Source organism: Numenius arquata, chromosome W (assembly GCF_964106895.1).
Source record: "Numenius arquata chromosome W, bNumArq3.hap1.1, whole genome shotgun sequence".
NCBI classification, from domain to species: domain Eukaryota; kingdom Metazoa; phylum Chordata; class Aves; order Charadriiformes; family Scolopacidae; genus Numenius; species Numenius arquata.
Window position 1 is genome coordinate 25,194,640 of NC_133615.1, and position 71,937 is coordinate 25,266,576.

The window sequence follows — 71,937 nt, forward strand, 5'->3', positions numbered from 1 at the left end:
GATGTCCAAACCCTGCTTGGAGACATTCAATGGGTGCGGAACTGTGTTGGCATCTCCAATACCGACATTGCACCCTTAACAGAATTATTGAGAGGCAATCATCCAGCCGACGGCGTTACTCTGACGGCGACGCAGCAAGCAGCACTACAACAAATTGCGCAAAAACTGCAATCGGCGTGGTCATCTCGACGCATTTTAATGTTGCCAGTGTCTCTGATAATATGTAATGGGAAAGATTCACCATACGCAGTCATTTGTCAATGGCAAAACAAAAAGGGGGAACTTGCCTCTCTCTTCTCCTTCTTTGGTGATGCCACTGACAAATGCGAAGGGAAGGTAACAAAAGAGAATGTGTTCAATGTCTTAGAAAGGGTGTTCTTAAGTGTACAGCCAAAAACGAGCATTCAAACGCGAACTGAAGCAGTAGGTGAATTGATACGAAAAGGAAGATCACGAATCATAGAAATCAGTGGTAAAGAACCAGAGGATATTAGCATACTTGTTAACGCTGTAGATTTAGAATGGTGGCTGTGCAATGACGCTGCTATGCAAAAGGCCTTGTTAGGCTACAGTGGGAGAGTGCATTCACAACAGCCACAAGGGAAATTGTGGCAAGTTCTAAAAAGAAATCAGTGGCTCGAAAGACCCAAGGTACAGAAAGACCCATTGTCAGATGGTATCACTGTGTATACAGATGCGGGCAAACGCTTGCGGCGTGCAGCCTGTGTTTGGCAGGAAGAAAATCAATGGTGTCAGCATATCATAGAGGGACAACCTCGAGATTCCCTTCAAACATTGGAACTAACTGCAGTAGTATGGGCCTTGAACAATTGGCTAAGCACTCCCTTGAATGTAGTAACAGACTCATTATATGTGGCTGGAATAGTGCCACGCCTGGAAGACGCTCTACTTAGAGAGACCGCTAATCCTAGGCTGGGGAGTTTATTTATTCGGTTGCGATCTGTACTTGACCAAAGAACAGCTGCCTGTTGTGTTATCCATATTCGTAGTCATCAGCTAGACCTTGGATTAGGCCAGGGCAATCAACTTGCTGACAGCCTGGTTAGCTCAGTGTGTCATGTGCCCCCTATGGATAAATTTCAGCAAGCTAGGCAGAGTCATGAGAATTTTCACCAAAATGCAAAAGGGCTAAAAAGACAATTTAATTTAACAGAAAATGAGGCTCGAGGCATTATCCAAGCCTGCCCGAAATGTGGGAGCCATGGCCCAGGAATAGGGTTAGGAGTGAACCCAAAAGGACTAAAGGCGTTAGAGTTATGGCAGATGGATGTCACACATATCCCAGAGTTTGGTCGCTTGAAGTATGTACATGTGACCATTGACACTTTTTCAAAAATGATCTGGGCAACCGCATTGCCCAGAGAAAAGGCACATCATGTCTGTAAACGCTTGCTTGCTTTGCTGTATTAGGAGTGCCTGAATGCATTAAAACTGATAATGGGCCTGCTTATGTTAGTCAAAAGGTTAGAAAGTTTTTGCTAAGATGGGGGGTAGATCACACGACAGGGATCCCACATTCGCCTACGGGACAAGGATTAGTGGAACGCACTCATCAAGTATTGAAGGACTATCTAGGTAAACAAAAGGGAGTAGAGACAGATGCTCAGCAAAGGCTACATCGTGTGCTCTTTACGTTGAACTTTCTCTGTCTCATGGGTGATCAAGAGGAACCGCCAGTGATGATTCACCATCAAAACCTTAAGTTCAATAGTTCAACAATACTCCCGCAACTCAAAGCGATGTATAAAGATCCAGTCTCTGGAATTTGGATGGGGCCTGTTCCTGTTATATTTAATGGTCGAGGTTATATGTGTGTCTCCACAGATTGCGGTCCAGTGTGGGTGCCCAGTCGAGCTGTAAAACCTGCTCTGACTCGACATGATCCGCCTGACAACCAAGATGTTCAAGATCCTGACCCTGGGGATATTGATCCTGGCGGTAATGACCCTCCACAAGATTGAATCTAGGGAAAACATGTGGGTTACCTGGGCGAATAAGACAGGACAACAAGCCTTTTGTCTATCGCTTGCCTCTGCTACAGAGCCTTTTCGGACATGTTTGATAGGAGTACCTGGTTTTAAGGTAGAAGACTTTAGCAAGTATAGTAAGCAGAACTGCACTAATTCCCAGAGCATTAGTAATTGTAGTGCCACGCTCCTTAATAGCTTGAATGTTACGCTGCCTTGGGACCCTCAAGAATTAGAACTGTTAGGATCAATGAGAATTGGAAATGTCTCCCAGAACTGGACTCAAACCTGCATATTTTTTGGAGGACCTGCCTTTACTGGCGTAAATTATTATCGATCATTTAATTGGACGGGGTGGACAAACGTCACTCCGAAAGCAAACCACTATGACTATAGATATAAGGGCACATTTTGTGGCACAAATGACACTTCAAAACAAGGACTGGGAGCCCTTGGGGTTGAAACAAAAGGGGAACAGCAAATTTGGAACAATGGCACCCCAAAAGCCTTGCCGCCAGACGTGTTTTTGATATGTAGTGACAGGGCATGGCAGGGAATTCTGAAAAATGTGATAGGTGGTCCATGTTATCTTGGCAAATTAACGTTGTTGGCCCCAAATCAAAACTGGTGGAAAAATGTGACCAAGGGAGAAAACGCCGCACGTACAAAACGGGCGGTCACGGGTCTCCCACCAAATTGCAATGATGAAGTTACCTTACTCAGTCCCACTGAGAGAGTGTTTTTATCCTTGTTTGTACCTGGGGCAGCGGCAGGCAGAGCTTTGAAGGAGATAGGACAGTTAGCTTGTTGGGCTGAAAAACAAGCTAAAGTCACCACTGAGGTAATAGAAACTCTGTTAGGAGATCAAAATAGCTTACGCCACGCAATTTTGCAGAATAGAGCGGCAATTGACTTTTTGCTATTAGCTCAAGGTCATGGTTGCGAGGATTTTGAAGGCATGTGCTGTATGAATTTGTCCGATCACAGCGAATCAATTCATAAACAGTTGCAGTGGTTAAAAGAGCATGCAAACAAAATTCGTCAAAACCATGGGTTTTTAGATGGGTGGCTGACTAACTTGTTTGGGAATATGCCACAATGGTTAGTAGGCTTGCTTGTTGAAGGCTTGCGCATTATAATAACCCTTATGATCATAGGTCTATGCTTATGTTTAGTGCTTAGTTGTATTAAGAGAGCTATGTTAAAAGTAGTAAACCAAGCCTGGATTGCTCAAAAACAAGAAGGGGGAATTGTGGAGGAATGGCTGAGTGAAAAAGGGCACGACTTGATTGCAATGAGCAACCCAGTCTTTGATAGGGATGAAAGCCCAGAGGAGGCTGTGAACTGTCCTTGAGAAACAGAAGTATGAAGAAGTAGCCACATGATAAGCAAGAGATAAGCGGTACTGCCTCCGGGAGATAGAGAAACATCTGCTGCGCATGGACAAGAGGTCTGCACCAATTGTGTGAGCGCTCTAGGCGCGTGAACAGAGACTGTAAGCCAATCGTATAGCTGTCGCTAGCGCGTGCTCTGCTTGTGTGTCTTTATATACTCTGTGAGAACTTGAATAAAGTGAGAATGATCATACTCATATTGAGACTCATCGTTACTCCAGGTCCGTCTCCCACTCCGACAAACCGCCCTTGTTCTTGTGGTGGACTTCAACTTCCCAAATGTCTGCTGGAAATATAACACAGCAGAGAGGGAACAGTCCCGGAGGTTCCTGGAGTGTGTGGAAGACAACTTCCTCACGCAGCTGGTAAGTCCTGGTAAGATCTGGGAGTCCTGGTGGATAGCAAACTTTCCATGAGCCAGCAATGTGCCCTTGTCACCAAGAGGGCCAATGGGATCCTGGGCTGCATAGGGAAGAGTGTGGCCAGTAGGTCAAGGGAGGTCATTCTCCCCCTCTACTCTGCACTGGTGAGGCCACAACTGGAATACTGCATCCAGTTCTGGGCTCCCCAGTTCAAGAAAGACAGGGAACTACTGGAGAGAGTCCAACGTAGGGCAACTAAAATGATTAAGGGTTTAGAGCACCTCCCTTAAGAGGAAAGGCTCAAAGAGCTGGGACTCTTTAGCCTGGAGAAGAGAAGGCTGAGGGGAGACCTTATCAATGCTTATAAGTATCTAAAGGGTGGGTTGAAGGAGGATGGAGCTGGACTCTTTTCAGTGGTTCCCAGCGATAGGACGAGGGGCAACAGGCACAAGTTGGAACATAGGAAGTTCCATTTAAATACGAGGAAAAACTTCTTTACGGTGAGGGTGACAGCACTGGAACAGGCTGCCCAGGGAGGTCGTGGAGTCCCCTACTCTGGAGATTTTCAAGACCTGCCTGGATGCAGTCCTGAGTAATGTGCTCTAGGCAATCCTGCTTCAGCAGGGGAGTTGGACTAGATGATCTCTAGAGGTCCCTTCCAACTCTGACAATTCTGTGATTCCATGAAAATAATCAAGCATCCAAGAATAACTTCCAGACGGTTTCATTTTATAGAATCATAGCATCATAGAATTGTCTAGGTTGGAAGGTACCTTTAAGATCATCTAGTCCAACCATAAACCTAACTCAACAAAAAAAAAAACAAACAGCTAAACCATGTCACTAAGCACTATGTCAAACTGTCTTTTTAATACCTCCAGGGATGGTGCCTCAAACACTTCCCTGGGCAGCCTGTTCCAATGTTAATAACCCTTTCAGTGTAAAAATTTTTCCTAATATCCAGTCTGAACCTCCCCTGGCGCAACTTGAGGCCATTTCCTCTTGTCTTATAGCCTGTGACTTGGGAGAAGAGACCAACCCCCGCCTCTCTACAGCCTCCTTTCAGGTAGTTGTAGAGAGCGATAAGGTCTCCCCTCAGCCTCCTTTTCTCCAGGCTGAATAACCCCAGCTCCCTCAGCCTCTCCTCATAAGACTTATTCTCCAGACCCCTCACCAGCTTTCTTGTCCTTCTCTGGACCCGCTCCAGCACCTCAATGTCTTTTTTGTGGTAAGGGGCCCAAAACTGAACACAGTACTTGAGGTGGGGCCTCACCAGTGCCGAGTACAGGGGGACGATCACCTCCCAAGTCCTACTCACCATGCTGTTCCTGATACAAACCAGGATGCTGTTGGCCTTCTTGGCCACCTGGGCACACTGCTGGCTCATAGTCAGCCGACAGTCGAGCAACACCCCCAGGTCCTTTTCTGCCAGGCAGCTTTCCAGCCACTCTTCCCCAAGTTTGTAGCACTGCATGGGGTTGTTGTGACTCAAGTACAGGACCCGGCACTCGGCCTTGTTGAACCTCATCCCACTGGCCTCAGCCCATCGATCCAGCCTGTCCAGATCCCTCTGCAAAGCCTTTCTACACTCAAGGAGGTCGACACTCCCACCTAACTTGGTGTCATCTGCAAACTTCCCGAGGGTGCACTCGATCCCCTCATCCAGATCATTGATAAAGATGTTAAAGAGAACCGGCCCCAATACTGAGCCCTGGGGGACACCACTCGTGACCGGCCACAAACTGGATTTAACTCCATTCACCACCACTCTCTGGGCCCGACCCTCCAGCCAGTTTTTAACCCAGCGGAGAGTATTCCCATCCAAGCCATGGGCAGCCAGTTCCTCCAGGAGGATACTGTGGGAGACTGTAGCAAAGGCCTTACTAAAGTCCAGCTGAACAACATCCACAGCCTTTCCCTCATCCACCAAGCGTGTCACTTTGTCATAGAAGGAGATCAGGCTTGTCAAGCAGGACCTGCCCCTCATGAACCCGTGCTGGCTGGGCCTGATCTCCTGGTTGTCCTTCGTGTGCTGCATAATGGCACTCAGGATGATCTGTTCCATGACCTTCCCAGGCACCAAGGGCAGACTGACAGGCCTGTGGTTCCCCGGATCATCCTGCTGGCCCTTCTTGTGGATGGGCATCACATTTGCTAGATGCCAGTCAGCTGGGACCTCCCCGGTTTGCCAGGACTGCTGGTAAATGATGGAAAGTGGCTTAGCGAGCATTTCCGCCAGCTCCCTCAGTACCCTCGGGTGGATCCCATCCAGCCCCATAGACTTGTTAATATCTAGGTGTTGGAGCAGGTCCCCCACCACCTCCCTTTGGATTATGGGGGCTTCATTCTGCTCCCTGCCCCTGTCTGCTAGCTCAGGGGTCTGGGTACTCAGGGAACAACCTACTCTACTACTAAAGACAGAGGCAAAGAAGGCATTAAGTACCTCAGCCTTCTCCTCATCCTCTGTCACTATGTTACCTCCCACATCCAGTAGAGGATGGAGATTCTCCCGAGTCCTCCTCTTGTTACTAATCTATTTATAGAAATGCTTTTTATTGTTCTTAACATCCAAGGGCAGGTTAAGTTCTAGTTGGGCTTTGGCCTTTCTAATATTTTCCCTACATAGCCTTGCAACACCTTTGTAATCTTCCTGAGTGCCCCGCCCCTTTTTTCCAAAGGCCATAAACTCTCCTTTTTTCCCTGAGTTATGACCATATCTCTTTGTTCAGCCAGGCCGGTCTTTTCCCCCCGATGGCTCGCTTTACAGCACACAGGGACGGCCTGCTCTTGCACTTTTAAGACTTCCTCCTTGAAAAACGTCCAGCCTTGTGGACGTGACAATTGACATTCTGCTTGCATCAAGCTGTGTCCCATCTCTCGATCGCCGCACAGCCTTCCTGGACTCCTTTGCCCTTCAGGGCTGCCTCCCAGGGTACTCTGTCAAGCAGGCTCTTGAAAAGACCAAAGTCTGCCCCCTGAAAGTCCACGGTGGCAGTCCTGCTGGCTCCCCTCCTTGCTTTCCTGAGAATCGAGAACTCTATCATTTCATGGTCGCTGTGCCCAAGACGGCTTCCAACCATCACATCCCCCACAAGTCCTTCTCTATTCACAAACAGCAGATCCAGCAGGGCTCCTTCCCTAGTCGGCTCCCTCACCAGCTGTGTCAGGAAGTTATCCCTGACACACTCCAGGAACCTCCTAGACTGTTCCCTCTCAGCTGTATTGTGTGCCCAGCTGATATCTGGTAGGTTGAAGTCTCCCACCAGGACAAGGGCAAGCGATCTTGAGAACTCTCCCAGCTGCTTATAGAATATTTCATCTACCTCTACATCCTGGTTGGGCGGTGTATAACAGACTCCCACCACAATATCAGCCTTACTGGCTCTCCCCCTGATTCTTACCCATAGGCACTCGACCCTACTATTACCCTCAATTAGCTCTCGACATTCATAACCCTCCCTAACATACAGGGCCACCCCTTCTCCTCTCCTTCCTTGCCTGTCCCTTCTGAAGAGTTTGTAGCCATCCATTGCAGCACTCCAGTCATGTGAATCATCCCACCACATTTCAGTGATGGCGACTACATCATCGCTTTCCTGCTGCACAATGGCTTCCAGCTCCTCCTGTTTGTTGCCCATGCTGCATTAGTGTAAAAGCACTTCAGCTGGGATACCGGTCCCACCACCTTTTTGGTGTAGGAAGGCCTAACTTCTACCTGACCATTCCCAGGCACAGCCATAGTTCCCAATCCATCGATGACCCTTGTGCCTCTGCTGATGGATTCCCCCCCTTCCCCCTTCAAACTTAGTTTAAAGACCTTTTGATGAGGCCTGCCAACTCCTGTACAAAGACCCTCTTCCCTTTTTGAGACAGGTGTACCCCATCTGTCTCCAGTAGGCCTGGTGTCATGTAGACCTTCCTGTGCTCAAAAAACCCAAAGTTGTGCCTCTGACACCAGGCTCGGAGCCAGGTATTGATCTGCTGGCTCCTCTTGTTACTTTCCTCATGCTTCCCTGCAACTGGGATGACAGAAGAAAACACTACCTGCGCTCCTGACCCCTTGTCCTAAGGCCTGGAAGTCTCTTTTGATTGCCCTTGGGTTTCTTGTTAATAGCTTGTCTCTGCCTGCCTGAAAAATGAGTAAGGGGTAACAATCTGTGAGGCCTACCAGGGGGGGAAGTTTTCTTTTTATGTCTTCAACCCAGGCCCCAGGGAGGCAGCAGACTTCCCTGAGAAGCGGGTCAGGTCTGCATATCGGGCCTTCCGCTCCCTTCAGGATGGAGTGGCCTACAACAATGGCCCGTCTTTTTTTCTGACCTGAGCATGTTTTAATGCTGGGTATAGTATGACTTAACCCTGGCGACACCTCTGTAGACAGTGGATTACCCTTCCCATCGTGATTGGGTTCCCTTTGCAGAGCCTCATATTTGTTTTTTAAAGGTACCTGGGGAGGTGGGGGAGTTACTGGGGAGACACACCTGCTTCGTCGAGCAGGAACTTGTTCCCACAGCCCCCTATCCTCTAAGTTACCTTCTTCAGCCTGGCAGAGGGAGGACAGGGGCTCTGTCTGCCTGCTTGGTTTCTATTATGGGAGGCAGGGTGCAACTCTGGCAGTCCTTCTCCCTCTTGCATTCCCTGATTTTCCTCAACTTGCTTACCTCCTCCCTGAGCTCCATCAGTAATCAGAGGAGCTCTTCTACCTGGGCCCATCTCCCAGAGGCATACCCACCAATGCCACCTGACACGGGCATAAGAGCAGGACACACTCCACAGCCTGATGTCTGAGTTGCAGCATGTTCCCATAGGAGCTCCATCTGGGAAGCTGCCTCAGAAGTGGTGCAGGCAGAGCGCACAGATGCCATGGTTCTCTGCCGTGTGGATACCGTCGCTATTCTGTGGCCGAGTTGGTAGTCCTTCAGCCCTCTCCAGTGCAGACTCCCTTGTGGTGATCCCAGGTGATGCCCTCCTGCTCCTTGCTTGCTCGGTGCACAGGAACCCAGTAGCTGTGCTCCAGCGTCTCATCTGCCGCTGGTGGTGCTGGCTCCGCCCATGCTGCCTCAGCAGCCTGCCCACAAGCTGCCGGCTTCTGGCACAGACTAGCCACTCTGCCCAGCTTCAAAAAGCCCTCAAAAAGAGCTCCTTGCCGACCTTTTTTTTGCTGTGGTTCCCTTCCCCAGTGCGGACTTACCTACACTCGAGGCTGGTCTCCTCGGCGAAAGCCTTGATGCTGTGCCAGCACTGCTCAGCAGTAGTCAAAACACTGGTGTGTTATCAACACCTTTCTAGCTACCAATACAAAGCACAGCACTATGAGGGCTGCTGTGGGGAAAATTAACTCCATCCCAGCCAGACCCAACACAAATGCGTGCAGAGGGAGCTACAGCCACCAAACATGAAACACCATCAAGAGGGATGTGTCTGAAATTGTCCCTCTCTTTTGGACGTAGCACCTCTCCAGAGAAGAAGTGCACCATGGCCAAAATCCCTTCCTGTATACACATGCACTGTCATATGGGCCACAGATACTGACCTTCTGTCCTTCAAGACAGAGAGTCTCCTCCCACCTTTTACAGAGTAGCCTCAGTCAGAGAACATGGCTTGGATATTGGCCATTCTTCATCTTGAGGGCTGCCAAAAAAAATATTTTGTTTATGTTTATTTATGTCCTGGGTTGCGCAACACAAGACTAACTTTTCTTCTAATGCTGGGGAAAACTGCACTTTTAGAAGACTCTAGTGTCTGAATTTGTGAAAATATTTATTTTATAGCCAGCCAGGCTCTGTGGGATTCAAGGTCTTAGTGTTTTCAAGCCTTGCCAGTTGCAGGGACGAGGAGGAGCAAGGCCTGGGCATTTGACCCAGGCTGGCCAACAGGGTTATTTCATACCATGAATGTCACATTCAATATAAATTAGAAAAGTTTGCTGCATAGCTCGCTCTCCCTTGATAGTGGCGGTCCAGAGAACTCCTTGCCCCAATGCCAGACCCCTGAGGCCTTCCTTTCCTCCCGAAGCTGTTGCGCTTGCAGTGTCCGACATTTGCTGTCCACTGCTGGGAGTGCACAGCTTCCTACTGATATAATTGGCTGAGTATAATTCTTGTATATCTTATATCAGTATTGGGATTCTAGTGGTTCTTTAGTATTATTGTTAATTATTTAGTCTTAGTCTATTAAATCTATTTATATTTCAACCCTTGTGTTTTTTTGTGTTCCCCTATTCCCCTTTCCAGGTGGGGAAGGGTCATTGGGTGATAGAATAATTGTCTAAATGACAATAAATTGTTATGGGTTTTCTCAAACCGTAACAAATTGGTGCCCAATGTGATATTTTAATGAATTTGGTACACAACATGGTATTTTAACAAAGTTGGCACTTCACATGATAGTTTGCACTTAATTCAAGTAGTGCTGGGAGAACTGTAGGCTTTAATTTGAGAGTTCCGAAGGGTTGAAGTTTTTGATCGGATTTGTAAAACAGTCATTATGGATCTGTTGGAGTTGTTTCAAAGTACTGTAGATGGAGTTCTCTGGTACCTCTGTGTAGCTTTATGTGGGCAGCTATGGGAGTGGTGCAAGAGTTTCTCATTGATTTAGGACAGCTTATTATTTCTAAATGTGGAGTTAAAAAACATTGCCTTGTTATCTTGTGTGGCGATATTTTGCTATGTTATTGGGTCTTCTGGTCTGCTTTTTGTCACTTATGTAATTGCATCTCGCGAATCACTGCGGTCAGATTCACCTCAGGATGGCGGAAGCCCCTTCTTGGGCATTGCGCTTAATTGCACCTTGGGTTATATTATGGGCCATTTAGCGAGGAGGGGGATATCTCTTGAGGATTTGTATGTTCCAGTAGCATCAATAGTAACAGTTTTTGAGAGTTTGGAATACCCATGGAATGTTTTGGTCATCGTGCTTATGTTGTTAATTTTTGCAGGCTTATTCTTTTTTACGGGCTGGATCTGCGGTAGAGGGAAACGTCTGGTAGAGACCCCGCCAGCCCCCCCAACAGACATTGCTCCTGTAGAGACCCTGCCAGTCCCCTCCACAGTCATAGCACTTATGCAGACCCCACCAGCCCCCGAGACCCCACCGGCCCCCCTGACAGACATCACGCCCATGCAGACCCTGCCGGTCCCTGTGACAACCACTGTGTTCGTGCAGCCCTCCCCAACAGACATCGCATCTGTGCAGACCCTGCCGACCCCCGTGATGGATATTGTATCTGTGCAGACCCCACCGGCCCCCGCAATAGACATCACACCCGTGCAGACCTCACTAGCCCTCCCGACAGACCCTGATCTTATCCAGACCCTGCTGGCTCTCATGACAAGACCTGCAGCTGCAACGAGTATTAAATCTATGCTGACCTTGGTGATGGATGATGCAGCTGACCTATAGACTCAATCAGTGCCAGTATCAGTCAACTCTGTACATAAGAGGAAACGTGCAGTAGCATCAGATAACAATGGTCAACCAGGGACATCAGGCAATGCAGTAACAGAGGAGACTACGCAATCATTAACCCTAAGTGAGCTGCAAGACATATGTAAGAATTACAGCCGTCAGGAAGGCGAGCAAGTGATTCCTTGGCTGCTCCGATGCTGGGACACTGGGGCTGATAGTTTGGACTTAGATGGTAGAGAAGCCAAGCGGCTAGCACCATTAGCTAGAGAATCGGGTACTGACAGAGCTCTTGGAAGACCACCACAATCCCTCACCCTCTGGAGGCGACTCCTGTTAAGTGTGAGGAGCAGATATCCCTATAGGGACGATATCATGTACCAGCCATCCAAGTGGACAACTATTGAGAGAGGTGTTAAGAATCTGAGGGAAATAGCTGGGCGGGAGATGATTTTCAGTGATTTGGACAACCTGCAGACATCATTAGATCCAGATGCACTCAAAATTACTGGACCTGTTTGGCGCAAATGGGTACTGAGTGCACCAGCAGCATATACTAATGTATTGGCATTATTTTGCTGGACAGATGATGAGGCACCGACAGTGGGTGATATGGATGCTCGAATGCAGCATTATGCAAATAATCTTCTTTCTGCCCCACAGGCCAGTGTCTCAATGCTGAAGAAATCATTTGGCAAGGCCAATGTCTCAGTTGGGGACAAATGCTTCCCTACTAAACCTGGTCGAGAGAAACAAAGCACACCACGACACATCCTGTGGTCTACCCTGCGTAATCAGGGAGAAAACATGAGGAATTGGGATGGAAAACCTACTTCAGCTTTACAGATATGCTTACGTGAGTTGCAGAGTAAAACACCCCTCCAGGGGAGGTTCTTCCAGGAGAAGTGCTGCTCCAGTTTCCAGAGAACAGTCCCCCAGAAGGCAGAGATGGGCTTCAGAGCGTGATCTACAACATGCAGCTGTCATGGATGGAAGTGGTGGACCCTCTAGTCAAAAGCAGGAGGGCCCTGCCTCCAGCCAGGAGGAGGAGAGGGATAATCGAGTTTATTCGACCGTGTGGATTCGAGTCAAGACCACATAAGTATAGGGCACTGGTGCACAGTGCACCCTAATGCCATCGAGTCATAGAGGGGAAGAATCCGTCACTATTGCTGGAGTGACGGGAGGATCTCAAGATCTGACTGTATTGGAGGCCAAAGTGATCCTAACTGGGAATAAATGGGAAAAGTTCCCCATTGTGACTGGGCTGAATGCATCATGCATTCTTGGCATAGATTACCTCAGGAGACGGTATGTTAGGACCCAAGGGGGTACTGGTGGGCGTTTGGTGTAGTGGCGGTGGAGATGGAGAAAGTTGTGCAACTGTCTACTTTGCCTGGCCTGTCAGAGGACCCTTCTATTGTAGGGCTGCTGAGAGTCGAGGAACAAAATGTGCCCGTTGGTACTATAATGGTGCATAGGCGACAATATCGCACTAACCGAGATTCTTTGCTCCCTATTCAGAAGTTGATCCATCAGCTGGAGACCCAAGGGGTGATCAGTGAGACTCGCTCACCCTTTAACAGTCCCATATGGCCAGTGTGACAGCCCAATGGGGAATGGAGATTGACAGTAGACTATCATGGCCTGAAGGAAGTCACACCACCATTGAGTGCTGCCGTCCCAGATATGTTAGAACTTCACTATGAACTGGAGTCAAAAGAGGCTAAATGGTATGCTACAATTGACATTGCTAATGCCTTTTTCTCTATTCCTTTAGCAGCAGAGTGCAGGCCACAGTTTTCTTTCACCTGGAGGGGCATCCAGTATACCTGGAATCGACTGCCCCAGGGGTGGAAACACAGTCCTACTATTTGCCATGGACTGATCCAGACTGCACTGGAGAAGGGTGGAGCTCCAGAACACTTGCAATACATTGATGACATCATTGTATGGGGTAATACAGCAGTTCCTGAGAAAGGGGAGAAGATAATTCAAATCCTTCTGGAAGCCGGTTTTGCCATCAAACGAGGTAAGGTCAAGGGACCTGCACAGGAGATCCAGTTTTTAGGAATTAAGTGGCAAGATGGGCGTTGCCAGATCCCAATGGATGTGATTAACAAAATAACAGCTATGTCACCACCTACTAACAAAAAGGAAACGCAAACCTTCTTAGGCGTTGTGGGTTTCTGGAGAATGCATATTCCTGGTTACAGTCAGATTGTGAGCCCTCTCTATGAAGTGACTAGAAAGAAAAATTATTTTAAATGGGGCCCTGAGCAGCAATCAGCCTTTGAGCAGATTAAACGGGAGATTGTTCATGCAGTAGCCCTTGGGCCAGTCCGAACAGGACAAGATGTAAAAAATGTGCTGTACACCGCAGCCGGGGAGAATGGCCCTACCTGGAGTCTCTGGCAAAGAGCACCTGGAGAAACTCGAGGCCGACCCCTAGGGTTTTGGAGTCGAGCATATAGAGGATCAGAGTTTTGCTATACTACCACTGAGAAAGAGATATTAGCAGCATATGAAGGGGTTCGAGCTGCTTCAGAGGTAATTGGTACTGAAGCACAGCTTCTCCTGGCACCTCGGTTGCCAGTGTTGAACTGGATGTTTAAAGGGAAAACTCCTTCCACACATCATGCAACTGATGCAACGTGGAGTAAGTGGGTAGCACTAATTACTCAGAAAGCTCGAATAGGGAACCCCAATCGTCCAGGAATTCTGGAGGTGATCATGGATTGGCTGCAAGGCACAGATTTTGGAGGATCCCCAGAGGAGAGGGTGGTGCAGGCTGAGGAGGCCCCGTCATATAATCAGTTATCAGAAAACTGATAGTTATAACTGATAACTGATAGTTATCAAAAAAAAAATCTTTTTTTTTGTTGTTGTTGGTTTTTTTTTTGTTTGCTTGTTTGTTTGTTTTTGTGTGTTGTGGTGTGGGTTTTTTTTGTTTGTTTTTTTTTATGTGGTTGGACTCGATGATCTCAAAGGTCCCTTCCAACCACTAAGATTCTGTGATTCTGTGATCTTGTCGTATTAAAGGAAACCAGGGAAGGTGGAAAGCTGCTGTGTGGAGTCCTACTTGACGAGTCACGGAAGTGGCTGAGGGAGTGGGTGAGTCGAGTCAGTTTGCAGAAGTGAAAGCCATCCAGTTGGTTTTAGATATTGCTGAGACAGTAAAGTAGCCGGTGCTTTGTCTTTATACTGACTCATGGATGGTGGCCCATGCTTTGTAGAGGTGGTTAAAGCAATGGAAGAAGAGCAACTGGCAATGCAGAGGTAAACCCATCTGGGCTGCTGACTTGTGGCAAGATATTGCTGTCCGATTAGAAAAGCTGTCTGTGAAGGTATGACGTAGATGCCCATATACCTAAGAGTCGGGCCACTGAGGAACAACAAAACAACCAGCAGGTGGATCAGGCTGCTAAGATTAAAGTGTCCCAAGTAGACTTGGACTGGCAACATAAGAGTGAATTGGTTTTAGCTTGGTGGGACCATGAGACTTCAGGTCATCAAGGAAGAGATATTTCAGCCCTCATGTTTCTTTCTATTCCCCGATTCCCCTTTCTGGGTGGGGAGGGGTCATTGGGTGATAGAATAATTGTCTAAACAACAATAAATTGTTATGGGTTTTCTCAAACCATAACAATTTATTTAATGTGAGTGTGGGAAGTGTACTCTTTCAAATGGGGTGATATTGCCTACCAGTATATTTTTTGCTCAGACAAAGTCATGGTCCTGATTGACCTTACCAGTGACCAAGCATTGGGCTTTAGTGACGGAAATGTCACTGCTGCTTCAACTGGCCATTGAGCCAAGCACAGCTGTGCTAGAAACAGAGGCACTGTGTAAGCTGCACACCGTGACCACGTTGTGTGCTGTAAAAGCATGCCTACCCTCCATGCTGGCACACATCCACAGACAGGCCTGAGGTAAACTATGGCTGCAGATGAGAGGAGATATGAAAAAATGATGAACAGCCTCACAATGTCTCTCTTGTTTTGGAAGCCTGCATTGTGCCACATCGGACAGGTAGAACCTCAGGGCTGGAGAGCCACAGAGCTATAATAGCTATGCATGGGCTTCCAGTCCTAAAATTCACCATCTCCTCCTGAAATATCCCTGCCTGAAGCATGACAGAAGGTAAAGTATTATAGGAAATCATCCTTTCTCAGCCAAATATTAGCAGTCATCAGCTGAGAAAGAGATTAGCTTAAATTGTTAGAAAATACCACTGAAGGCAATTTAAAATAATTGGTTTTACCTTGCATTGCAGCTGATTAAGGCACTGACTGAGAGCGCTGTTGTATCTCAGCTGAGGGGCAGTTGCTCTTACACTTCTCTTACTCAGTCACTTCTAAATGGCTGAACATATTAGCAATTTAAATCCCTATGGCAGTCTAAGCTTCAGATGCCCAAACTTGGGCCTCAACAAACATGCCTTGGATTAAATAATTATTCAAGTCTATTCTTGATTCTAGGAGAAACTTTTCAAGACAAGTTTGAGGTCTGTTGATGATCTAGCATTTGGGTACGAAGGCTGTTACCTGTGGACTGCATTTCCCAGAGATATGCCTAGAGCTATACTAAAATGAACTATAGATTGAAATTTAAGATTTTTAAAATAGCAAGGATGCTTTTTGCTTCAGATATTCAGTGGACTTTTACTGATTTTATAAAAAGAAGTGTTCAGCAAGTCCAAATCGCATGAGAAATTTGGCCGAGAAGTCTAAAGGCTGAAGTACAAATTCTTCATTCATGTTTCCTTTGACATATTTCGCCTTCTCTCAGTTGACAGCAGTGAAGCTTCACTGAAAATGTACTTTCTAGGTCATTTTTCCATTAATTTTCATTCCCATATATTCCAAAGTGAGAATTCTCTGGGAATAATCTGAGCATCTGAACAACTACTTCATTCCTGTTGGCCTTTTTTTAACACTAAGACACAAGTTTGCAAGTCCTCTTATTGTGCAAGTCCCTTATTGTGTGTCTACAGCAGTGCAGGAAAGCTTCCAGTAGCAGATAGTTTACCTTATGGCAAATTCCAAGGCAGTATTTAAAGTTCAAATGAAATTCCAGCATTCAAAGTGTGAGGTTTAACAAAAAAAAAAATCCCAGGTCTGTCAGTGAAAAGTTTAATTATGGACAAGATGACACACACATAGTAAAGTTCTCAAAGGCAACAACACCGCTAAGGAAGCACATTCCGATAAAATCTTAAAAGATTGCTTTAATAATAAACCATGCATTCTTGAGCAAGCCATCGCAGGATTAGCTACCACATTGCTTTGCTGTAAGCAGAGCTTTCACAAACTGTTATTGACAGTGCTTTCAAGGCACTCATGTTTCTAAAGTTAAAGTTGATATCTTCCAAAGGCCTGCACTTTGGTGTTTTTATTTCACGCTGCTACCCCAGTTTCCACCCAGACTGGAATCCCAGTGATCCTAACGACATATTGTGGTTTAGGCAGAGTTAATGTCCGGAAAAGTGATAGAAAAACTCACTGAGGTGAAGGTTTCCAGCTGCAACTTCAAGATAATTTTAGACCTGCTGAAAAATGACTTATGGTTGGGAAGCATTGAGACTGATACTGTTCTGTATAATAAGTGGTTAATTTAAAACAAAAAAACCTTGAGTAGAGCACTGAACCTATGCCAGCAATAGTAAGATCAGACACAACAAATACCAGGAAAAAAAAGTCATCATCCTGGAAATCATAGTGCACTCTGCTATAATCTTTTAATAGTCAGGCTTAAAGTCATAACAGCCATTGTTCATTTGATTTTGTTTTTATTGTAGCAAAATAAACATCCTTTTACTTTTCATAAAGTGTAAAGCACGCTCATTAAATCCTGCAGTGCAGTATAGATGAAATAACTGAATTCCTCTGGGGCTTTCTGCCTGGATTCCTCCCATGTTCAGAAGGCAATCTGCTTAATGTAACAGTTCTGAATTTTAGCATTTAGCTCAACAATGTGGGACATTAGGGGAGCTGTTCTAAGCTGAATTACAAAATAGATAGTGCAGTCCTTCAAGGCCTGAGACATTTTATTCTCTAAGAAAAGTGTAATTTTTTCCAGTTATTAACCATTTATCAGTAAAAATTAGTGGGAATTTGTGCTTGCCCTCCCAGAAAAATAGTGGGACGATTAGCCCAGCTGAAGTGGGCTCATGGGGGACTTCAACTTCCCAGATATCTGCTGGAAATACAACACAGCAGAGAGGCAACAGTCCTGGAGATTCTTGGAGTGCATGGAAGACAACTTCCTAACACAGCTGGTGAGGGAACCGACTAGGGAAAGTGCCATACTGGACCTGCTGATAGTTAATTCAGAAGGTCTTGTGGGGGATGTAAACGTTGGAGGTCGTCTTGGACAGAGTGATCACGAAATGATAAAATTTTCAATTCTTGCTGAAGCAAGGCGAGGGGCCAGCAAAACTGCCACGTTGGACTTCCGAAGGGCAGACTTTGGCCTCTTCAGGAGCATGGTTGAAAGTGTCCCTTGGGAGACAGTCCTGAAGGGCAAAGGTGCCCAGGAAGGCTGGTCGCACTTCAAGGAGGCACTCTTAAAAGCGCAGGAAAGAGCCATACCCAAGTCCCAAAAAACAAGCAGGAAGGGAAGAAGACCAGCCTGGCTAAATAGAGAGCTTTGGCTGGAGCTCAGGAACAAAAAAGAAGGTTTATGATCTTTGGAAAAAGGGCCTGGTAGGCAAGGAGAAATACCAGGAAGCAGTGAAGATATGTAGGGGGAAAATTAGAAGGGCCAAGGCTCAAGCTGAACTCATCTTGGCCACTACAGTTAAGAACAACAAAAAGGGTTTTTTCCAGTATGTAAACAGAAAAAGGAAGATTAGGGATAATGTGGGCCCACTGAGGAATGAGATGGGCACCCTAGTGGTGGAAGACACGGAGAAGGCAGAGTTGCTGAATGCCTTCTTTTCTTCAGTTTCACTGCTAAGGCTGCCCCTCATGAACCTCTGGCCTTGGAGGCCAGGGGGAGGGTATGGAGAGAGGAAGTTTTTTCTTCAGTGGAAGAGGACCAGGTTCGGGACCACTTGGCCAAACTGGACATTCATAAGTCCATGGGCCCAGATGGGATGCACCCACGAGTGCTGAGAGAGCTGGCAGATGTTATCGCTGGGCCACTCTCTATCATCTTTGAAAGGTCATGGAGAACAGGAGAGGTGCCTGAAGACTGGAGGAAGGCAAATATCACACCAGTCTTCAAAAAGGGCAAGAAGGAGGACCCTGGGAGCTACAGACCAGTTAGTCTCACCTCCGTCCCTGGGAAGGTAATGGAGCGACTCGTTCTAGATGTCATCTCCAAACAAGTTGAATAGCGAGGGGTTATTGGAAGTGGGCAACATGGGTTTACCAAGGGTAAATCATGTTTGACCAATCTGATAGCTTTCTACGATGCTATAACTGGTTGGTTGGATGAGGGGAGGGCAGCAGATATCATCTACCTTGACTTCAGCAAGGCTTTTGACACTGTCTCCCATAACATCCTCATTGGGAAACTGAGGAAGTGTGGGCTGGATGAGGGGACAGTGAGGTGGATTGAGAACTGGCTGTGTGACAGGACCCAAAGGGTAATGGTTAATGGAACAGGTTCAAGCTGGAGGCCTGTAACCAGTGGTGTCCCCCAGGGGTCAATACTTGGTCCAGTCCTGTTCAACATATTCATCAGTGACCTGGACGAGGGGACAGAGTGTATCCTCAGCAAGTTTGCTGATGATACCAAACTGGGAGGGGTGGCTGACACCCCGGAGGGCCGTGCTGCCATCCAGCAAGACCTGGACAGGCTGGAGAGCTGGGCAAGGAAGAACCTTATGAGGTTCAACAGGGAAAAGTGTAGGGTCCTGCACCTGGGGAAGAAGAACGTTAGGCACCAATACAGGTTAGGCGTGGACCTGCTGGAGTCAAGTTCCGAAGAGAAAGATCTGAGGGTCCTGGTAGACAGCAAAATGACAATGAGCAAGCAGTGTGCTCTTGTGGCCAGGAAGGCCAACGGAATCCTGGGCTGCATAGGGAAGAGTGTGGCTAGTAGGTCGAGGGAAGTCATTCTCCCCCTCTACTCTGCACTGGTGAGGCCACAACTGGAATACTGCATCCAGTTCTGGGCTCCCCAATTCAAGAGAGACAGGGAACTACTGGAAAGAGTCCAGCGAAAGGCAACGAGGATGATTCAAGGATTGGAGCATCTCCCTTATGAGGAAAGGCTGAGAGAGCTGGGACTCTTTAGCCTGGAGAAGAGAAGGCTGAGGGGAGACCTTATCAATGCTTATAAGTATCTAAAGGGTGGGTTGAAGGAGGAGGGAGCCAGACTCTTTTCAGTGGTTGCCAGTGAGAGGACGAGGGGCAACGGGCACAAGTTGGAACATAGGAGGTTCCACTCAAATATGAGAAGAAACTTCTTCACGGTGAGGGTGACAGAGCCCTGGAACAGGCTGCCCAGGGAGGTTGTGGAGTCCCCTTCTTTGGAGATTTTCAAGACCCGCCTGGATGCAGTCCTGAGTAACATGCTCTAACATGCTCTAGGCAATCCTTCTTTGGCAGGGGAATTGGACTAGATGATCTCTATGGTCCCTTCCAACTCTAAAAATTCAGTGAAATTCAGTGAAATTCAGTGAAAAAAGTTTTTCTGTGAGATTATTAGTGACATCCCAAGTGCTGGTAGATAGTGAAGGACCTCTTGGCATTTCTGTAATAGATGTAATTTCATTGCACCTCAAAAGGGCTCTTAAACTGCTCTCTATTGGCAAATGAAAAGCATTTTCATCTCTTTCAAATTTAACAACAAATAGTATAAATTATATTTGTAACTCGTGGTTTCAGTTGAGATAGAGTTAACTGGGGTTAAACCATAACAGGAACCATAAGTGTAACTAGTCAAGGTATTTCAGTGAAATGTGCCTAGGTTTTGTGTTAGGCAAAGCACAGATGTTAACCATGCTTATACCAGCACCAGGCTGGGCTGCTTTATAGAAGTTGCTTTGCTACTGCACCATGTTTAAACTGTTTCATCCTTCATGTTAAGCAGTCTACGTAACTCACTTCCACAAAGCACGTTGAGCAAAGTATTATTCTTTAAAATATATATTGCCCCAGCACCAAGAAGCTCCGGTCCTGCTGGTAGGTCTGTAAGCACAAGGTGTTCAAAACAATATACAGTGCAGTGCAGTGCAAGCTGTACAAACCCAACATGAATACAAGTATTCCAAAGAATTCAGATCTAATCCTGCAAATACTGACATGTGTGTAGCCAGCAACCTGTTAACTGGAGAAAACGCCTCTTTACTTATGTAGCATGCACTTCCTTCCGTGAACACTAGGCTAGTGTATAAAAGCACAGCCCTCATGAGTCCTTTTTGGTTAAAATTGGAACTTCTGAAATGAAAGACAGATATAGGCAAGTGAGATGCAACTACTAGCTTTTAGGCATGTGGGAAAGTAACAGAAGATTGGCGAGGAGGACTGTAAATACGCTCAAGTGACTCACATGTGGGGTGCTGGAAAACACATCTATCACACTAATTGTTGCTCAGTTTTGTGTGCTCGACAAGTAGAACATCTGCACTTAGATAACATAGGCCTGGGATGGACTCAGGGGCACCTTATCGAACACGCCTGAGATTCCTGCCCTGCTGTTGAAGAGATCAAAGCACAGCGGAAAACTCTGCCTGCCAGAATCCTTGAAATACAGGCCCAAACAGCAAGTGGGAGCTCTCTCTCGCTCTCACTCCCTTGCTAACAAGGACTCTCTTGCTAACAAGGACTCTCTTGCTAATAAGGACTCTCGCTGCACAGTGCCTGCGTCCCCTGCTTGCCTGCTTCTGCCCGGGTGCTGCTTCAGAGGTTCCCAGATCCATGAGGTATTGAGATTAAATTTGTTCTTTGCCCTTAATCCATGGTTTTGTGGTTGTTCCTGCATCCTGCCTGCATCGGCTCACACAAAGCACCTCAGGCACCTCCTACCACTTTTGCTGTTCCAGGCCTGACCCAATATTTTGGTTCAGCTAGCCACAGATTTGGAGGGGAAAGGATGGTATTTTGGGTTTGGTGTTTTTGAGGGGAAAAAAAAAAAAAAGCTGTTGGTTTAGACTTGGACTTTTTAACACCATCACTGCACCCACTTTTATACAAATACGAGGGGGCCAATTTTCTAGAAGAACGTTTCAGGCCCATTGCTGCCTAAGAAGCATAAATACCCATGCCCTGCAAACTGTGGGCGCCACATGTTTCCATGCCCCCACAGGGTCTCCTGGTCTCCCACCCTACTGCCCTCCCGGGGTATCCTCCGGAGGCGCTCTGACCACCTGGGAAGGTGCTGTCCCGGGCCCCAGCTCCGTCCCACCCACAGCAGGAGCTGGAGCAGTGGCTTGCAAGGGGTTAAGCTTGTGAGCACCGACACGTTGAGGGGGAGTAGCCGAGACCAAGCAGCAAAAACATCATAGCACATTCCTGCATAGTCCTCAGCTGCCGGCATCTGATTAAAACCATATCCCTCTCTGTGAGTGGCTAACTAATCTGAAGGCAAGAGTACAACTGAATATTTAACCGGGCCCCCGGTCCCAGACAGGCTACTGGCTGTAGTCATTGGATCATGCACGGAGTGGCACGGATCTAGCCTGTAAGTAGCTTTGCGAGCGGAGCTCAACTCCTGCAAAGCATGCCGGGGCTGTCACGGGGGGGAAAGGGAGAGCTTTTTTTTCCCCTAAGGACGTGACAGTCGGTGCTTGTGGCAGGGCTGCCCGGGACACCGGCCCCCTGGAGCAGCCAGGCCGCGGGTGGTGGGCGTTAACAAAGAGGTGGTGCCGGGGGGGAGTTCAACTGCTGATGGGCCGGGCCTCAGCCTGTCTCGCCTACTCGCGTTTTACCACAACCCCGGGCTAAAGTTGCCGGTGGGGCTGCGCTTTTCAACCGAAAGCCGGCGAGATTGCGGTGCTGGCAGCGCGGAGGAGCGGGGGTAGGGTGCCGGGAGCGCTTGGATTCGGCCGCGCCGCAGCGTGCGGGGGCGATGGGGGGAGCTCGGCGTTGCCCGAGCTGGGCTGTAGGGGGAGCGCGTCCTGGCTGAGACGGGGTGGAAGCTGCCTGTATTCTGCTCTGGGCTCTAGTAGGGCCGGTGCCCTGAGGAAGCTTGAGCGCAAAGCATGTTAAACGTGCATTTTCGTTCTTGTGTGTGTGGAGAGGAGGTGATTTAAGACATGGATAAATACGTATATAAGCACAAAATTTCACATAAATAACTGACATGAAAGAATCTCTCTAGTAGCAGAGAGGAGAAAAGGGTTAGGATGTTGTGAAGCAGGGGTGGAGTTTTGTTTTGGATAGGGCATCCTTGCTGGGCACCCCTCAATCTGCTGGTGAATCTCAGGATGATACTTGTCTGTAGTAAATAAGTATAGTTAAAGATGTCCGGGATTAACAGAAATGAGTGTTCTATCTTGTCAGAAAAACTATCTTCTCATTTGGTGAGGCTTCAAGTCTAATGATCATCATATGATAACACTTATGTTGGGGTAGTGCCTGTGCTCTGAGCAGTAAGATAAAAGCAGGTGTTGCTAATATAGTAGACTTCTCAGTTGCAGAGCTTCTACCCCTTGGGTAAGCTGAGGCTGGTTAATTGAGTGTGTAAATCCACTGGTAAGGTAGGATTAACTTTGGGGGGAGGGGGAAGGAATTTTTTCCATCTTAATGAAGCTAGTTTGCCTTAAAATGCTATGTTTTTGCCTTGGAAGTCTTCTGTAACTTCCATAAACAAGACTGTCCAAAATGGACCAAATCTTGAGTGCGTAGGCTTAGATCTGCGCATTCTGTGCTAAGTAACAGGCACAGGTATGCTTAGGGATGGGAACTCTCGTGTAGATAGGCAAAATAGAGATACAGATTCAATTAGAGAAAAGTAATTATGAAGCTATGTATTCTAGCTGTCTGTGAAGACTTATCAGCCGCTAGTAAATTGACGATGTGTCCTGGTGTCTGATAGAGACCTATTGGCAGTTATAATGCTAGTAGGTCTTCAGATCAGTTTCCGTTAGGTGATTATAGGACCTTCCAGGAGGTGGGTGAGGCAGGTGGTTAACCAGAGGGGTGAATCAGATACCAAAGGAAATCTTTTCAGCTGAGAAGGGGATTGCCTAAGGGAGTAATCTACCATATATGTTTAAAGAATCACTGCAGTCGCATCCACTAGGACTACTCTTGAGGCATAATTGGGCTTCCAAAATTCCCTGAATGGTCCAAGGACATGGTCAAGTCTAAAGCATAAATTTCTACTGATAGTAACTCACTAGATACTAGTACTAAATGAATGTTAGGTGAATCATCAAAACAGAGACTTTACTCAAAGTCATGAAGTTTGATAGTTTAGGAAGGTTCAGGGTAAAGTGGAGTGAATGCCAGGTGCTCCAAGTCTTAAATAAAGAGATGGTTCTGCTGGGGGGGAATCTAACAGGGTCTTCTGTGATTGTTACTGCAGACAGGAGACTGGGAGAATCATGAGCACTACTCTGATAGTCCTGTGTCTTATGATACTTCTCATCTATTGTGCTTTTACTTCAAAGCTATTGGCTGAGCACCAGCAGTTATGCTCAGCACTATCAGTTAGAAAGATGGGGGGGGAAAAAACAAAAATCTGGCATCAGCTTCCTCTTGTGAAGGTAGAGATGGTTATCCATTCTAATGTGTGTCTTCTGCTGTGTTTCTAAGCATCTCTATATATCTGCAGTACACAACCCACTTTCTCATTGAGAAGAGTATTACTTGTAAAAGTGCCTGCATTAACCCTATTATTGGACACTAGAGACCAGTAGCAGCTATGGATATACTTCTTGCTTAAGGCCTTTACTATATGAGCAGATATGGAAAGAAGCACTCTAAACAGGTGAATATGATAGATGCAAAGGGTGGCAAAAAGAGCTCTTAGATTTTTTTTTTTTTTTTTTTGTCTCTGCAAAAGCAAACAAATGTAATTAATGTCAAGGAAGGGGGAGTCAAGAGCTGGTGTCTGGACAGAATGTTTAGGATAAAAATGACAGTTTGAGATAGGAAGTAAATAAAAGCACATAATATGCTGTAGTCCCTGAGTATTGTTGCCAAACCTTCAGGGTTTTTTCTCTTGTATTGACACTCTTTTCTCCTGGTGACCTTTACACTGGTAGGATGTTTGTGTGGCTTGCTGAGTTAACCCAGTTCTTGGGAATGCTTGTGGACTTTATTCAGCAAGGCTAGCAATATGTGAGCACTTCAGAAACAAGAAGCTTCTTGGATAATGAAGCAATACATTTCATATCCAGAGAAAGCCAGCTTCCTCTGGAAATCATACCAATGGTATAAATCCTGCTTGCTGGCTAGATTCTGTCAAAAGAAATGATGAAATAGCATGAAGGTATCTTGTAATCTGCAAGGATTTTGGAGGATTATTAGTAGAATCAAGATACGCACCCATCCCTGGGAAATCTTGGAGTAGGACTCTGAAGAGGTCTTAATGAGCTTCTGCTGTGAAACACAACCAAGAATAAGCCACTACTCCCCTTCCTCAGCATGGACTCCACAGAAATACAACTTGGGGTTATGTTAGAAGGATCAAATGGAATAAGGTTACAATTTAGGGGAAAAAAGGAGAGTTTATGGCCTTTGGAAAAAGGGGCAGGGCACTTACGAAGGACACAGAGATGTTATAACGCTATGCAGGGAGAAAATTAGAAGAGCCAAAGCCTAACTAGAACTTAACCTGGCTTTGGATGTTAAGAACAATAAAAAGAATTTCTATAAATATGTTAGTAATAAAAGGAGGGCTAAGGAGAATCTCCATCCTTTAAGAGATGAAGGCGGTAACGTAGTGACAAAGGATAAGGAGGAGGCTGAGGTACTTAATGCCTTCTTTGCCTCAGTCTTTAGTAATAGAATAGGTTGTTCCCTGAGTACCCAGACCCCTGAGCTAGCAGACAGGGGCAGGGAGCAGAATGAAGCCCCCATAATCCAAAGGGAGGTGGTGGGGGACCTGCTCCAGCACCTGGATATTAACAAGTCTATGGGGCTGGATGGGATCCACCCGAGGGTACTGAGGGAGCTGGTGGAAGTGCTCACTGAGCCACTTTCCATCATTTACCAGCAGTCCTGGCAAACCGGGGAGGTCCCAGCTGACTGGCATCTAGCAAATGTGATGCCCATCCACAAGAAGGGCCAGCAGGATGATCCGGGGAACCACAGGCCTGTCAGTCTGCCCTTGGTGCCTGGGAAGGTCATGGAACAGATCATCCTGAGTGCCATTATGCAGCACACGAAGGACAACCAGGAGATCAGGCCCAGCCAGCACGGGTTCATGAAGGGCAGGTCCTGCTTGACAAGCCTGATCTCCTTCTATGACAAAGTGACACGCTTGGTGGATGAGGGAAAGGCTGTGGATGTAGTTCAGCTGGACTTCAGTAAGGCCTTTGCTACAGTCTCCCACAGTATCCTCCTGGAGGAACTGGCTGCCCATGGCTTGGATGGGAATACTCTCCGCTGAGTTAAAAACTGGCTGGAGGGTCGGGCCCAGAGAGTGGTGGTGAATGGAGTTAAATCCAGTTTGTGGCCGGTCACGAGTGGTGTCCCCCAGGGCTCAGTATTGGGGCCAGTTCTCTTTAACATTTTTATCAATGATCTGGACGAGGGGTTTGAGTGTACCCTCAGTAAGTTTTCAGATGACACCAAGTTAGGTGGGAGTGTCGACCTGCTTGAGGGTAGAAAGGCTTTGCAGAGGGATCTGAACAGGCTGGGTTGATGGGCTGAGGCCAATCAACAAGTCCAAGTGCCAGGTCCTGCACTTGTGTCACAACAACCCAATGCAATGTTATAGGCTTGGGGAAGAGTGGCTAGAGAGCTGCCTGGCGGAGAAGGACCTGGGGGTGTTAGTCGACTGCTGTCTGAATATGAGCCAGCAGTGTGCCCAGGTGGCCAAGAAGGCCAACAGCATCCTGGCCTGTATCAGGAAGGACTAAGGAAGTGATTGTCCCCCTGTACTGGGCACTGATGAGGCCCCACCTCGAGTACTGTGTTCAGTTTTGGGCCCCTTACCACAAAAAAGACATTGAGGTGCTGGAGCATGTCCAGAGAAGGGCAACAAAGCTGGTGAGGGGTCTGGAGAATAAGCCTTATGAGGAGCAGCTGAGGGAGCTGGGGTTGTTTAGCCTGGAGAAAAGGAGGTTGAGGGGAGACCTTATTGCTCTCTACAACTACCTGAAAGGAGGTTGTGGCAAGGTGGGGGTCAGTCTCTTCTCCCAAGTCCCAGGCGATAGGACAAGAGGAAATGGCCTCAAGTTGCGCCAGGGGAGGTTTATATTGGATATTACGAAAAAATTTTACACTGAAAGGGTTATTAAGCATTGGAATGGGCTGCCCAGGGAAGTGGTTGAGGCACCATCCCTGGAGGTATTTAAAAGATGGGTTAACGTAGAGCTTAGTGACATGGTTTAATGATGGGTTTTGATAACGTTAGGTTGATGGTTGGACTAGATGATCTTAAAGGTCCCTTCCAACCTAGACAATTCTATGATTCTAAGGTGTTTAAGTACTGTAACTGACAAAACAAACTGACCTGTTTTTGATGCTGTATCTGCATTCAGGGGTCTTAGGGTTATAAAGAAGCTGGATGCAGCATAGCGGCAGGCCCAGTCAATAGACAAGAGGTACCAGTTTGAACAGGATTAGCTTGTTTATATAAGCTGGGCAGCTGAGTGCTGGACAGAGCATCTTCTTCCATCTAACTCGTGTAAGCCCTGGCTGATAAGGACATAGACTATTCCAGTTTCCCCTCTGCTGAAAGGATGTGCCTTGCAAATGCTATGAAGTGCTTGAGGATGAAGTGTTTCAGCTGAAATGCCCTGCAGTCCTTTACTCCCAACTATCTGGGTTGGTTTTTTTTTTTTTTTTTAAAGCTTCTAATAAAGCTTCATAGCTGGTGTATGTCACCTTAAAGTTCAAAGCTCAGACATTACAGGTATAGTTAAGGACAGACTACTGGCTTTCACTGAATTTACTGAATTTCACTGAATTTTTAGAGTTGGAAGGGACCATAAAGATCATCTAGTCCAACTCCCCTGCCAAAGCAGGATTGCCCAGAGCATGTCAGAGCATGTTACTCAGGACTGCATCCAGGCAGGTCTTGAAAATCTCCAAAGAAGGGGACTCCACAACCTCCCTGGGCAGCCTGTTCCAGGGCTCTGTCACCCTCACCGTGAAGAAGTTTCTTCTCATATTTGAGTGGAACCTCCTATGTTCCAACTTGTGCCCGTTGCCCCTCGTCCTCTCACTGGCAACCACTGAAAAGAGTCTGGCTCCCTCCTCCTTCAACCCACCCTTGAGATACTTATAAGCATTGATAAGGTCTCCCCTCAGCCTTCTCTTCTCCAGGCTAAAGAGTCCCAGCTCTCTCAGCCTTTCTTCATAAGGGAGATGCTCCAATCCTTGAATCATCCTCGTTGCCTTTCGCTGGACTCTTTCCAGTAGTTCCCTATCCCTCTTGAATTGGGGATCCCAGAACTGGATGCAGTATTCCAGTTGTGGCCTCACCAGTGCAGAGTAGAGGGGGAGAATGACTTCCCTCGACCTACTAGCCACACTCTTCCCTATGCAGCCCAGGATTCTGTTGGCCTTCCTGGCCACAAGAGCACACTGCTTGCTCATTGTCATTTTGCTGTCTACCAGGACCCTCAGATCTTTCTCTTTGGAACTTGACTCCAGCAGGTCCACGCCTAACCTGTATTGGTGCCTAACGTTCTTCTTCCCCAGGTGCAGGACCCTACACTTTTCCCTGTTGAACCTCATAAGGTTCTTCCTTGCCCAGCTCTCCAGCCTGTTCAGGTCTCTCTGGATGGCAGCACGGCCCTCCGGGGTGTCAGCCACCCCTCCCAGTTTGGTATCATCAGCAAACTTGCTGAGGATACACTCTGTCATCCAGGTCACTGATGAATATGTTGAACAGGACTGGACCAAGTATTGACCCCTGGGGGACACCACTGGTTACAGGCCTCCAGCTTGAACCTGCTCCATTAATCATTACCCTGATTAATCATTACCCTGGCTTTGGAGCTGAATTTTCTGCTGCTCTGTCAGTTCATGTTGCATCTTTAAGCAATAATCCTCATCAAGCATTTCAATTATCTTAACTCTTGAAGAGAACATGTAGGTCTGAGACAGGGTAATAGACCTTTACCGTGGCATTCAGGAGGCTTCGTGACAGTGTCAGCTAGGAACTGGCTTCTTTAGCAGTGTATACTGACCTCTTAATGCTGATATGTCACACAACTGCAAGTCTCCTCCTATGAGAACTAATACAGCTGTCCTATGGCTAAAACACTTAGGGATGAGACTTTCTTCCTTAGGAAGGGACAGGACAAGTTGGGAACACTAAGGTTGTAGTGTTAATATTGCAACCTGCACTTCTACCTTACAGACTATCTGTCTTCTGTGCTCCCTCAAAACAGGGTTATTTGTGCTTTAAAGGAGGGCACACAAGTCACTATATGAGTGAGAAGTAGTTTTATAGTAGCTTGAATAGCAGATCTAGCTGCAAACAGCTGCTAGCCTGGCTGATGGAAGGCTGACACTTGTTCTTGCATGCTTCTGATGAATGGGGACATCCACGTAATCTGATATCAAGACCATCAGAGATGGAAATATAGAGGGAGCCTGGTCAGGATTACATAAGAGTTTGGATTTAGGAGCAATAATCTAAACTTCCTCTAATGTACTGCAAATGTGTAACTACAATAGGGAAACTTACTGCAGAAGAGTAATCTGTGAAACTTGACTAGCTGTTCAGTAGGACAGCTACTGAAGAAGCTGCAGTGGAGCTCTGAATCATGGTTAGATTCTTTTTTTACCTCTGGTATAGATATTTCTGTACTGCAATTCTAGATTTGCCTCTTGTTTAGTTATTCATAGCCTTTCTTGCTGCATATACAGGGGAGAGCTGGGGCCCTTGTTAATGACTGATCTTGAAGGCAAGAGTAACCCTTGTGTTAAGCAGTATGCTTAATACTACGTAACTGAGGACTGAAACTGCTGTAGAAGAACCTGTCTTCATAAGGTGCAAACAGAATCATCAGCCTTCTATTAACACATCAGGAACATAACTTGCATCTGTTAAGAGACAGTAAGGAGTGACTCCTGTGACCAGTGACTGCTGTAACAGCTTATGTAACCAGAGGGCAGCAAGTAGAGCTTGGTAGAGGATTCTTCAAATACTGCTGAAACAAATGTTTAAGGACACGTTTCTGACTGCTCATGGTATCATCAGGCTGGGTAAGCACCTTCTGGATAAGCAAACTGCAGTACCTTGATACTGTGATGATGACTACATGGTTTTAAGTTGGATGAACTCAAAGAATAATACAGCAAAAGCCTGTTTCTCATGCAGATATATATTTGTGAACAGTTAGAGAATACTTACAGTTCAGCATAGGCTATGCAGAACATATGCAGTCTCTCTCAGTACAGTTTGCACACACCCAATCTGCAAGGAGGAATAACTCTGCCAACACTGGACAGTTAACAGCACACAGCTGAAATAACCTATGACAGCAACTTCAATATGTGTCAAGCTCCTGCCCTGAGGAAGGGGGGTGGGGTGTGTGTGAAAAGCATGGCTATTGGCAAGAGTCCTTTGCTGTACTCTCCAGTAAGATTAGAAACAGTCCTAGGCAGGAGGGAGTTAGGAGTACAGTTGGAAGTGAAGTGTTTGAGCTGTTGTCTAGTTCAAACTCTAGTTTGCATCTGAGTAAACACCAGATGCCTTGATTAACAACTACTTTGCTTCCAGGTTGTTTAGTATATGCAGTGAATCTCAACAAGTAGTATTGACAGAAGACTGAGTGATAGGCACTGCAGGCACATGGCCTGAGATTCCTCATCCTGCGAGTAGGCAGGTGATACTTTCCTGAGCAATAGCTACAACAGACAACTGAACTCTGGCTCCAGAGCCACTGACTTATAGGGCTTCAGCACTAGAGACTGGAGTAAGTGGTATAGAGGAGTGGCCCCTTAGCAAGTTGTAAAGCGTGCTGTCTTTCTGGAAGATCGGTATGAAGAAACTTCTAGTGGATAATCTAAACATAAACCTGTGTTACCAACTGAATAGCTCTCTAACAAGAAAATAGATACTCTAGTATTCTCTAATTTCTTTGTAAAAGAAAAATCTGGAGTTAAGATGCTGGTATTGCTGATGCTATGAATGAATGGGTTTCTTAATCTGAGAAATTAACTAATAGGTTGGTATGCTAAATGATGAACACAAAGGCTGGAAAGACTGCTACCAAGACTTGCTACAAGATGCTGCATTATTCCTGGAACAATTCATAAGTTGAGATAGACTAGCTAGGCGTCTGGACACTACCTTTGGACGCTGAAGTGCTTGGTTGAAGAATAACTCTTGTCTATCAAACGTACTATGGCAGTGCTAGTTCCCATCAGCTTGAGATAAAGTCTTCAGGGAGCCAGATAGCAATAGCAGATGAAGAGCATTTCACTTTCTTCCTTAAAAGTAAGCAGAGGGCAATAGTTGCTAATTTATCTCATACCAAGTTATTTATCGTATCAGCTTGTTTAAACTAGTCATGACTTCTCCTGAGACCTCTGTTCTAATAGTCCTGCAGCAGCTGTATTGATTCCCATGATGTGTGTGTAGGAATCCAAAATAGAGCTACTGTGGTAGCTGGGTTGAGAAGTAACTAATAATATCATCAGTAATGATGTGCTCAAAATCATAGTACAATGGTAAAAAGTACTGGTCCAATTGCACCACTTGAACTGAGAGATCTGTTCGGTTCCAGCTGTTAACTTAGTGATGTTCACTTGGCTGTGATTCAAGTGTGCAGAAAGCACTTCTAGGAACTTAGTTTAAATTTCTATGTTCTTGCTAAAACCCAAACAGCTCAGAGGAGATGGATGCACTGATAACTGTTCTGTTCAACTGATGAAATAACAGTTGGCAAATAGACTGAAATGGTAAGATGTCTGGGTAGTGGTTCACAGGCATGATACTGTACCAGCAATGGTACACGCCAACAACTGTAGCTGACATGACTGACTAGAGTAATAAAAACTCTATATACTTCACAGTAGGTACTGGGGGGAAGGGAGCAGCATGAAGGAGGTATTCCCTGAGGTGTCTATTACCACACTTCTATCCTGTTAAGTAGATGAATGTCACCCTTCCCTGTTTCTCATTACTGGCTGTATGTGATCAAGACAGCTGGACTATGTGCTCTATTCTCCAATATGTAAGTACAGCTGTAGCTTATTCCAAAAGAGTATTCCTGTTGGTAGAGGAAGCCCTTGGCATAAGGCTGCCTTAATACCTCTGCAAAGTATTGATCCATACTCTTCTAGGTGAGAGGACATCAAACAGGGCTTAAAGGAAGTTGCATGAAAGAAGTAGGGACAGCTCCCTAAAGTAAAATCCTGTTAATTACCCATTGCTGCTCTTCCATGTAGGTGGCAATGAAGCCACAACATGTAGTCCAAGGGGGATCAAAAGAGACTTCAGGGCCCTGGGATGGTTGATAAGGGAATCTGGAGCACAGGTTATTTCTTCCTTTCTCCTTCCAGTTGTGGGTGGCGACACTGGAAGAAATAGACAAGCTCAGTCTATTAATACATGGCTCTGTGGCTGGTGTTACTGCCACAATTTGGGGGTTTTTGATAATGGGATGGCCTACATGGCGTTAGGCTTGCTGGTGTCAGATGGGGTTCACCTTTCTCAAAGGGAGAAGAGGGTCTTTGCTCACAAGCTAGTGGGGCTCATTGATAGAGCTTTAAACTAGGCTTGAGAGGGGGCAATATCAGGCTTGCCCATGACAAGTTGTGGGACAACAGGCAATGGTTAGAGGGATGGTGTCCTAAGCAAGGGCCCTCGGCTTGTCGCTACGAGATGTGCTGAGTACACTGGAGCACACCTGAAGTCTTACAGAGATGAACCAGGGGTTCCTGAGGTAATAGGAGCCAAGAGGGATACACCAGTGAAATATTCCAAAGGAATTAAGGGTTGTTCCCTCAATTGTTCCTTCTGTTTCTTCAGGGACAAGGGAGCAGAACAGAGATGGCAGATCTTTAAGGATGCTTTCCATAGAGCACAAGAGCTCTTGATCCCCAGGTGTAAGAAATCAGGAAAGGAAGGCAAGAGACTGTGCACAAGACAAAAAAAAAACAACCTTAATTGTTAAGGGTAGCTACTGTGTTGCCACTCCTTGCTCAAATAAGGGATAATTGTGAAAGCATCTCTTAAGGGAAACTAAATGTTGCTCAACAGAATTGTTTGGCATGTGCTTCAGTTCTTGCTAAGAAACAGTTATTTCAAGGATGTCTTGTCACTTCCAACAGCTCTCCTTGTAGGGAGTTTAGAGAAGACACCAAAAGCACAGTATGCCCAAAGTCTTAAGTCTGACTTTCTCAGGGTAGATTTGTGGAAATTAAGTACAATTCTTGAATGGAGAGTTGAGGCAGTAGGTAACAGCTCGTACTTCAAGGCTTATGCGTTGAGGGCCTCACACAGTCTTCCCCTAAGGAGTGATCAGTACTCACTCTTCACAGGATAGTTCCTATAGGAAAGGAGGGAGATACTACTAGTGGCCTCTTAACAAGCCCTTTCTGGAGTAAATTGAAAAGTGGGTGAGCATAATGTGATTTGTATCTACTGATACAGGCAAGAGTTTGAGGCAGAATGATCATGGGGCACTTCTGCTGTTGTAATTGGGGTGAAGGGATGAGGGGTGGATTATGTGTAAATTGTCCACTTTGATTGGTGTTGTGATGGTTTTTTTGGGGGAGAGGAATTCTTTTTGTTGATGTCAGTGAAGATTGTGATGAATGTGTATTTTAATGATAATTCTTAAATATGTGATTCACAGAGGTGAGGAGTGGAATGTATTGGATTTGAGTGGCAAGGTTTGGGGGGCGGGCTACAGGGGTGGCTTCTATGAGAAGCTGCTAGAAGCTTCCCCCATGTCCAATAGAGCCAGTGTCAGCTGGCTCCAAGACAGACCCACTGCTAGCTAAGGCTGAGCTAATCAGCAATGGTGGAAGTGCATCTAATAACATATTAAGAAGGAAGGGGGGTGGGTGAGGAACTTGACCCTGATCTGCTGCACAACAGTAGCCAGAAGAGAGGAATGAGAATATGTGAGAGAAACAACTCTGCAGACACCAAGATCAATGAAGAAGGAGGGGAGGACATGCTCCAGGTGCCGGAGCAGAGATTCCCCTGCAGCCTGTGGTGAAGACCATAGTGAGGCAGGCTGTCCCCATGCAGCCTCTGGAGGTCCATGGTGGAGCAGATATCCACCTGCAGCCAGTGGAGGACCCCACACTGGAGTAGGTGGATGTGCCTGAAGGAGGCTGTGACCCCATGGGAAGCCCGTGCTGGAGCAGGCTCCTGGCAGGACATGTGAACCTGTGGAGAGAGAGGAGCCCATGGTTGAGCAGGTTTGCTGGCAGGACTCATGACCCTGTGGGGGACCCATGCTGGAGCAGTGTGTTCCTAAAGGACTGTACCCCATGGAAAAGACCCACGCTGGAGCAGTTCTGGAAGAACCGCAGCCTGTGGGAAGGACTCATGTTGGAGAAGTTAGTGGAGGACTGTCTCTTGTGGGAGGGACCCCATGCCGGAGAAGGGGAAGACAGTGAGGAGGAAGGAGTAGCAGAGGCAACAAGAAGGAAATCCTAAAGGCCCAGGAACAGACTGTCCCCATGAGGCGCAAAATTAAAGGATGGGGAAAATGGCCAGCCTGGTTGAACAAAGAGCTTTTGATGGGACTTAGGGGAAAAAAGGAGGGTTTACCACCTTTGGAAGAAGGGACAAGCAACTCAGGAAGAGTACAGAGATCTTGTTAGGTTATACAGAGAAAAAATTAGGAAGGCAAAAGCCCAGCTGGAACTCGACCTGGCCATTGATATAAGGGACAACAAAAAAAGTTTTTATAAATATGTCAACAAAAAGAGAGTCAGGGAGAATCTCCATCCCTTATTGGATGCGGGGGGAAACATTGCAACCAAGGACGAGGAGAAGGCTGAGATACTTAATGCCTTCTTTGCCTCTGTCTTCAATAGTCGGACCAGCTACCCCCAGGGTGTACAGCCTCCTGGGCTGGAAGATAAGGATGGAGAGCAGAACAACCCCCCCATAGTCCAGGAGGAAGTAGTTAATGATTTGCTTATGCACCTGGACACGCATAAGTCCATGGGGCCGGATGGGATTCACCGAAGGGTACTCAGGGAGCTGGTGGGAGAGCTCACCAAGCCTCTCTTCATTTTCTATCAACAATCCTGGTCAACAGGAGAGGTACCAGATGACTGGAGGGTGGCCAATGTGATGCCCATCTACAAGAAGGGCCGGAAGGAGGATCTGGGGAAACTATAGGCCTGTCAGCCTGACCTCGGTACCGGGAAAGATCATGGAGAGGATCATCTTGAGTGAGCTCTCACAGCAAGTGCAGGGCAGCCGAGGGATCAGGGCCAGCCAGCATGGGTTTATGAAAGGGAGGTCCTGCTTAACCAACTTGATCTCTTTCTATGACCATGTGACCCGCCTTCTCGATGCGGGGAAGGCTGTGGACGTTGTCTACCTGGACTTTGGTAAGGCCTTTGACACCATCCCCCACAGCGTTCTCCTGGAGAAGCTGGCGAATCATGGCATAGACAAGTGTACTCTTCACTGGGTAAAAAACTGGCTGGATGGCCGTGCCCAGAGAGTTGTGATTAATGGGGTGAAATCCAGTTGGCGGCCGGTCACCAGTGGTGTCCCTCAGGGCTCAGTTTTGGGGCCAGTCTTGTTTAATATCTTTATTGATGATCTGGATGAGGGGATTGAGTGCACCCTCAGTAAGTTTGCAGATGACACCAAACTAGGTGGGAGTGTTGATCTGCTTGAGGGTAGGAAGTCTCTACAGAGGGACCTGGACAGGTTGGATCAATGGGCCAAGGCCAATGGGATGAGGTTTAATAAGGCCAAGTGCCGGGTCCTGCATTTCGGTCACAACAACCCCAGGCAATGCTACAGGCTTGGGGAAGAGTGGCTGGAAAGCTGCCCAGCAGAAAAGGACCTGGGGGTGTTGGTGGACAGCCGGCTTAACATGAGCCAGCAGTGTGCCCAGGTGGCCAAGAAGGCCAACAGCATCCTGGCCTGTATCAGGAATAGCATGGCCAGCAGGAGTAGGGAAGTGATTGTGCCTCTGTACTCAGCCCTGGTGAGGCCTCACCTCGAGTACTGTGTTCAGTTCTGGGCCCCTCACTACAGGAAGGACATTGAGCTGCTGGAGTGTGTCCAGAGGAGAGCTACCAAGCTGGTGAGGGGTCTAGAGAACAAGTCATATGAGGAGAGGCTGAGGGAACTGGGCATGTTTAGTTTGGAGAAGAGGAGGCTGAGGGGGGACCTCATTGCCCTCTACAACTACCTGAAAGGAGGTTGTAGAGAGGTGGGTGTTGGCCTCTTCCCCCAAGGGAATAATGACAGGACCAGAGGAAATGGTCTGAAGTTGGGGCAGGGGAGGTTTAGATTAGATATTAGGAAGAATTACTTTACTGAGAGGGTGGTCAGGCACTGGAACAGCCTGCCCAGGGAGGTGGTGGAGTCGCCATCCCTGGAGGTATTTAAGAAACGTGTAGACATGGCACTTCAGGGCATGCTCTAGTGCCCAAGATTGTGGGTGTGGTGTGTGGTTGTGGGCGGTTTTTTTGTTTTGTTTTGTGGGGTTTTTTTGTTTTGTTTTTGTTGATTGGACTCTATGATCTCAAAGGTCCCTTCCAACCAAGAAGATTCTGTGATTCTGTGAACATGTGATGAACTGACTGCAACCCCCATTCCCCATCCCCCTGTGCTGCTTTGGGGGGAGGAGGTAGAGAAATCGCAAGTGAAGTTGAGCCCAGGAAGAAGGGAGGGGTGGGGGGGGAAGATGTTTGTAAGACTGGGTTTTATTTCTCATTATCCTACTATGATTTTGATTGGTAATGAATTAAATCAGTTTCCCCAAGTTGAGTCTGTTTTCGCCATGACAGTAATTGGTGAGTGATCTCCCTGTCCTTATCTTGATCCACAAGCCTTTTGTTTTTTTTTCTCCCCTGTCCAGTTGATGAGGGGGAATGATGGAGCAGGTTGGTGAGCACCTGGCATCCAGCCAAGGTCAACCACCACACCATCTTCCCCCAGCTTGGGGTTTTGTGGCTGTCTGGGTTTATGCAAATGAGCAGCCTGGCCTCCATGGGATGGAGGCAGATGGCAATAATGGAGGGATGGCTAGAGTGTTGACAACTGTCCATCTGGAGTTCTAACACTTTACAGTTGCCGAAGTGAGATCTGTCTTGTGTATATTTGCTCCTTTCTAGGTTATTTGTTTGTTATTGCCCCTTTACTTCAGAGTCAGATACTTACTGTGGCTGTATAACATGAGCTGGGTGTAGCTCTGCCAACTAAACTGGGGAAGCAGGATCACTGACAGGCAGAACTTGGTGCCTTGAGGTTGCTGTTTCTTCTTTCCAGCATGGAGCTGGGCAGAATGTCCTAAAGCTCAGCTCTTAGAGAGTATATGTTCAGGCATTAGTGGGCTTCAGTGTTCAGCAGAAAAAAAAAATGGACTAACAGGTCTAATGAGAATATTTATTCTTCAACATAAAATATTATGCCTTTCTACTGATTGTTATTTGGATTTTTGAAAACTGCAGTAAGAATAGCTGACCATCTCATCATGTCTACTGAAGCTGAAACTACTACTATCAACAGCCAGCCTGAGCAACAGGCTCCACTGAAAGCACAACCTTCAAAGAAGGAAAAAAAGAAAGGTAAGGAATAATTACCTCTTAAATGCTTCCTCTAGTCAGTCTCCATGATCTTCTGCATTTGCCTAAAACTAAGATCCCTCTTGCACCATAGTTGAAAGAATTATGAGATTTCAAGCTGACTGGAAGAGTGAATAAGTAAGCTAGTAAAATAAATCTAACCAGATAGTAGGCTTTTAGCTTGAAAGGTTTTTTTCTAGCTTTAAATTCTGAAGCTCTCACTTCCACTTATTAAATTACTCGTTTGCTGAGCCTGCCAAGTCACCAAAAGCCTGGAGAAATAAAAGCCTACTGAGGAGGTGACCAGACCCAGGACCATTCTGATAGCTGTCAGTCTGAACCTGAACTTGCTTCATCCCCTGCCCCTAGAGAAGGAGTGACATGCTGGATACAGATTCTAGTCCAGAGAAGCTAGAAAACTCATTTAATGAGAATTATTGTAGATCAGACAATAGATATATTTTTTTCTGATAGATCATGCAAATGTAACTACCTCAGAGGTACATGCCTAGGCACACACTCTGAGTATGTTGAGCATGTAGAAAAGAAAACCAAGCAGTTCTGAGAAGTAGTGGAAATAGCAAATATAGCTAAAATACCAAGTGATTACAGGGATGGAGGTACCAGGACTTGTAGAAATGATGGTGCTGATAGGAAGTTCTAGCACAGGGACTAGGTGATTCTTGCATGCCAAGAAGAGATCTGACTATGCCAGAACTAGAGGCTAACATCTGAAAGGCTTACTGAACATCCTAAATGGCCATGGGAAGTACCACTTTGCTTGGTGTTGTTGCTTAGCACTTATATCTACTTGGCTGTTGCCTATAAATATTTGAGTCTTTTATGTGGCAAGCGATTGTTCTTGAAGTCCTCAAATATTAAGCATTATGTTCCACTCTTTGAACTGAGGCCAGGTTCTGTAAGAACACTGTAACTGCAAAGGAGTAACTATCTTGCAGTACATGCACTACTAGAAGGACTGAAGTGGTTATTCAGTTATACTCAAGGGACAGTTTTAATATGTACTAATGTATTTTTTATATATATATATAAACCTCTTAACTCCACAACATAGACATTTCTGTCTTAAAAAAAAAAAAAAACTCAACCACAAAAATAAAACCAACCCAACCATAAACTTTTCTCTGTCTCCAGGGCCAGAAAAGACAGATGAATCTCTCTTGGCCAGATTCAAAGGTGATGGTGTAAGATACAAAGCTAAACTCATTGGCATTGATGATGTCCCAGAGGCAAGAGGTGACAAAATGAGTCAGGATTCAATGATGAAGCTGAAGGTAAAAGCTTGAGCTGGCATGTAAGGAACATCTTCTGGGTAGCCTTCAGAAAGCTGATCAAATGGTCGCTTTAGCATAACTTAAAACACAGCTTAATAGCAACATAGTAATAACAGCACCATCCTAGATGGACATTACAGCTTTAGAAGTAACCCCTTGATCAAAGGACAGTTTCTCTAATGGCTTTAGAATACTCCTTTGGGTCTCTTATTGGCATTCATTATGGATGCGATTAGCATGAACTTCATCACAAATAGTGAGCTTGGGTTTTGGGTGGGGAGGGGGGGAACTTTGTGCAATTTAACATAAGAACTCAAAGTACAAGTTGGCATCCTATGGCAATGGTGACACCAAGAGATATAGCCAAAGAATAAATGGACCCTGCGGTAACAAAGATGATTACTTCTGGAGTGTAGAACCCTCGCATAGCTTCAAACAGGCCATGAAAGCTGATAAGGATGCTGCTACTGCAGCAGTTCTGTGAACTAAGATAGGAAGCTTTAAAGTTCCGAAACATTTACAGAGGAAACACAATCTAGTCTTAAGGTATCACTTCTAACCTAGTCAGGCATATGTTGCAAGAAGAATGCTGCTCTAATGGTACAGTTGCATAGGAATAACTAGATTAGCCCTAGTATGGTCACAGCCATGAGGTTATGAGAAATGTAAAAAAGAATCAATTTAAAGTTCAATCTAACAGAAGTCTCATCAATACTCTGATATTCATCCTCTTCAGGGAATGGCAGTGGCAGCCCGCTCCCAAGGTCAACACAAACAGAAGATCTGGGTGAATGTTTCCCTCTCTGGTATCAAGATAATAGATGAGAAAACTGGGGTAAGATATGACTCATTCTCTTAATGTGATTCTTAAAGCAAGTGAGGCACTTGGAAGTTAGGCCAATCTGAACTTAACAGCATCATGCCACCCTTCTGAATTGGCTAAGAATTAGCTAGTGGAATGGGCTGTAAAGCTGAAGCCTCCTGCCAGAAAGATAGCTGCATCCTACTGTAGTTAGTCAAAGCCTGATAAATCTGAGTCTTGAACTGGAGCCTTCTAACAATCTTAATTCTAACTATGTCTCCTGCAATTTAAACTAATATTCCCCTCCCCCCCATTCTAGGTCATAGAACATGAGCATCCAGTAAACAAAGTCTCCTTTATTGCTCGGGATGTAACAGACAATCGTGCCTTTGGCTATATTTGTGGAGGAGAAGGCCAGCACCAATTTTTTGCAATAAAAACAGCACAACAGGTATGGATCAGAAGCCCTCTTTCACTTGCTATGAGTAATGCTATTGTGTAAACACTTAATATCTGATAAGGGTATAGTGTTTTGCTAGTAGCCCTATGAGTAGTCTTGCTTACTATCATTAATCTTGCTTAACGTGTCCATGCATCGTGGAAGTCATTAGTGAGATGAATGGAGCCATTACTACAGTACTGGCTTCACTGGAATTGTAGATAAAGTACAAAAGCCTTCTGTGTGTGCTCTGGAGTGGAGTCTGTTCTCTGAGCTTTTCACCATGGGGTGCTGCTTGTTAGCCTATAAGTTTAGCCGAATGTAGAAAGCTTTTGACTTGCTGCTAGTTGTTTTTAACACAAATTTGTCTAGCTGATAAGTAAGGACTTTTGTAGCTCTGGACTACTGCAGCTGTACTGTTTGTCAAAGGTAACAAAGGAAATGAAACTCCTGAAATGACTCTTCCTGCAGTTGCACGTCTAAACCCCTTGATTAGGAGAGGATGATGCTCACGTGTAAACAGTGAGATCTGTTCAATAGATTCTCTGCTTGAGCTAAAGGTTGTGCCTAAACAGGAGGACTTGTCCTACTCTTGCACACCAACACAGCTGCTATGTGCCTCAAGCAAAAGATCCAAATCATTGTAGCTGAACCTGCCACTGTTTTGAGTAGTTGCTGAGATATTCCTGTTAATGGGTGTGCAGGGAATGCAGCGCCTTTCTAATTCACACTAAATTTCTATCCTGATAAAGATATCTCTTAAAGCTGGTGTCTGCTCCACTCATTTGAGGTGATGATACTCTTGCCTTATGCTTGTATCACTGATTTACCATTTGCAGAGTGTTTGAAATAAATGTAGTACTAGCTATAGATGCTTTCTCCAGGTTCAGTGTTGGAGTTGGTAGAAAACGGAGGGATGCAAATTGCTTTTCTCATGAGACTACCAGAGGGTTTGGATACCCTTTGCACTTTTGAGGAAATATGATTAGGACTTGCTATGTACTTATGAAATGTTGTGCTACATGCTTTTAGCAAACAACAACAACAGAAAAAACCAGGCTTAGCACAAGTACGGTCACTTTCCCTGGGGAGTTAACAGTTCTAAGCTGGTTGTGCCCCATTACCCTTGAATTCTTCATAAGCTCTCTTATGCAGAGACGAGATGGTCATTTAAACTCTTGCTTTTCCTGTTATTTCAACCGTAGTGTTGCACCACTTAGGAAAGTTTGGCTTGAAGCTCCCTGGACTTCTACTGAAGCAAGCTGTGAAGTAGTACATGGCCTAAAATTTATGTTCTTTTTCAGGCTGAACCTCTAGTTGTTGATCTTAAGGACCTCTTCCAGCTAATATATAATATGAAGAAGAAGGAAGAGGAAGACAAGAAAAAGGCAAGTAAAACTATAGAAACTGCATTATTCTTCAGAGAAATAAATATTGTTTCAGCTTTGGCTTAGTTTTTGGGCTCTTGTAACACTTGACACTGAGGTCTGTCTAGAGTCAGGATCACTGAGGCTATTGGTTGGTAGTTGTACCAGCAGTTTGATTGCCTCCTAGATCTGTTAAGCTCTCCAAAGCAACAGGCTTTGGATATTCTATATGATATCTAGGTACTGAAAGCCTTCTCTAGAGTGAAGAAGCAAGACTGCAGTAAGTCACTTCAATGCAGTCTCACTTGATTAGGTGTGCTGCTGTGATAAAACTAGCTTTGACTTTTTGCTAGCATTATGGAGGCAACATCAGATGCCAAATTGCATTGGAAATGGGTGTAAAAAGGGTCTCCAAAACTAATATTAAATAGTGATCTCCCTCATACTTCCTCTTTCCATTACTTGCTTTTTCAAGCCTGCAAGTTGCTTGCTTAAGGCAAGTTTTGATATTCCAATTATCATTGACACCATTCCATTTATTACAGAATGGTAGTGAAGCACTACCTGCTGATCAAGCTGACAAACTGAAACTGGTAGGTTAAACTTTAGAGCTTTATGCTGATGCCATTAAGGCATTCATAACTGACTGTCTCCACATTATGTGGGAAATACAGTATTTACAGATGTGTTTGCAATAGATCTGCATAATGCTTGATTCTTGCTCTTGCAAGAACTGTAACAGATACTGATTCTTTCAATATTTCTGGCTTCAAGGGAATTGACCAGGTGAACTTGTTTGGGGATATGTCAACACCTCCTGATGTGAGCAGTCCCACAGTAAGTAGAACAGTAAGTAGCTTAGTTGTCTTGATTCTTGCTTTGAGAGCAAACTTCTCCTAGTAATAGATCTGTTTTGGCTTTGTTTGGGGTTTTTTTTGTTGTGGTGTGTTGGGTTTTTTTACGTTGATAGTTCTTGTTTCACTGAGACATTGGTTTAGCTATCATCTGTACAAGTGTCTTAGGGCTATAATAGTATCTGCTTAATAACTAGAGTAGCTAATGTCATTCTTATTCAGCAGAATTCACTTGAGACTGTGTGACAGATAATCCTGTAGTCAGATGCCTTTAGAAATATGAACTAGCAGTACATGCCTCTGCTGTTATGAGAGCTATTACAGAAACTCAACTAAAGACCCTTGAAGCTGAAGCTCATTTTATGGACAAGCAAATACTTAAATGAGTCCCTCAGAGTGGACTCCTGGCTGTTCTAGACAGGCCACATCTTGAGCTAGAGCCACCTAACTCTACAAAAGTATGCATTTAGCTTGTCATAGCTCAGTGTGACCCCAAAAATCCTACTGGTTTATACTAGCACTATAAGCCACCATCAGCCATGATCCAATTGGTGCTGCAATAGGTATGAGTCCAGCTAGTAACCAAGTCTTACCCTTCTACTGCCAGCTTGGTGGAGAGATGACATGTTTACCTCTTCCACCTGCAAATCTCTCTCTAATCTTACTCTAAAGCTGAGGCTGCAACTTGAAGTCATGCTAAAGCAGTGTGACTTCACAACTTGTCAAAACAAAGGACTAGAAGTCAACCAGGGCTTCTTGACTCAAGTAAAAGCCCAGGTACAACTAGTGCTTAATGACTCTACGGTCTCTAGGCTATAGAACAAGCATCTGATATTTAACTAAGGGATCTTAAAACAGGTGCTTTTAACATTGAGCTTCTGACACTAAGTAACTGTGACTTGACCACAGCTTGTGGTGCTTGCCTTAATGGCTTAAGATGAAGCTTTAGTGTAACTTCACTGTGACATTGAATATTTATTAGTATGATGTGTTGGATACCAGGATCTCTCCTTTTGCAGCTATTTTCCTTGAGCTTGTGTACTATGCAACAAGTGATACATAAAGCTAACTTTATTTTTTCTTTCTGAACAAATAGGAAACTAAAGAGATTCTGTTAGTGGATCTAAACTCTGAAATTGAGACAAAACAGACTTTTGTAAAAGAGGATCTCTTCTTGAATGGCATCGCAACCTCTCTTCCACAACCAAAGCCACAGTCACACTTCTTGCCTGAGAGTTCTTTCTCTACCAGTCTCGGCTTCTTTCCCACACCTAATCTAGATCCTTTCAGTGATGATCCTTTTTCACAGCCAGACCAACCTGCACTGCCTTTATTTGATTCTCTAAAACCTGCTGATCAGAAGAAGGAAAGTCTGAGTACCTTGAGACTGGTGGGTAATGGTGCTTCAAATGGTGATATTGACTACTTTGGTAAACAGTTTGACCAGATTTCTAATAGAACTGGCAAACAAGAAGCACTAACAAATCAGTGGCTGTTTGAGAGTAAGTTGCCTGCAGCAAGAACTCCAAATGGGGTACCAGAGAGAGAACAGAATGGCTTTTTTAAAGCCCTGTTAGACCTGTTTGTGGAAGATCCTTCCAAAGGAGTATCTCTGCAGAATGGAGTAAAGCTGGATTCTGAAAGCAATATCCAGCTCATGTCACATGAGTCTATAACAATTAGCCCACCACCACAAAGTACCAAGCCAGGAAGAGGAAGGAGGTCTGTCAAGGTGAACAATGTTCAAATAATTAATGGTGATATGCATGCTGTTACTTAAAGAAGCTGGGTGAAGGAAGCTTTTCTTTCTTCATACTATGTAAATGGCTAAACAGCTTCACAGCACATCTACTCTTTTACCTGTCATGCTTACTCTAACCTCTCTGTAGCCATGGTACATTCTAACATTCATGAATGCTTCATAGTAGCTATGATCACTAAATTATACTTTCTTCCTTAATGCTGCCATACTTCTGTAAAGGTCTGGTAAGTATACTGCTATGTATATTGTCACCTGATATAATGTCAGAACCTGTTACGAGGGCTGTATGCCCATCAGCCTGTAGTTTCATAACAATGAGGTACTAGCTTACAGAAACCTATGTAGTTTTGCAGTACCTGCCTACTGAGGGCAATCTCAATCACTTGCCTGATTAGGCACAAGGTGGCTCTGTGTCAGCTGCATTTGTCTTGCACTGAAATGATGCAAAACACAGTTGCTTACCTTGCCACAACTGCAGGGGTCACTGCAGACTGAGCAGGAATGGGGGGGGGAAACTTGTTATACTAGTAAATAATCCAGTACCTTTAAGTCTTATTCTTCTGCTTGTGACTTGTAACTACTGTATATTATACCTACTTAATGCCATGCATCTCAGTAGGTGTGAACAAAATGGTGAGGTATGAAACTCTTGTACTTGGTCTCTACAGGATGCATCCAAGTTCCCTGCTTTGCTGTAGCTGAAATAAAAGCTTTTAGCTCTGAACTGATGGGTCTTGATCAAGCTAGCATGTGTTCTGCCATGCTATCTCACAACAGCTTTTTTTCTTTCTAGACTGCATCTAATGACTTATTTAGCTCAGACTTGTTTGTGCCAACTACAGAGAGCCTCAGCTTGACCTCAGTGGCACAGACAGGACCTCTGCCAACTAATCCACTGGACCTCTTCAAAACAAGTCCTACCACAGCACCTCCATTGGCTGGTCTAGGTTAGTTCACAAAGTGAAGCTCTTGCTCCAGTCTAAGATAACTGTTAACACCAACATGGGGTTCTAGTTGTCCTTTATTTCATGTGCAGTGCCCTGCCCTTTAACCCATGTGTTGTCTGACCCAAACTATTCAGTTCTGTGAATAGAGCCCTAAACTTTGTATCCTTAACTGGAACAGGGTGTTTTTCTTAAACTCTGATAGCAGCTTGCTGCTTCAGGTACACAAGGTTCAAGTGTGCCAAGCACAACTTGGGAGGCCAGGTTAGCACTGTTGCAGTCTTAGTAATCATTTACACAGAAGTAACTATATGGTAAATACTTAGTCCCAGCACAGAAATGACAGACATATGTTCCTACTCCTGTTCTATCAACCTCAATTCTGTTCTTCCAGGACCAAAATGGAGCCAAGTACAAAAAAAAAAAAAAGTTAACCCCCTTTTCCCCCTTCCAATGACAATTTTAAGTGTAAATCAACAGTCTTTTGCAAACAGCACGTTTTGCCAATACCCTTGGTGGAACTGATACACTCCTACTTGAGGTCTTCAGGTCACTGAAGTGCTGTGTAACAACAATCTCCCCCCAGGTGGCTTGCCAGTAACTTCATCACAATGGAGTGCACAGACATCTGCCTTCACTCAGGCTGCAACAGTCTTTCCTGTGTCTATGATGCCTGCTCAGCCTACGGGATTTACTCAATCACTTGCCTTTGGTACTCAAGCAGTGCCAAGCTGGAGCCAGCCTGCATCTTTTGGTCCAGCAGCCTCTCAGACTTCTGGTCTCTGGGCACAGCCAGCACAAGTTCCATCTGCTTCATGGGCACAGCCATCCAGTGCTGTAAATCCCTTCTGGAGTAGTGTGTTACCATCTTCAACACTACCTGCTCAGACCTCATCTGTACTACCCTCTATATCAACAACTAGCCCACCTCAGCCACCACCTAGAACTGCACCTCAGAAGGAGCTATTCAAAAGAGAGAGTGATGCTTTTATTGCTCTGGATCCACTTGGTGATAGAGAGATGAAGGATGTCAAGGAAATGTTCAAAGACTTCCAGCTAACAAAGCCACCTGCAGTACCAGCAAGGAGAGGAGAGCAGCAAAGCCTTTCAGGTGCTTCTGGATCTTTCAGCAATTATTTCAGTAGTAAAGTAGGCATTCTTCAAGATAGTACAGATCATGATGACATAGAAGCTAGCAAGCTGTCTGCCAAAATGACTGAAATCTTTTTTTCTGCTTGGATAGCTGCTTAGGCAGTGGGATGGCTGATCACTATTATTTTTTGATAGTCCTTCAACCTTGTTTCAGTAACCATTAAATCAAAGTTGTAGTTCTACCTCCCCTAATAATGTTAAAGAATTGACCAATGTCAGTGGCCAAACACTGACACCTAGTGCCCAAACTACTTGACTAGGCTGAGATAAACTAGGTCTGTACAGTGTTAGAAGTCCCATCTAGCTTAAGTGTACTGAGGGACAAGCAGGAGATAAAATTGTGAGGTCAATCAAAGCAACTTCTGTGTAGGTTTTTATGCACCTAACTAGATGAGCTTTGGTGTTGCTATACAGACAGAACCAAGAAAGACAAAGAATGAGAAGGCTGAGGTACTTAATGCCTTCTTTGCCTCAGTCTTCAGTAATAGAATAGGTTGTTCCCTGAGTACCCAGACCCCTGAGCTAGCAGACAGGGGCAGGGAGCAGAATGAAGTCCCCATAATCCAAAGGGAGGTGGTGAGGGACCTGCTCCAGCACCTGGATATTAACAAGTCTATGGGGCCAGATGGGATCCACCCAAGGGTACTGAGGGAGCTGGTGGAAGTGCTCACTGAGCCACTTTCCATCATTTACCAGCAGTCCTGGCAAACCAGGGAGGTCCCAGCTGACTGGCATCTAGCAAATGTGATGCCCATCCACAAGAAGGGCCAGCAGGATGATCCGGGGAACCACAGGCCTGTCAGTCTGCCCTTGGTGCCTGGGAAGGTCATGGAACAGATCATCCTGAGTGCCATTATGCAGCACACGAAGGACAACCAGGAGATCAGGCCCAGCCAGCACGGGTTCATGAGGGGCAGGTCCTGCTTGACAAGCCTGATCTCCTTCTATGACAAAGTGACACGCTTGGTGGATGAGGGAAAGGCTGTGGATGTAGTTCAGCTGGACTTCAGTAAGGCCTTTGCTACAGTCTCCCACAGTATCCTCCTGGAGGAACTGGCTGCCCATGGCTTGGATGGGAATACTCTCCGCTGAGTTAAAAACTGGCTGGAGGGTCGGGCCCAGAGAGTGGTGGTGAATGGAGTTAAATCCAGTTTGTGGCCGGTCACGAGTGGTGTCCCCCAGGGCTCTGTATTGGGGCCAGTTCTCTTTAACATCTTTATCAATGATCTGGACGAGGGGTTTGAGTGTACCCTCAGTAAGTTTTCAGATGACACCAAGTTAGGTGGGAGTGTCGACCTGCTTGAGGGTAGAAAGGCTTTGCAGAGGGATCTGGACAGGCTGGATCGATGGGTTGAGGCCAGTGGGATGGGGTTCAATAAGGCCGAGTGCCGGGTCCTGCACTTGGGTCACAACAACCCCATGCAGCGCTACAAACTTGGGGAAGAGTGGCTGGAAAGCTGCCTGGCAGAAAAGGACCTGGGGGTGTTAGTCGACTGTAGGCTGAACATAAGCCCAGGTAGCCAAGAAGGCCAACGGCATCCTAGCCTGTATCAGGAACAGCGTGGTGAGTAGGACTTGGGAGGTGATCATCCCCCTGTACTCGGCACTGGTGAGGCCCCACCTCGAGTACTGTGTCCAGTTTTGGGCCCCTTACCACAAAAAAGACATTGAGGGCAATGAAGCTGGTGAGGGGTCTGGATAGTAAGCCTTATGAGGAGCGGCTGAGGTAGCTGGGATTGTTTAGCCTGGAGAAAAGGAGGTTGAGGGGAGACCTTATTGCTCTCTACAACTACCTGAAAGGAGGTTGTAGTGAGGCAGGGGTCGGTCTTTTCTCCCAAGTCACAGGTGATAGGACAAGAGGAAATGGCCTCAAGTTGTGCCAGGGGAGGTTTAGATTGGATAGTAGGAAAAAAATTTACACTGAAAGGGTTATTAAGCATTGGAATGGGCTGCCCAGGGAAGTGGTTGAGGCACCATCCCTGGAGGTATTTAAAAGATGGGTTAACGTAGAGCTTAGTGACATGGTTTAGTGATGGTTTTTTATCAGAGTTCGGTTGATGGTTGGACTAGATGATCTCGAAGGTCCCTTCCAACATAGACAATTCTATGATTCTATAATAACTTGTTAAAGCTCTTTAGTGTTACAGCAGTATGTCTCTCTTCCCTAGAACCACCAAAGCCTGTTTCCCGACAAACTGGGCTGCCAGCTGATGGCCTGTTTGGAAGTCAAACTATATCAGATCTTTTCAGTGCCTCATCTGTAAGTAATAAAACCCAAACACCAGTACTCTCCCATCCCCCCCTGTAATCAGTTCCCCAAGCTGCAAGCCCTACTAGCAAGTTCTTCAGCCCTGTATTGGGAGTGTCTATAAAAGACTAAAATAATGTGGTTGCAGAAGTCTTCTACATTGGTTATGCTTACCTCTGCAGAATAGGCAGAGTGTGGACTGTGCAGCTCTCTAGCTGACCAAATGGGAGGCTCACATGTTCAGTACCTGGTGGGGGAGGAAGTGGTTTTATCACGTCTCCATTTGGGACACAGCTCTTGAAGCCCTTGGTGGAAACTCTGAATCAGTTGGCATTTGGCTAAAACAGACCTCATTATGACTTTACTGGCTCAGCTCCAAATGAATGTTCATTAAGCACACATAGCTTTTCTGAAAGATACATTGCCTCAGACTAGGATAACTGCTAACATGGTTTTAAAACCTTTTCTCTTGTTATAGTACAGTTAATGTGTATTTAGCAGGCACTCTGCAGTATTCTCTTTCCAGAAGGTGTTTGGAACAGGAACTATCTGATACAAATATGCAGAATAAACCTGGAAATTCACTAACAGCCTATGATTTCTCTTTCTTAGAAGGAATCTCAGAAACTACCTTCTGGTCCTATTTGTGATCCTTTTGGCAACCCATTTGCATAGATCAGGTAAGTTTTCCACTAATAAGGCAGCCTACTTTATTCTCTGAAACTGATTTGAAAAACCTTTGGCAAAGAGCTGGCTAAAAAACTACACTGGCTTAACTTTAAAGCTCCTCTGAAGTATGGCAAACAGTCCCTAAAAGAACACTTCTGCTAGAGTACCTCTTTTCAGACTTGTATATAGCTGTATTCTGGCTAAGCCTTAGCTGGCTTCACTTTCTTAGAAATAAAGATTTTATTCTTCCATAGACTTAAATCTCAAGGCTGCAATAGATCTAGATTTCATGCTAAAAAACTCAGAGGGGCTGACTAAAATCTTTAAGATATCTCTTTAGGAGGGTGTTAGCATGCAGTGCCCTATACAGCTTTCTGAAGTTTAATCCCCTAAATACTGTGGGTTTGTACTCTAGGTGAATTACAGTAAAAACAGGATAAGGGCTATTAGAGCTTTTGTCACTAGAAACTAATGTAACTCAAACTTTTTACCGTTGGCTAAACAACATGAACTGTCAAACTAACAAATCTGATTTTTTTGCCACACCTCTAAGTCTTCCCCTGAAATACTGTCTATTTTCGAACAGAAGACAAGTGTTGCTATTTGTTGCTTTAGTTCTTGTTCTCTTAGTGACTCTAAGCAATAAAACTATAACTTAAAACTATCCTAACCTTAAGCCCTTTTCATCATGCTAGGCATAACCAGAAAAGGACAAATGGAATAACTGGACCTCTTCTCAATATGACTTTTCTACTTGTTTTGTTTTGGTGTCTCCCACTCTTGCTGCCATTCCATGATGTCTGTAATCTAAAACACGTCCAGATGGATTGAAATATGAACCCTCAAAGAACATACTGTGAAGATGATAATTCAGGGCAAAGCAAACAGAAAGCTGGACTCATGCTGAAGACCCAAATTCAAATTGATGGATGTTAATTTTACTTTAGTTATTTACAATCTTCCATAGAAGAGCTTAGCAGCAGTTGTGTGTCTTGAAAATATGGTCACCACAATTCCTCTTTCTTTGGCACTTACATTCAGTTCCTATATCTTAGGACAGTATCTGGGGAAGAAATGCTGCCTTCACATAAGGAAATTGAATTAGTAGCTGAAACTCCATGCTCTAAACAATTAGGTCAGTTGCATGTTATCACAACAACAGACAGTTGTAAAGTGGACACTGCTTCTAATCGGTGACTGGACATATGACTTGGTCTCTGAGCCACAAAGATGTAAACTGTATGGTAGGGGGAGGAAAAATCAAATACTTGTCCATTTAACTAATGGTAAAAGCAGCATTCTGCCATAAACATGTAATAAAGGGACTAACTGTGGGGTCTGTAACAGAACTGCTGGGGTCCCGAGTACTAGAGGCCTACACTGTAGGGTCAGATCAGCTGAAACACTTCTTGCAGAACATTGAGGTAGTCATGGACGCTAACTTGTCTTGGTGCTAATCTGGCATTTTTCAGGGAGGGAAATCTACTAGGATTGCTTTTTTATTAAGGTGACTTGGCAAACAAATGGAACAAGTAGATAGGCTTCTTACATGTGTATATCAGTGAATGTCCCTGATGTTGCTCAGTTTGAGTTGTCACATGGTGTAATGTGGCATGTTTTCAGTATGTTAGACACCAGAAAGACAATCATGGCTTTACTCTATGCCTAGATTCCTTGTGACTAGATGTACCACCTCTGTGCCATTAATGTGAGGTAGTTCTCAATCTCTTGAAAACAGTGCCTTTTCTAAAGAACTTATTTACTAACAGATCTCCAAATCAGTTGGTTATAACTGACTGTAACAGCTACTTTCTTGGCCAGTGGTGATGGCTGATGTCAGAAGTTTTTCTGTTAATGCTAAGTATAAACTTGAAATAGTATTGTTAAATCAAATGCCTAAGCAGTTGCTGAACTGGAGAGCTAAGAAGGTCAACTTGAAGACAGCCTTAGTATGAAATTCAGCCAGTCATGCAATTAGTCTTGTATATAAACTTATCTTGCACTTTCTGTAACACTGAAATTCATAGCTTTTTTTGTATTTGTCTCAAACTGGAAATTTAGAAACTTATGTATGTTACACTGTTATGTAAAACTACTATCTTGAGTGATGTTACCTAATGACATTAAAAAGAAGCAACTCTTCATAGCATGCTAACATCAGTGTGGCTGTTGATTCTGTCCTCCATAACTCAATCTTATGGTCTAGTTGATACTAAGAGTTCAGAGCCTGCTAAAAATTTACTCTCTCACAGGTTCTTACCGTAGCTGTCTGACAGTATGGTCTTAAGTCTTTCTGTAGCTTCTTGTATCAGGCCTGTTCAATATGAGCTGCCCCACAGCAAAATAAAATCTCCAGTTGCCTTAGTAAAATGTTACTAGAGGCTCATTCCATTAGCCGCTCAGCCTGAGTTTGCTACTACTAAAGATGCTTTCTTGCTCCCTTCTGCAAGACCATTGAAGCTGGGTACTTAGATTGCATTGCATTCAGAAGTTTCATTCATTCAACTTGTTTATTCTAACTCTGCAAGAGATCTAAACTGATGCTGGGAGAACTAAATTAGAATGGAGAAAACACTTTACTCATATTCAAAACAAAGTTTACAATTCCATTAATGCAGATGGCTAAAAGAATAAATTGATCAGAAAGTTGTCTGTCTGTTTTGTGGTATATTGTGTGTTTTGGGTTTTTTTGGTGGTTTTTTGTTGTTTGTTTTTTTTTTTTAAGACTAGCCTTTAGTACTGGAGACAGACCTGTAACTCTGTCTGATGTATCACTGAACAAATATAATGAACGCTTGCGTACTATTTTCAGTACCATTTGATTGGGATTGTTAAGGGAGGGAAAACAACTCGCTGGAAGGGAGTTAGTATCCAGATTGAAATATAGGTCTTACAGTGCTTTAGAGAATCACTGATTTTATTGTGGGTTTTTTGGCTACATGGCAACATGTAACTTAGTATTCAAAGATACCATCTAATCTAAAACTAAAACCCCCAACTGTTTCAATGCTTAAGAGAAGGGATATGTTGCCAGCATTTGAGCTAAGTATCTAAATGACCATTTGCTGGTCAAGCTAAAATTAAGAGTCCTACTATGTTGGAGTTTTGCAATAGCTGTCAGGAGCTGGTTAGTAAGACCTCTTACAGGCTCATCAAAGATGCTTGCTGGTCTGCTGGCTTAGTCTGAATAGCTGTTTACCCTGATTTTAGTCTCTGTATTAAAGAACTATGAACTGTGCTGATGGTATATAGCATCAATCAAAGCAGATATGATGAAACAGTATGATATTACAAGTGTCTGTCTTGCATTCTTGCTCAATGGATGAGTTTAGTGCAACTAGACTCATCAAGCTGGATTGAGTCTGCATCAGATTTAAATTACTCTAAATGAAATTATCCCAAATTAAGGATTGAATGGGGGAGGGGGAAACTGCCTGCCCTATTCCACATTTCCCACACACACATGCAAAAAGGGGAGAACAAAAAAAAAATTAAGTCAATTCCTTTATTTACCTATGGTAATGTAGAATATCCTTATACTAGATCGTTATTTTAAGCTTGAGTCCAGATATTTAAACAATTCTTAACTGCTAAACAGTAGACTATTTATGAGCTACTTTGGTCTTGTGACTGTGTCCAACACATGATGCCTTAAATCTGGATTACAGCAAACTATTGAATAGAGCTAAAGAGCTAGCTTGTGGTTTGGGTTTTGGTGACAGAGAAAGTTAGAAGATTTTTAGGCTCCTTTAAAACCACAAAAAAGTGTGGTGGTTTTATATTGGCAGGGAGAAGAGAGGAAGAAAAAGGAATATTGGTCCTTGATTCTTGCAGTATTCTAAATGAGGATTCCAAAGATGTTAAATGCTGAATTTGCTCTTGTAAACAGCTCTGCTCTAGGAACTATTTGTTCCTTATGTCGCAGTGACTTATGATTGCTTTTACTAGGCAGTTAACTGCTCTCTAATTAAATAGAAAATGTCTTTCTCAAATTTGAAAACAAACCATTTTTGTTTTAGTACCTTTTAATCTTGAAACTATTTTACATTATTTCCCAGTTTCCATGCAGGAAAGTAGAATTTTCTGAAAAGTGGAGTTTAGAGTGCTTATCATAAGTCAGTCTTGGCCAGTAATTCTTCAGTAAGCACTGCTTTTTGTTTGTTCTCTTGGTAATAAGGAACAAAAGGAACAAAAAGAAATTACAAATTCAGTTATGGTAATTCTTCTCTATTTAGCTACAAAATGAGAAGCATGCATGTTATCCCGCAGCTTATGTCTAAACTATGTAGTTTGGAGGTGGCTGCCTCACTTTTGGGGGAAAGCAGAAGTGTCCTTGGTGTTCTGCAGATGTCTATACTGTTTTGTTTCTCCAACGCAGAGCATAAACCTCCAATGCAGATAATACAATGATAGCTTGCTCATATATCTAGTGGAAAAGGAAACTACTTCTTGCTGTATACAAAGGAGTCAAATAGAAATGGTTTATCTACTTTATTGATTTTTGCATGTATGTGGTACAATAAAGGTGACTCATAGCAGTTGAAGCCATGTTCTTGCAGCGAGGTGGAGCTCAGGCACCTGTTTTCTATTGCATGCTGAGTGTGACAATAGAATCTAATCTCAGTCCGTTTCTGAAGATGTACGATTTCTAATTCTTTGGAAACATAGCCTTTGTTTCCAACTAAGTATTACTACAAGGAGAACTAAAGGCTTAGCCCCTACAAAAACATCATATCGAAACAACTGAACAGCTACACTATCAGAAATAGAGCTGCCTAGTCTCTATCTCACTTAGTACTGACCATTCTCATAAGTGGTGAGTCTTATAACAGATAAATGTACACTAAGAATAAATTGGGTTACATCTCCTTTAAGACTTAAATTGCAGTATGTGTGACAGATGCACCCATACTGAGTGAACAGTCCTTTGGTTAAAGCATCACTGACAAGTAGGCCGGACTGTATTCAGCCTTGCTGAGCAAACCTTGAGAATTGTGCAAGGCCATATCTTCTCAGAAGTCAAGGAGTCTAGGCTGTCTTATCAGGTGCAAACAGTACCAACCTGAGCTGGGACTAGACAAAATTAAAACTGCTACAGCTGCACATACACCCAAGGTGGGGTTGGCTATGAGTGAATCACTTGATGCTATAAATACTTATGGCACTCCCCTCCCCAAGCCCCTTGAGCTCTCCGGTATGGCAGCAAGCTGCAAGGTGGTGATCTCTCCCTTAAGTAGAGACACCCCTCAGGGTGAGACCTCCCTTTACCTGGCATCTAATATCTATAATGAGGTGTCTTAGTTTAGCCCTGGCTGGCAACAAAGAACCATGCGGTCATTGCTCACCCCACCCCTAGCTGTGGGATGGGGGGAGAACTGGAAGAAAAATACAAAATTCGTGGGTTGAGATAAAGACATTTTAACAGAACACTGAAGGAAAAAGGAAAACAACAACAACAATAATGATAGAGAAATGTACAAAACACAATTAATGTACCACCACACACCAACGGGACCGGGAAAGCCCCGAGCCTGCTCCCAAGCAGTGATTTCCTGCCCCTTCCCCCAGCTATATGCTGAGCATGGTATCAATTACCCATTTGATTCATAGAATCATAGAATGCTTTAGGTTGGAAGGGACCTTAAAGATCATCTAGTTCCAACCCACCTGCCATGGGCAGGGACATCTCTCACACAACCAGGTTGCTCAAAGCCTCATCCAGATTGGCCCCAAACACTTCCAGGGATGGGGCATCCACAGCTTCTCTGGGCAACCTGTTCCAGTGTCTCACCACCCTCATAGTGAAAAATTTCTTCCTGATATCTAATCTAAATCTACCCTTGAGCCAACAAAGAGAGGTGTACTACTGGACCTAGTTCTGACAAACAAAGAGGGACTGGTGGAGGACATTAAGGTTGCAAGGACACTTGGCTGCACTGATCATGAAAAGAATTCAGAACCATGGGTAGTATGCACAAAACAACAAGTAGGACTGAAACCTTGGATTTCAGGAGGGCTAATTTCGACTTCTTCAAGAAACTGCTAGGAGAAATTCCATGGGATAGGGCTCTGGAAGGTAGGGGGGCTCAAGAGAGCTGGATGATATTCAAATATCACCTTCTCCAAGCTCAGGATTGGTGCATCCCTAAGAGCAAGAAATCAGGCAAGGGAAGCAGGAGACCTGCGTGGTTGAGCAGGGAGCTTCCGAAAAAGCTCAAGTGGAAGAAGGAAGTTTACAGTGCGTGGAAAAAGGGACTGACCACTTGGGAAGATTACAGGAATGTGGTTAGAGTATGCAGGGATGAAACAAGGAAAGCCAAGGCCTCCTTGGAATTAAACCTGGCAAGGGATGTCAAGGTCAACAAGAAGGATTTTTTCAAGTATATTGGAGACAGAAGGAAATCTAGAGAAAATGTGGGCCTGCTGTTGAATGTGACGGGTGCCATGGTGACAGAGGATGCAGAGAAGGTGGAGTTGCTGAATGCCTTCTTTGCTTCAGTCTTTACTGCTCAAGCCAGCTCTCAGGAGTCCCAGACTTTGGAGGAAACAGAGAAAGTCTGGACGAAGGAAGACTTCCCCTTGGTGGAGGAAGATCAATTTAGAGATCACTTAAGTGAACTGGATATCCGCGAGTCCATGGGTCCTGATGGGATGCACCCGCAAGTGCTGAGGGAGCTGGCAGAAGTCATTGCTGGGCCGCTCTCCATCATCTTTGAAAGGTCCTGGAGAACAGGAGAGGTGCCTGAGGACTGGAGGAAAGCCAATGTCATCCCAGTCTTCAAAAAGGGCAAGAAGGAGGACCTGGGAAACTACAGGCTAGTCAGCCTCACTTCCATCCCTGGAAAGATGATGGAACAGCTTGTTCTGGGCGTCATATCAAAGCATATGGAGGAAAAGAAAGCTATCAGAAGTAGTCAACACGGATTCACCAAGGGGAAATCATGTCTGACTAACCTGATAGCCTTCTACGATGGCATGACTGGATGGATGGATGAGGGGAGGGCGGTGGATGTTGTCTACCTTGACTTGAGCAAGGCTTTTGACGCAGTCTCCCGCCGCATCCTCATAGATAAGCTTAGGAAGCGTGGGTTAGATGAATGGACAGTGAGGTGGATTGAAAACTGGCTGAAAGACAGAGCTCAGAGGGTCGTGATTAGTGGCACAGAATCTAGTTGGAGGTCCATAACAAGTGGTGGTCCCCAGGGGTCAGTACTGGGTCCAGTCCTCTTCAATATATTCATCAATGACCTGGATGAAGGGATAGAGTGCACCCTCAGCAAGTTTGCTGATGATACAAAACTGGGAGGGGCGGCTGACACACCAGAAGGCTGTGCCACCATACAGCAAGACCTGGACAGGCTGGAGAGTTGGGCAGAGAGGAACCTGATGAAATTCAACAAGGGCAAGTGTAGGATGCTGCACCTGGGGAGGAATAACCCCCTGCACCAGTACAGGTTGGGGGCTGACCTGCTGGAGAGCAGCTCTGAGGAAAAAGACCTGGGAGTCCTGCTGGACAACAGGATGACCATGAGCCAGCAATGTGCCCTTGTGGCCAAGAAGGCCAATGGCATCCTGGGGTGCATCAGGAAGAGTGTGGCCAGCAGGCTGAGGGAAGTTATCCTGCCCCTCTACTTTGCTCTGATGAGGCCCCATCTGGAGTACTTTGTCCAGTTCTGGGCTCCCCAGTTCAAGAAGGACAGGGAACTGCTGGAGAGGGCACAGCAAAGGGCTACAAAGATGAACATCTCTCTTATGAGGAAAGGCTGAGGGACTTGGGTCTTTTGAGTCTGGAGAAGAGAAGACTGAGGCGGGATGTTTTCAATGCCTATAAATACTTAAAGGGTGGGTGTCAAGAGGATGGGGGCAGTCTTTTTTTAGTGGTGCCCAGTGACAGGACAAGAGGTAATGGGCACAAACTTGAACATAGGAAGTTCCACCTAAACATGAGGAGGAACTTCTTTGCTTTGAGGGTGGCAGAGCACTGGAACAGGCTGCCCAGAGAGGTGGTGGAGTCTCCGTCTCTGGAGACATTCAAAACCCACCTGGACACGTTCTTGTGCCCCCTGCTCTAGGTGGACCTGCTTTGGCAGGGGGATTGGACTAGATGATCTCCAGAGGTCCCTTCCAGTCCCATATCATTCTGTGATACCCTCTTTCAGTTTGATATGCCCAACAAGGAGATGATCAGAAAATGACAGCGTGGGCTGGGACTTAGGTTTGACACCTGGTGTCACCACCAGTGAGAAGTCTGGACGCCATGCTCCCAATGCATCAGAAAAGGACATGGCCATGGAATAAGGGAGATGGGAGTGAATGCCAGATGTATAGCCTGACTGTGCCCTGGTAGATGCAGAGGTTCTTGGTGAGGGATACTTTGAGTGAAGACCTGACTTACGGGAAGGGATTGTTAATGTCTTCTTCGAAGACTGCACCTTAAAAAAAGTAGGGAACACTATCACAAGAAACTTTTCTTTTACCATTTAGCCCTCAATCTGCATAGAGTCACTTTCCAGAACTGTAATGCTGAAAATCCTACCACGAGGAGGGAGGGGGAGTTTTAATTTCTTTTTTTTTTCAGTATTGGAGCTCCATTTGGACTGCATGTGAGGGCCCTCAGCTGACCACAATCCCATACAGGGACTATGTGATTGCACCCCATAACACCTAGCTCGAAATAGGTCACAGTAGTGACCTTTTTCTTACTGCAGTACAATTGATAGCAATTATAGTAATGATGACATACAGTGCCAGGACAATTTTTGTAATTAACATCATACAATTTGATTCATTGGCTATTCTCACCCAAAATCAGATCCCCATGAGGTATGCATCGGACCTCCCCCTTCTTCCACATCTCCCACCAAGTACACCCAGGTCCTTGAGCGAAAGCCATCTGGTTGGCTTTCACCTTTGCAAACTGACTCATTTCACTTTGTCCTTCAATGGCTTCTGCGGATCATCATACAGGACTCCACACAGCAGCCTTCCACTTTCGATGCTTTCCCACAATCCAGCAGGACCCATCAGTGAACAGGGCATATTTATTCTCATTTTCTGGTAGTTTATTATACGGTGGGACCTCTTTTGCACCTCCTCCTCTGGTGATATTCCAAAATCCTTGCCTTCTGGCCAGTCCATGATCACTTCCAGAATTCCTGGGCAACTGGGGTTTCCCATTCGAGTTCACTGCGTGATCAGTGCAATCCACTTACTCCATGTAGCATCAGTAGCATGATGTGTAGCGAGGACCCTTTCTCTGAAAATCCAGCCCAGAAAAGACAGTTGAGGTACTAAGAGGAGCTGTGCTTCTGTACCAACCACTTCTGAAGCAGCTCGAACCCCTTCATATGCTGCCAATATTTTTCATGGGAGTACAGCAGTCTTCAGATTCTCTGTATCCCTGACTCGAAAACCCTAGGGTTCGACCACAAGTCTCCCCTGGTTCTTTCTGCCAGAGGCTCCGGGTAGGGCCGTTCTCCCAGGCTGCGGTGTAGAGCACATTTTTAACATCTTGTCCGATCTGGACTGGCCCCAGAGCTACTGCATGGACTATTTGTTTAATATGTTCAAAGGCTTGTTGTTGCTCAGGGCCTCATTTAAAATCATTCTTCTTCCCGGTCACTTGATAGAGAACGCTTACAATCAGATTGTAGTCTGGGATATGCATCCTCCAAAAACCCACAACGCCTAAGAAAGCTTGTGTTTCCTTTTTACTAGTTGGTGGAGACATAGCTGCTATTTTGTTGATCACATCCATTCGGATCTGACAGTGTCCATCTTGCCATTTTATTCTTAAAAACTGGATCTTCTGCATGGGTCACTTGACCTTACTTTGTTTTATGGCAAAACTAGCTTTCAGAAGGATTCTAACTATTTTATTCCCTTTCTCAAAATCTTCTTCTGCTGTGCTGCCCCATACGATGATGTCGTCAATGTATTGCAGGTGTTCCGGAGTTTCACCCTTGTCCAGTGCAGTCTGGATCAGTCCATGGTAAATACTAGGGCTATGTTTCCACCCCTGGGGCAATTGATTCCAGGTGTACTGGATGCCCCTGCAATTGAAAGAAAACTGGGGCCTGCACTCAGCAGCCAAAGGGATTGAGAAGACTGCATGAGCGATATCAGTTGTGGCATACCATTTGGCTGCCTTTGACTCCAGTTCGTATTGAAGTTCTAGCATGTCTGGCACGGCAGTGCTCAGCAGTGGTATGACTTCATTCAGGCCACGATATAGTCCACTGTTAGCCTCCACTCTCCATTAGATTTGTGCACTGGCCATATGGGACTCTTAAAGGGTGAGTGAGTGTTGCTGATCACTCCTTGGGTCTCTAGTTGACGAATCAGCTTATAGATGTGAATCAGAGAGTCTTGGTTGGTGCGATATTGCCACCGATGCACTGTTGTGGTAGCAATCGTCACCTGTTGTTCTTCAACCCTCAACAACCCAACAGAAGGGTCCTCCAAGAGATCAGGCAATATGTAGACAGCTGTTTAATTTAATGCCAATGACACTTCAGGCCATCAGGGAAGAGATGCCACATATAGATGGGCTCGTGACCATGGACACTATTGCAGAGGTTATCCATGAATGTGAATGCAACCAAGCAAGCCCAGTGGTTAAAGCTTCTTTGGTATGGAGGGTGATGGCTGAAATATAAATATGGGGAGGCCTGGCAGATTGATTATATCACACTCCCACAAACCCGCCAAGGCAAGCACCATGAGCTCACAATGGTGGAAGCAACCACTGGATGGCCGGAAACATACCCTGTGCCCCATGCCACTGCCTGGAACACCATCCTGGGCCTTGAAAAGCAAGTCCTGTGGCAACATGGCACCCCAGAGAGAATTGAGTCGGACAACGGGACTCATTTCCGAAACAGCCTCATAGACACCTGGGCCAAAGAGAATGGCTTCAAGTGGGTATATCAAATCCCCTCCCCCACCAGGCTCTGGAAAGATAGAACGATACAATGGACTGTTAAAAACTACACTGACAGCAATGGGTGATGGGATCTTAAAACATTGGGATACACATTTAGCAAAGGCTACCTGGCTAGTTAACACCAGGAGATCTACCAATCAAGCTGGCCCTGCCCAATCAAAACTTCCATGTACTGGACCTAGGTGCACTTGGTGGGTGATGCGGAAGGATGGGGAGGTCTGATGTGTACCTCATGTGGATCTGATTTTGGGCAAGAATAGCCAAAGAATCTAATTGTATGATGTTAATTGCTAAATAACCCTGCCACTGTATGTCATCATTACTATAATTGCTATCAATTGTACTACAGTATCACCAAAACTAATGACAGATGGACTTTGATGAAACCGAGTAAAGTGCAGCCATGATGGGATCAGAACTGACTTCAGCAGCTGGCACCCGGCAACTTCATTGAGATTGACATCTTCAACCTGTGGACTGTGGGCATGGACTGCACCAGATACACCATCTGTGAGCTCCGAATGCAGCATGCGACAGCCCAGCACTACACACCATCTTGCCAGCCCTGAGAGACTGTTCTAACAGATGGAGCCCAAAGTCATGGATTAAATGAACTCAATGGACATTTTTAGAGGGATGGCCCATAGACTAAGGGAATTATATCTGCATATATATATATATATGTGCATACATATATATATAAAAGACAGGGAAAAGTGGTGGCAATTGATTGGAAACTGTAAGATCTGGGCATGATGTAGATGGTATAGAATAAGGGGTGGATAATGTCCTGGTTCTGGCAGGGATAGGGTTAATTTTCCCAAGGAGCTGGCACTGGACCGGGAGAGGGCTGAGGGTTTCCTGAGTCCAGTTGGTGAGCAGTGGTTCATTAATCATGTTTTGTGCTTTCCTCTATCAGATTTATTGTTGTTGTTTTCCTCTTTTCCTTTGCTGTTCTGTTAAACTACCTTTATCTCAACCCACGAGTTTTGCCTTTTTCTTCCAATTCTCTCCCCCATCCCACAGCTGGGGCGGGGTGAGCAAGCAGCCTCATGGTTCTTTGTTGCCAGATGAGGCTAAACCACAACAACTTCCATTTGCATTGAAAAGTTCCTCTGGGCCTTTCCTGCCTGGGATTTTTATTTTCAGACTCAAAGTAATTGATTTTAGGAACCTTTGGGAGAATCTTTAGGATCTGTATTAGCTTGAGTCTGATCTCTCCTTTAGGCTTTCCTCATAGACTCTGCTATTCATGGTCCATTCTTAGTCAGCTGCATTTTTAAGGTAATAATTGAAAAGTTCAGAAATGCATTTCAATGTAAACTTCTACAGTACCTAAATATCTGATAATTGCTAGGAATAAAGATAACCAGCTGGCTTTTGAAATCCTATTAGGTGTCTCTATATCTTTAAGGTCTAGGTTCTGAGGGTTCCCACTCTCTTTAAGGACAGCCTGTCAATCTTCAACCCAAGATGCCAGAATAATTGTTGTTACAGGCTTACAGTCCTACATCTGTAAGGAGCTAGAAAGGTCATGTATGCAGTCATCATATCTGCAGATACAGGAAGGAATAAGCTGATTCTTATCCCTTTGGCTCTATTGATATTACTGTCCTGCTGAGTTGTGGAAAAATATTTAATAGAGTACTGTACAGCAACTTCTCAAAGCGTTGTCTGCTTATTATGAAGTTGCAGTAAATTGTAGTATTGCTGAAGTATTTGTAAGATGAGCTAATTACAGGTGAAGGAATTGTTTTTGAAGAGCCTGAAGGGTAGCTGAGCTACATCCAACATCAAATATATTTCTACTTTCCAGAATTTCATAGAACTGTAGAATCATGAAAGAGTCTAGGTTGGAAGGGACTGCTGGAGATCTGGTACAATGGTCTGTTGAAATCAGGGCCTTAGACTAGGTTAATCAGGGGTTCTGTCAAGCAGCCTTGAATATTTCCAGTGAGGAACACTACTGTTTCCCTGGGTAACGTATTCCAATGTTTAATTGTTCTCATGGTGAAGATTTGATTTTTTTTTTTTAATATTCAGATGTCAGTTCCCTTGAAGCAACTTCTGCATGTTGCCTCCATCTTCTATATAATTACTTTCTAGGACTTAGCATTTTCTGTAGAAATTTTTAAGAAATGTGTTATACTTCTTTCTTTTCTTATTTTTGAGTTATAAACCTTAGTATAACACAGGATAAGTGTGATTGCAGCACAACTTCAGGTAGCATTATAATTTCAAAAATCCATATCAGTTCCCTAGGCTGAAGTGTCATCCTGATGCATGTAAGCATGCATGCTTAGTCAATATTTGAAATTCACACACCTTGCAGAGTATTTTAGGATCTGCAAACCTCAACAATACTGGAGGAAGAAAGCTGGCCATTAAGTGGGTGTATGAAAGTAGAAGAAAGGGCTCAGATTAAGAGTACCATGATGAATCTAATCACAATATTTTGGGGCCAGAGCAAAGAGACAGTTGATCCTTTAGCCGATTCCTGATAGTGACCATTAGAGGATTATCAGGGAGAAGTGTAAAAACCAGGCAGGTATTCAGTGCCATCTCCCAAATTCCCAGCCCTCTCATCAGCCAACAGCCAGTGAGTTATTGATTTAGATCCTCAGAGTCCAGCACAAAATTGGTGAAAGAATTCTGTGTGAAATAGAATTTTCACAAGGTCGAATCTGCATCCTGTACTAGATACCCCAATTCCTGGGGCCAGGCACACAGCAAAGCTTTACACTTCCCTAAGAGTTAAGAGTTTGGGAGGTCCCCATTGTATGGAGAGAATTCTTAATTCTTTATCTAATTTCTACTGTCCATAGATATCGGGCATATTTGTGCTTTTTGCTATTTTCTTTTTTTAGAATCCCAGCTGTTAAAAGCAACATCCTCAGCCAAGGATCCATTTACTGCAGGCCCTAGCTTGAGGTTAGGAGACTTCTGGGAAGAGAGTTGTTTAGGAGCAGCAGGCAAGACAGTGGGAGTGCATCATACATAGACTTCCAGCAACAGCTGTGGTGCATGTTTACTGCTGGTGTGTGTGACAGTGGAAAGTCTGAGGTATCACAGCCAGTCAGGGTCAGCTGAGTGTATAAGAGTTGCACAATAATCCTGTGATCATGAAGATGTTTAAGATTAAATAGCTGGAAAGAGACATAGGTCGATTTAGTGCCTCAATAACAACTTACTGTGTATGTAAACTGAACATACAATAAATGGCACCAGAAAGTTGAACTGAGTGGTATACCTTCCTTGTCCAAACTGCAGATTTCTCAATTTTGTGGAATCAGGTTACATTTTTTTGGTCTCCTGGCATATTTGTACAAGGGAAGGGGGTCAAAGAGTAGAGGGCAAGGCCCTGCCTGCATCAAAAGCCCATACATCACACTGTGGGAGTTGCAGATCTGCCAACTAGCTGGGCTCAGCAAAGAAGGTCCCATTGTAGAGCAGAGGCAGCAGCATTAACCTGGAGAGGTGGAAGAGAGAGAATTGCCTTGCAGTAGATGAATACTAAGCATGTAAGGCCAAATCAAAATAAATTACAGAGAACAAGTCAGACTTCAATGCTCCTCCATTCCTCTGTTTTGCAGCACTGTTACCCGTGAAGATAAGGTCACCAGTAAACTATTTGCCTTGGTTTTTAAAACTAACAAGTCATCCTACAGTGCATCAGTTTTTAATGTCTAACTGTGGGTGTTTTCAAGAAAGTCGATCTATTAAAAGGCCATTGTGATAGCCTTTCACTTTCTGAGAGCCAGGAGTTTCATGGTATTTAAAACTTGGCACTAAAATGAAGAGTGACTTTAGAAAATATAGGTCTAACTGACAAAGTATTCAATTTGGCAAGCTGAAGAATACTTAGCTAAATGCTTGTTTTTTCCAACTATATAAGTTAGCCTATTAGCAAATAATACCTTTATTTATGAGCCTTCTTTCAACTCAGGAAAGTTTTTAAATCTTTATTTAGGCTTAAGGGAAACCTCATTAAAGTTAATAAGCTCAAAAATCACCAAGACGTGTATTAAAGTCCTATGCCTAGTCAAGATGTGCTGCTGTGCCTTTGTCTTCAGCTTTAAGGATAGAGAACACAGGCGCTCTCTGAATAGGGGAACTGCAGGTGTTCTCTGTGGATTATTATTTCATTCTCTTCAATAACATGACCCACTGGAAGAGCGTGAGTATGCACAAAGATCTAAAAAAGGGAAAAAGAGCTGACTTATTAAGTCTTTGAGGGATTTTTTTAACATAATTTTAAGCCAGCAAAAAATTTAATATTAGGCAGCTGTTTATACATCTGAGTACCAAGTAATGCTATGAAAGTGAAGCAGAAAACAGCTTGAAGATGCTTCCAAAATACGGGTCTGTGGTTTAAATACAAACTCAGATGTGATTTTAGTTTAATGCCCAGGACTGTACTGGAATGTTTTGTTTGACAGCTTTTCAAAACAAGCTTTCCACGGGGGGACAAGATAACTGAATGCTTCATCTTCAATTGATTGTAATCTGAGCACCTGGAGTGCGTGGGGGCCCTGCGACCCATGCATCTATCAAAGGGTAAGCTATAGCTGGAATTCTTTGGTCCAAAGCAACAACCAAAGGGACAATATCTGTCTGAGTTTTGCTTATAGGAAAATATAAGATTGCAACTCAATACTGTATGTTTGTGATTTGATGAAATCCATAATCATTTCAGACCTGAAGCCTTAATAGTAAAAGAAAACTACATCCAGATGTACAAAACTAGTCAAGTGTTCTCATTCCAAATGTTTTGTTGATAGAAATTATCTTTCTTGGCCATGCGGATCATAGAATCATAGAATGGTTCAGGTTAGAAGGGACCTTAAAGATCATCTTGTTCCAACCCCCCTGCCATGGGCAGGGGGGCCTCTCACTAGACCAAGTTGCTCAAAGCCTCATCCAGATTGGCCCCAAACACCTCCAGGGATGGGACATCCACAACTTCTCTGGGCAACCTGTTCCAGTGCCTCACCACCCTCACAGTAAATAATATCTTCCTCATATCTAATCTAAATCTCCCCTCTTCCAATTTAAAACCGTTACCCCTCGTCCTATCACTACACTCCCTGATAAAGACTCCCTCCCCATCTCTCCTGTAGGCCCCCTTCAGGTACTGGAAGGCTGCTATAAGGTCTTCCTGGAGCCTCCTCTTCTCCAGGCTGAACAACCCCAACTCTCTCAGCCTGTCTTCATAGGAGAGGTGCTCCAGCCCTCTTATGATCTTTGTGGCCCTCCTCTGGACCCGTTCCAACAGGTCCATGTCCTTATGTTGGGGGCCCCAGAGCTGGATGTAGTACTCCAGGTGGGGTCTCACGAGAACAGAGTAAAGGGGAAGAATCACTTCCCTGGACCTGCTGGCCACACTTCTTTTGATGCAGCCTAGGATGCGGTTGGCTTTCTGGGCTTCCAGCGCGCATTGCCGGCTCATGTTGAGCTTCTCATCCACCAACACCCCCAAGTCCTTCTCCTCAGGGCTGCTCTCAATCTCCACCCAACCTGTATTTGTGCCTGGGATTACCATGACCCAGGTGCAGGACCTTGCACTGGGCCTTGTTGAACTTCATGAGGTTTGTACTGTCCCACTTCTCAAGCCTGTCCAGGTCCCTCTGGATGGCATCCCTTCCCTCCAGCATGTCAACCGCGCCACACAGCTTGGTGTCGTCAGCAAACTTGCTGAGGGTGCATTTAATCCCACTGTCCATGTTGCCAACAAAGATGTTTCTATTAAGAACATTTATTTTTAATACCTATTTCCTTTTTAAATAAAAAGCAATCGTTTTGTCAAAAACTGTATTCTGTTTTCTTAGGGAAGTTCTTCTTACGAGACTTCAAAAAAAAAGAAACATTTAAAGCACATAAAATATGTATGATTGTATTGGATTTGTGTGGAAAGGTTTTGGTAGCAGGGGGGCTATAGGGGTGGCTTCTGTGAGAAGCTGCTAGAAGCTTCCAGCATGTCCGATAGAGCCAATGCTAGCTAGCTCCAAGATGGACCCTCTGCTGGCCAAAACTGAGCCCATCAGAGATAGTGGTAGTGCCTCTGCAATAGCTTATTTAAGAAAAGGGAAAAAAAACCCTGTGCAACAGCAGACGGAAGAGAGGAGTGAGAATATGTGAAAGAACTATGCAGAAACCAAGGTCAGTGAAAAAGGAGGGAGGAGGTGCTCCAGGCACCGGAGCAGAAACTCCTCTGCAGCCTGTGGTGAAGAACGTGGTGAAGACCATGGTGAAGCAGGCTGTCCCCCTGCAGCCCGTGGAGGTTAAGAGTGGAGCAGATATCCACTTGCAGCCCCTGGAGGACCCCACACCGGAGCATGTGGATGCACCTGAAGAAGGCTGTGACCCCATGGAGAGCCCGCGCTGGAGCAGTCTCTTCCTGAAGGACTGCACCCCGTGGAAAGGACCCACACTGGAGCACTTCATGAAAAAAACATGGCACTGTGGGAAGGACTCACATTGGAGAAGTTCGTGGAGGACTGTCTCCCATGCTGGAGCAGGAGAAAAGTAGGAAGGAGCGGCAGAGATAATGTGCTGAACTGACTACAACCCCAATTCCCCATCCCCCTGCACTGCTTGGGGGGAGGAGGTAGAGAAATCAGGAGTGAAGTTGAGCCCGGGAAGAAGGGAGGGGTGGGGGGAAGGTGTTTTAAGATCTGGTTTTATTTCTCATTTTCCTACTCGGATTTTGATTGGCAATAAATTAAATTAATTTCCCCAAGTCTGTTGTGCCTGTGATGGTAATTGGTGAGTGATCTCCCGGTCCTTTTCTTGACCCACGAGCCTTTCATTATATTTTTTTCCCCACCCTGAGGGGGAGTGATAGAGCAGTTTGGTGGGCACTTGGCATCCAGCCAAGGTCAACCCACCACAGTCCTTTTGGTGCCCAATGTGGGGCATGAGGAATTTGAGATGAGGATAGTAATTGGGAGAGGTAATGGGCAAAAAGCAGACTGAACACAGCTAGAGAGTGAAGAGCAGAATGATCATGGGGCATTTCTGCTGTTGTAATTGGGGTGAAGGGACAAGGGGTGGATTGTGTGTAAATTGTCCACTTTTGTTGGTGTTGTGATGATGTTGGGGTTTTCTTGGGGGGGGGAATTCTTTTTGTTGATATTAGTGGTTTGTGATGATTATGTGATGAATGTGTATTTTAATTATAATTCTTAAATGTGTGATTCACAGAGGTGAGGTACGGCGATGACTGATCAGGACGCAATTGTATGCAATAAGCAGATGCAGAAGCAGCAGCAGCAGCAGAAGCACAAGCACCACACTTTATTCACATACACAAAGCTATATATATAGAGCTAGTTTCTGAGCTGTTTTGCCAAACAGGGTGAGCACTCTCATTCTCACAGAATGCAACTGTCTTCAGCCACATCTCTCTACACACACTCCTCCAGGTGGTTTTCCAGCCTGACCTTCACAGACACACACAATGTTTTTTTTTCCTCTGTCTGGCTAGCTCGAAACAATCTTATTCTTAAAGCAATATAGTCTTATTTCTGATCAAGTTTTGCTTGATCTGCGACATGCTCAGAAGGGCTCCAAAATCAGTCTTAATCGATCTTCCAGATGTTTTGCATGGCCCCAACAATGCGTGGGGTCCCAGGGGCACCAGTGGGTCCCTGCCCGGGTGGGGACAGGCTGGGCTGGCTCTGGGGCTGGTTTCTCACTCTCCTCCTCCTGGCCAGGTCGTATGGCCCCAACAGTGAGGTATCTTGGCAATGTCAATTGTAGCATACCATTTGGCTGCCTTTGACTCCAGTTCATATTGGAGCTCTTGTGGGAGAATGGCTAGCTGAGAAGGGTCACGTAGACATGATCCAGCTGGCCGAGCAAAAGCTTGAGAAACATCGGATTCAGCCCCCGTAACTGCTGGGCTGGTAAGGACACCTTGTCCTTGACTATAATTGTTGTATGATAACAGGGAGGTTGCAGCTGCTCAGGCATGGGAAAAGAGGATGAAAGTAACTGTAAAGAAGGAACCAAGGGCGGAGTTGATCTTTCTAAGAACTAACCAATCATGAGCTTAACTTTTGTAATATGTATGAGCTAATTATGTTAGGACATAAAAGGCAACTGTGTGAATCAATAAACAAAGCTTGCTGATCACTCATATTGAGTGGCCCTGTCTTCCCTCTGTCGCAACAAGCTCTAACATGTCTGGTACAGCAGCACTCAGTGGTAGCTTGACTTCATTCAGGCCATGATAGTCTACTGTTACTCTCCACCCTCTGTCAGACGATTAAAAGGTGAGTGAGTCTTACTGATCACTCCTTGGCTCTCCAATTGATTAATCAGCTCACGGATGGAAGCCAGGGAGTCTAGGTTCGTGTGATATTGCCGCAGGTGCACCATCCTGGTAGCGATTGGCATCTGCTGTTCTTCAACTAGCAGCAATCCCACAACAAAGGGATATTCCAAGAGGCCAGTCAGGGTAGACTGCTGTTTGATCTTCTCTGTGTTCACAGTGACTACACCAAACGGACATTGGTACCCTTTTGGGTTCTTGAAATACCCTCTCCTGAGGATACAAGGGGCCTCTGGGCCAGTCACAATGGGATGCTTTTCCCACTTGTCCCCTGTTAATCTCAGCCTCCAATACAGACAATTCTTGACATCCCCCTGTCACTCCAGAGATGCAGATGGGTTCAGTGCCCCTATACCCTGATGGCACCAGCATACACTGTGCACCAGTGCCTACCAAAGCATTATACTCCTGTGGGTCTGATGTGCCAGGTCATTGAAACCACACAGTCCAGTATATGTAGTCATCCCTTTCCTCCTCCTGGCCTAAGGCAGCGACCCTCTGTTCCTGTTCCGAGTATTCACTGTCTGCCCTTTTTAGTGCCAGACCAGAAGTCCCCTCACTAGGATCAAGGGAGGTGCTCTCAGTCCTTCTATGTCTGGGAGACTGCTGATTGCCTTCTTGTGTCACTAGAGCAAATAAGTCTTCTTGGGTGGCCCTTTCTTAACAGCTGTCTTCCTTCTCAGTTCATGTACATGCGCTTCCAGCTTAAAGGTGGGTTCATCATCCCACTTCCTCATGTCCTCCCCCTAGTCACACAGGAAGAACCAGAGTGCGCAACATGGCATATGCCTGGGGCTCCCTTTCCCTCTGACTGGGGGAGGAGAGTACTGACTTATTGGGGTGTTAGGTCCCGGTCCGATTTTTGGTCCGGGAGGGGGTCGTAATGATTCTGAGGGTGCGATTAAGACACAAACGAGGTCAGATGCCGTTTACTATAACTTACTCTTGTTACCTAAAATAACACTAGATGGCGATAAAAAAAAGGCAGAGGTATAGGAAAGAAGGAAAAGAGAAGCAGTATTAAGGAGCGTAGCAATAATAGTCACCACCAGCAAGATGTTAGGTCTGCACGACGACGTGACGGTCCTCTGGAGTCATCAGCGTCCCGTTGATCCGTGATTCTCAGGTCTCTCAAGTCGTGACGATAGCGAGGGTCGACGGTGGTGAGGGTCCCATTTGCAGTGGGGTACAACAGTAATTTATAGTCCCTGTCGACTCGTAGTTTGACCAAAGTGACAGTTACCTGTGCTCATCCAATCATTGTCCGACATGGTTGCTGCACAAGCCCCCCTTGCCTCTTCCCCCTGGGCAGTGCTGGGGCCTACATGGCAGACAAGTTTCTTGGGGTAAACAAGATATAGTTGTTTTGAGAACCAAGGACATACCTCCTTTGTTGTCATATCATGTCTGCCACACAGGTGGCAGATATCTTGCAGCAAGCGAACTTTGAGACATTCTGGTTTTCTGTCGGGTTCTCACATCCACCCCATGGCTCAAAGGTTGCTTATGAGTTCTTCAGGACCTGTGGTTGGTGAGGAGTGGATAATAAAAGACAGAAAGTTAGGCAAGAAATCACACAATATTTACAGGCACAGAAACAGTTCCTCGGACGGCCAGTACATACTTCACGCCATTAGGGGAGATGGTAGATACAAATTGCATATTTTGTACTACACTTTGAATCAATTGTATTAAACACAGAATTATACATGGTAAGAATAAAAGCATCGCAATCCCACACAGCAAGTAGAACAAAATTTTGTTGACCCATGGACCTCCTGGAAGCCAGGAAAAGGGATCAATTTCCCACTCTTCCCAGGTTTGAACAGGGATGTGGGCTTTCTTATTCCAGAGGTTACTTGTTTGACAACTTGGCCATTATCATCAATTTTTAAGCAACAATTTGAGTCATTCAATTTACCACAGACACCTCCTTCTTCTGCTAGCAGGTAGTTGAGAACCATGTAGTGTTGCAAAATTGCAGTTCACATTTCTGTGGCCTGGTCTGCCAATAGGTCTAGGGTGCAAGCAGTTCCATTAGTAAAGATTTCTAAAACAGCTTGAAGGTGAATTATGCGGTTTAGGTTATAAATGGGTTCTCAAGCACCACTAATTAATTCATTAGGGTTCCAGGTGGCTGGCCCATAATATTCGATGATTCGTTGGGGAGACCAGTCATCTTTTCCCCATTTTTGACCGCTTCCAGATGTCAGACTGGTGTCGATAGATCACTTGTTCTGTGTAAGGTCATTGTACAGCTTAACATTTAGATCTTTACTACCATTTTCAGGAAGGAGAAAAAACAAAGGGTGGATTACTTCAACATAACATGTTCCTGTCCAATTTGCTGGTAGCATTTTGTATGCATGGTGTCCACAGATCCAATGGTGGCCTTTTAGTGCTCTGGTGCCATTTTCAAATAAACCAGTAGGAAGCGTAAGGCACCTGAAAATAGGTTGAATTGCTCAACCCTAAAGGGGTAAGGAGTGGCAAATTCTGCCACGGACTGGAACGGTTGGGTCTATATATAGCACGACAATACCAAGCACCTGTGTCATTCCTCCAATCGCAGATCATTTTTGCTTCTTGTGTGTGCCAAAAGTTTGAGTGAACAGTCATATTTGCCACAGACCAGAAGCCGGAAAATAGCTTCACATGCCCTGATGAATTCACCCAAGCCCATCGAGGGCCTTTGTTGGTGAGGCTATATTGTTTTGTGGGTATCACAAAAAGACTATTAGGAGGAGGTATGCGGTTCCCATATGTGAAGGTTCCCATATATTACAAGTGCTGATCCCTACAAAAGTACCACCTGGTTGAGTGCAATTCAGACAATATTGGCCTCGAGCTGGATATTGTACTAGCCAAGGAGACAGTGAACTTTCTTTTTCCCAATAGATGTCCTTTTTGACTTCTCTGTAATTGCTCACTAGCCGTTTAGGGGAAACAGGGACCGAGGTCCACAGCCAGCTCTCCAAACCAAGTGGTCCTCCGCACACCCAAAAATTAGTGAGGTTGAACACGCGAGCTACAGAGTTTCCTAAAGTCACAAACTCATTTTTCCATCCATTAACTGACGTGCGGAAAGCAGACTCCACAACCTGTGAGGTTGTAAAGTAGGTATGTTTATTCGGCGCCGGGCAGGACGGGGAGTCGCCCCACCAAAATCGTGCACACCCACCGCGGCAGTTAGCTGAGGATTTATACAATCAGATCTTACATATTCAAGGGGCGCCTATACATATCCATAACCTTTCCCCGAAAAGGCAGTCTTTATTACAACGAGTTATGAGAAATCATTCCCATAGTCTCCACCTTTACCTCCTCCCAGCTGCACATGCGCAGTGTCTCCTGGTGGTCGTGGGCCGGGGTCTCGGGATGAAGGCCGAATGTCTTCCTTGCTGTGTACCTCTCGCTTTTAATGTTAATGTGTTGCTCCAGGCCACGGGACTGGGAAACCAGATGATCGCTATGTCAGGACAACTGGGTTCCTTCTTTGAATACCAATTGTTCCCTTTTCTCCCAGGGAGGCCACTGGAATGTGACCACTTTATGGTTTCAACACAGCCTTTCTTTGCCTAAACACCTTGGCAATGGCTTTAGGCTATAGATACACAGTTTAAGCCAAGCAATGGCCCTGCTATTAACCCTTGAGTGTTATTTCCCCTTATCAATCCCCCCTTTTCTAAGAGATTAGTAAATTCTTTTACTTATTCCTACAGCATGTTTTCTTTCTCTAAGCATTTCTTAAAATATTTTCCTGACTCAACTTTTTGTCAAAGCTGATGCTTCTTCCAAAGTTCGTAATCACTTGTGGTTCCTTTTGCACAGCACATAAAGCATCTAAGTAAAGTGCAAATCACAATCCCTAAGACTATCATTGTAATTAATAATACAAACAACTGCTTCAACCAAGCAGAGTCAGGCAGCCACGAGGTTAATTTTTCCAAAGATCAGAAAAACCAAGTAAAGCATCATCTTGAGATACCTGGTGTAGTACCCTTGACTGTTGCCAAATTCGAGCAATGTCCGTTCTGGCCAACCTGAAAAGGTATCAGTTAATACTAATAAATACCAATACCCCCCTTTTCTTGGGAGTTCTGCTGCCATTGTTGCCCAGGCCCGTTGCCCTTCCCAATTTGGCCCATTTCTGGTTTGGGGGTATTTTT

The 71,937-nt window shown here is 45.2% G+C and overlaps 1 protein-coding gene across 1 annotated transcript; it reads left to right on the plus strand.

Moving 5' to 3' along the window:
* The first annotated feature begins 21,603 nt into the window (after positions 1 to 21,603).
* LOC141476655 (disabled homolog 2-like) lies at positions 21,604 to 51,138 on the plus strand. Its single transcript, XM_074165448.1, has 14 exons — positions 21,604 to 21,780; positions 36,843 to 36,959; positions 38,112 to 38,251; positions 38,988 to 39,086; positions 39,373 to 39,504; positions 40,797 to 40,880; positions 41,405 to 41,452; positions 41,634 to 41,696; positions 42,810 to 43,445; positions 44,269 to 44,422; positions 45,006 to 45,530; positions 47,740 to 47,831; positions 48,432 to 48,499; positions 49,184 to 51,138. Exons 2-13 carry the CDS (start codon positions 36,866 to 36,868, stop codon positions 48,492 to 48,494), a joined length of 2,130 nt encoding a protein of 709 aa, XP_074021549.1. The 5' UTR covers positions 21,604 to 21,780; positions 36,843 to 36,865; the 3' UTR covers positions 48,495 to 48,499; positions 49,184 to 51,138.
* Positions 51,139 to 71,937: the final 20,799 nt, after the last annotated feature.

Bases quoted from the DNA above. Each gene is read 5' to 3' on its own strand.
- LOC141476655 (XM_074165448.1), top strand. From the start codon at position 36,866: ATGTCTACTGAAGCTGAAACTACTACTATCAACAGCCAGCCTGAGCAA. The intron at 36,960-38,111 runs GTAAGGAATAAT...CTCTGTCTCCAG, and splicing joins AAAGAAGGAAAAAAAGAAAG to GGCCAGAAAAGACAGATGAA. The intron at 40,881-41,404 runs GCAAGTAAAACT...CATTTATTACAG, and splicing joins AAGAGGAAGACAAGAAAAAG to AATGGTAGTGAAGCACTACC.